Below are 64,921 nucleotides of genomic sequence, written 5' to 3' on the forward strand. Positions count from 1 at the left end.
TGTAGATCGATGGGAGATTTTTTTTTTTAGGTGTTTATTTTCATTCTTGGATATGAAAATTCAGATTTGGAGAATAGGCCAGTTGTGGCATTCCGGTAGCTTGTTTCCAACAGTTCTCAGGAACAATGTTTGGAATGACTGTCAAATAAATATCGATCGATTGAAATCTTCCTTCTTGTCTAAGGAGGCTTTGTTTGACTTTGGTGGCTCTTCCACCTGGCAAAGTTGGAGGATGGCTCCCAAGGCCAGAAGGTTTTAAATTTTGCTCAGCAAAGAGGTTGGTTGGATTCAGAGCACTGTTGACCCCATTGTTCTCCCGTCTTTTAAAGTCCTGGTTTGCATCTGTTTTTCTGCCTTTTTATACCATCAGTCTGGATTATCATTGTGCTTATGAAGCACCAGGGCTGAGACATGGTCTGATATCCTTCAGTATTCCCGTCGAACTATTCAGTTTTACACATCCCCTCTTGATACATATGAAAGAAGAAGGAGAAGGAGAAGGAGAAGGAGAAGGAGAAGGAGAAGGAGAAGGAAGAGGAGGAGAAGAGGAAGAGGAAGAGGAAGAGGAAGAGGAAGAGGAAGAGGAAGAAGAAGAAGAAGAAGAAGAAGAAGAAGAAGAAGAAGAAGAAGAAGAAGAAGAAGAACAAGAGGTCTTTATACCCTTCTTTTGTCTACCTAAGGAAGTCGCGGCTTATAATTGTCTTTCCTTTGTCTCCCCACAGCAGAAACCCTATGATATGGGTGAGGCTGAGAGCACACTGAGAGAATTGCACCCAGCCCAAGGAGGAGTGGAACATCAAACCTGGTTCTCCAGATTAGAGGCCACCTCTCTTAACCCCTACATTATGCTGGAACTACACTGTGCTGCAGAATATGGTTGTGAAGCATAGCTGTGTACACATCCACCTGGGACCCCTCCCCTTTCCGCACCCTCCAGGCCCATCATTGGCCTTTTTGGGAGAGGGGGGAAACAAATCAACATGACCGCATATGGTCATATAACCCAATAAACCTCCCAGTGCTGTATGGAAGGGCAGTAAAAAAAACTAAATAAAAAAATGTTTAATAAATTATAATAAATTAATTAATAGCTTGTCTGCTTGCTTTATTAAGCCCCACCCATTTGGGAAACCCTTCCAGGGCCGTCAAAAAACCCCAGGGTTTCATGAAAGCCTGATTTACCATCAGGTCTCAGAAGCTAAGTATCATCAGCTCTGATTTGTATTTGGATGGGAGACCTCCAATGAGAATATTCTGGACACATGTGCTTCTGTTATCTTTAACACCATCCCACATTTATTGCACAATTGGGGGTGGAGGGGGAAGCCTTCTTAATTTACTTTGTCCACCGCATGATCCTTTGCCGGAAACAACTATTGCATGTGTTGAATTCAAATATTTGTTTGTTCTGTTTAATCTGGCGGGCACTGGTGCCAGATATTCATATCAGTCAAGAAACAGGCCTTAATCTAATGACAATTGCGTTTGTGTGTTTTAAACGGCTGGGTCAGAGTATGATTTCATCCAAGCATACCGCAATTGTTGTGCATATTTCCATATTATAGCTGCTTGGGAGGAACAAGCCATGAGGAAGTTCATTGTAATAAATTCTAACTGGGAGTGAAAGATTTATTTCTGACACACTGGGAAATTTCATGTCCTAGTCACAGTAAGGAGGGCACAGTAGCACAAATAATTAATACTGGCACAGAAGATCTGGAAGCCAGGACATTATGATTCAGGGGTTTGGAACACCTTGCTTATGAGGACTGTACGAGCAACTGAGGCCTTTTTCAGTTTTGGAAGTAAGATAGCTAAGGGGAGAGACGCTAGTAGCGCACATTCCCCTCTCCTCCACATGCAGCCGGCTGGGTGAGCTTGAGCCGGTCACAGTTCTCTTAGAGCTGTTCTCACAGAGCAGTTCTCTCAGAGCTCTCTCAACCCCACCTTACCTCACAGGGTGACTGTTGGAATTAAAACTGAATGAATGAAACCGACACGGGTATATAGCTTCTATAAAAGTTTTCTAAAAGAATTAGAAAAGACATTCTCCCTGCAACAGAAACCCTGTGAGGCTCATGGGAATTGTAGTCCATGGACATCTGGAGGGACGCAGTTTGACTACCCCTGATGCAAGGGCTGTTTTTTCCCCTGTAATTTGCTAAAGTTCATGGTACCCTGACTGGCAAGATTGGCCAATCAGGGAATATGATATATTCATGTATATATCTGTATTGGTCAGTACTTGGATGGATCAAGGAAGTCGATGCTCTGGAACAGGGGTAGTCAAACTGCGGCCCTGCAGATGTCCATGGACTACAATTCCCAGGAGCCCCTGCCAGCAAATGCTGGCAGGGGCTCCTGGGAATTGTAGTCCATGGACATCTGCAGGGCCGCAGTTTGACTACCCCTGCTCTGGAAGGTGGACCCCATAGCATTATACTCCACTGCGGCCCCTCCCTGCCCCAAATCCCACCCACTCCCAGCTCCACCCACAAAGCCTCCAGGTATTTCCCAGCCCAGAGCCGGCAACCCGGGTTCCCTACCCAGTTCCCTACCCAGTGCTACCCATTTCCAGGGTGGGAAAATGTCCCGTGCCAAATACCGTCTTAGGAAACAGCGCAGGCCGACGATCTCCTTGGTTTCCGCTCAGGCAGGTTTTCTCTGCATCCCTCCCCCCACCCCCCCTTTGGAGCCCGAAATCAAAAGCTGCCAGTGATCAGAAGCTGGTGCTCACTGAGCGAAGCGCACTATGCGCTAGGCTGAAACGGCCCCATCACACGGTCTTATTAAAGCCATCTTTATAATGGAGATTTATTGTTTGGTTAATAATCCATAATGACTCTTTAGCAAGTAGTTCCTGGAGGTGATGTTCCCTTGAACTTAAGCACGAGTCCCTCCCAGGCTGGAGTTCTATTGGATTCATTCTCAGCACTGCATGATGTCTGGCCCTTCAAATGTAGGATGGAAAACCAGAGGCAGGAGCACTAGAAAAAAAGGAGGAAAAGGAGATTAATAGTTGGTTTCTATATCCTCCTTTTAATATCCCAAGGGAATCTTACAATCGCCTTCCCTTCTTCTCCCTGCAACAGACACCCTGTGAGGGAGATGGAGCTGAGAGAGCTCTGAGAGAACTGCCCTGCGAGAAGAGCTCTATCAGGGCTGTGACTAGCCCAAGGTCACCCATCTGCCTGCATGTGGAGGAGGGGGAAATCAGGCCTGGCTCACCAGTTTAGAAGCAGCTACTCTTAAGCTCTATATCAAGAAGAGGAGGGATAAGGAGGAGAAGAAAGAAAAGAAGGAGAAAACAAAGGAGGAGGTGAAGAAGAAGTGAAGAGAAACTGGGTATTTATACCCCACTTTTCACTAACTAAAGGAGTCCAAACGTGGCTTGCAAAAGCCTTTCCCTTCCTTTTCCCGCAACAGACTTCTTGTGAGGTGGGTGGGGCTGAGAGAGCTCCAAGGGAACTGCTCTGAAAGAACAGCTCTAAAAATTCTGTGGCTGACCCAGCATCAACCAGCTGGCTGCAAGTAGAAGAGCGGAGAATCAGAACCAGTTCTCCAGAGCAGAGTTTGTTGCTCTTTAACCACTACACCATACAGGCAATATCCTGACAGTTTTTCATTAATACTCAAAGGCTCACAGATCCAGCGGTGAGATTCAAGTGGGTCGCCATGTTGGTCTGAAGCAGCAGAATGAATATAGCATCCAGTGACCCCTTGAAGGCTAATCCAGTCTTATTCAAAGTATGAGCTTTCGTGTGCATGCACACTTCCTCAGATACATGTGTGCACATGAAGGCTCATATCCGTAACACTTAGCTGCTCTTATAATATTTGAGCAGCGGCCTTCTGGGTGGAGCCGGTCTGTCTTCTCTTTCCGGTCCATGGGCCAATCAGGATGCACACAGCTTGATTGGCCTGTGGACTGGAAACAGAGGCTGGCCCAGCCCCCAACGAACCTAGCAAGGGTCAGTTGGGCTCAATTGGCACCAGTCTCCCCCTCACTGCTGCCAGGAGAGGAGGTCAGTGGGCCTGAGGGGGGGGGAGAGAATTCCCTGGCCCCAAAACACCCACTGAGCCTTGCAGAGGCCACAGTAGGCCTTTTCAGGCCAGGGGGGAGGGCTGGCAGGAGGGCTGCTGGGTGGGTGGACAGGAGGGAACTCCATGGCCATGAGAATGCAAAGGCTTTGACAGGTGTTTTGGGGCCAGGGAGGAGTGGTGGCAGAAACTCCGTTCCCCAAGTGTCTACCAAGTGTTTTTTTAGAAAGTGGGCCCAGCCAGATAGCACTTTTGCCAAACAAGGCATCTGATTGGGCATTTCCCCCCCTCCCGGCCTCCCCCCCCCCCCAAGATATCACTTGCAATGCCCCATCTCCAGCCCCTACCCGGAAGGAGGCAAGACTTAAAATAAGCAAACTGCAGATGCCTAAACTCAGGCTGGGAAATTCTATCTTTCTGGACCTCTGTGAAACCTGGCAGGGCCGAGGTATGCATCTCCAGAGTTCAAAAACCTGGGGGAATGCTTTTGAACATGAAGTCAGGCCTTTCCACAGAGATCCTATCAGGCCATCAAAGTAATTCAAGGGACTTCTCTTGGACAGGGAAAGCGTAACTTGAGCTCCAGGCGTACGGTTCCCACATGCTTCAGACTGTGCCGAAGTTTATCCGAAGCCAAAGGAGGTCAAGAGGGTGAGGGGGGGTGAGTTTTACTTTCCCCTCCCTGCAAAAGCACCCCACTTTGATCCGCAGGAAGCCCTTTCATAAGCCCTCCCAGTGCAGTGACCTGACCTTATTTAAGCGAGATGATTCAAATGCAGAGGGAGAAAGAAATGTGTAGATTCTACCACCTCCCACCTCCCCCCCCCCCCCGATTGCAGTGCAGCATTTTGATGTGCTGGAATGAGCAACCTTCTTTTTCATATGCAATCATAATGCCCTTGCCAGATGGTTTGATGCCATGGGACCTCTAATAAGGGAGGGAGAAGTTCCACTTGTCAATCCAGAATTCCCTCTTGAAAAGCAGAAGCTGAAATTTGTCCTTGATTACCGAGATGGAGAGAATTCAGACCTTTCCCTCCTCGGACGGAAAAGTTCCCAGCCCTGGATAGGGTTGCCAGACTCCTCTTGTGGAGGTGGGGGTCCCCCGCTGCCCAGTCAGTTGCCAGTGTTGCTCAGGAAGTGACATCATCACACCGATGACTTCTGGGTGCCATTTTGGTATTTTGATTAAAATTCTATGGTAGAAGCCAGTCTGAGCATCGGGCTTTTGCCTCAAAGTGACTGGCACAGTGATGTCACTTCCTGTGTTATGCCAGCAACATGGCCCAGCCCTTCTTTCTAATAGTAAGTCCCCCTCCCCTGCCAGTTGCCAGGAAGGACCTGGTAACCCTCATCCTGGAAGAGACTAGTCCAGAGGTGGCCAAAGGTTGTCCATTGACTACCATAAGCATGAGCCACTTCCACCATTTGGCCACCCCTGGACTAGCCCATTAAGTGGCCGGAAAAATTCCCAGTAGATCGCAATCCTGCAGGCAGTCAAGGGTGGCCTTAGTGATTTGGGGGACCAGGGCCAAAGTGCATGGTGGGACACCAGGGGTACTGCTCACACCTCTACCCTTCTGGCTCCCTCTGCCAGGCCATCTCCTGCCAGAGCTAAGCAAAATGCAGCCCTCTTCTTCTACAAGGTAAGTTAGAGCTGCCACCACCACTGGAAGCTGGCTGGCCCAGCTCTGGATGGGGTGAGTAGGAGTGGTGGCAGCAGGAGCCTGCTCTTCTTCTCCCCCCCCCCCCCACCTCCATGCGTAACTGCAGCCCCATCACCCTTACACGGTACAGGCAGTTGCCCACTGGCTGAAGAAAAAAAGCTGTTTTTACTACCCAAAGGAGTCCCGAACCAGCTTACGAACACTGTTCTCTTCCTCACCCCACAACAGACACCCCGTGAGGTAGTTAGGGCTGAGAGAGCTCTGACAGTTCTGTGAGAAGAGCCCTAGGAGAACTGTGCCCTAGGAGAAGAGCCCTAGGAGAACTGTGACTTCTCCAAGGCCACCCAAATACCTTCACGTGTAGGAGTGAGGAATCAAACTCAGTTCTCCATATTCGAGTCCACCGATATTTAACAACACCACCATGCTGGCTCTCTGAGACCACGTTTTGCTGAAGCCACATGCTTACTTGGATGCAATTCCCTTAAAAACAGTGACACTGACTAGGACTGAGGATGGGCAAGAGGGTTGGGGGTCTCTGGTTTCCATTAAGCTCCCCTTGTCTGCCTCAAGCATGGACTCATCTTTACCGCATCTTCTTCTTTGAAAGGGGACGATTAGCTATGTAGAGTTACGCTGTCCCTGGACCAGAGAAACAGATACCCATCTACCTTTCCAAATCACGTTCCATTTGACTATTCATTATGATACATGACAATCTACCATTCAAACCGATTATCTCAAATCTCAAATAATAAGAAATAAAATAAAGAGGCAGGGAAAGCATTCCTAAAGGCAATTTCAGCTTCTGAACACGACCGTGCGTCGACAGATTCAGAGAACTTTCTGCATTTACCCGGTGGCCACGGGCTCTCTCACTTGGATTCCGGAACCCAATCGAGAAAACTACTTAAAGTCTAGTTATTCTCTGACAAATCCTGAATCATCACCCAGCAGTCTATTTAATGCTCGGGGATCAAGAGCTGCTGTGACGTTACATTTCATAAATGAACGGTTTACAAAGGAAGAGCCCTCCGTAGCCACGTGAGGTCCCTTTCCTCTGGATAATGTCATGCCAAATTGATGTTCTTGTTTGAACTTCCACATAATTCGGGATTTAGCAGAGAGTTCTTATCTGCAGCATTTATGGATTCCTCATGCAGTGGAGACAGAGACAATCAAGTGGCCCAAGTTGAGGAGAAGACGCACTGTCTGGCTACATTTCCTTCAGCCAGAAGGTTATGGGGATCATGTCCCAATTGTAGGTGCCCAGATGGCCAGGCTAGCCAGATTTTGGAAGCTATGGCCAGCCTTGCCTAGCGCTTGAATGGGAGACCACCAGGGGATATCAGAATACCAGAACTGCTATGCAGAGACCTGACTTAGGGCAACCCAAGCTAACCCAATTTTTCAGATCTTAGAAACTAAGTAAGGTCAGCCTTGGTTAGTATTTGGATGGGATCAAGAGTTTCTATATCTCCATCAGCAAGAAGGCTCTGAGAATAGTTGGACCTTCCCAACTATAGCTACCCAGACCTGGACAGCCCAAGCTAACCCTGCTCATCAGATCTTAGAGAACTTCTAGTAGAGAAAAACAGCATATAAGAATCAACTCCTTCTTCTTCTTCTTCTTCTTCTTCTTCTTCTTCTTCTTCTTCTTCATCTTCTTCTTCTTCTTCTTCTTCTTCTATTCTTCTTCTTCTTCTTCTTTCTTCTTCTTCTTCTTCTTCTTCATGCAATAGGACCAGACTTAATCATACAGCTATAGGGGGATGAGCAGACTGTTCCATTACATATTTACATATATACAATAAATATACCACAAATAGCACTGTTCCCAATCAGTATAACAACATTTACATCTGGCATCAAGTCTCCAACCCCAATCAGAACCAAGTCCAGAGTCACTACATCTTTACTCATCTCTATGACCAAGTGTTCCAATGTTCAGGCCATCTAGGAGCCTCATGTCTACAATGTGACCGAGGCACACATTTGCCCACTCAATGTAAGAGTAGTTAAAGCTACCCAGTAGTACATTTTCCCCTTTCTCCCTTATTTACATTCAGCCTCATGGCTGTAGAAGCTAGCGTGATGAAACTGAGGCTTTGGTCACATCATGAGAAGACAAGAAAAGTCAATCATCCTAAGAAAAGTTGAAGGCATACAAAAAAGAGAAATCCCCAACATGAGAGGGATTGACTCAAAGCCTTCAGTTTGCAAGACCAGAGCAAGTCTGTTTGTTAATGAGTTCATCTGGAGGTCCTCAAGTCAGAGGGTCACCATAAATCAGAAGGGATTAGATGGCACATCACACAGATGCACGCCCAGGGTTTTGATCATGGTTTGGTCAATGGTACACTCCCATTGTTAAGTAACTGTCAGGGCCTAGTGACTCCACCCATGGGGTAAGTTAATTCCCCTGATGCTTTCTGGTTTATGTGACTCTATGCCATCTTTGACCTAGATAACACAGACAGTTTGTACCCATGGCCTACACTGCTTCATTGCTATTCTTCGACCATCGAGTGTCCCAAGAGGGAAAGAACCTTAATTGGCATGAATTATGGGGAAACTCCCAATGACTTCCAAGAATATGAATCATAATATTTCTTACATGCCAGATGATGTTTCCACAACTTCTGCCTCAGGGCATTTCCTGTAATATTTGTTTTTGTCATGGCAGCCTCATCAGGAAACATTCAGACTGGGTGATTCTACAGACCGTCTAGGGCTGAATCTGCACGGAGCTTTTATTCCAATCCCAGGTCGATTCAGTCCCTGCCATCTACACTGAATGTGATTTCCATTTTGATTTTAGCCAATTTAAAATTTTGCTCTGCAATAAGAAGGATTGATCCGGAGTGACCCTATCTTTCCCCCGCAATATCCTAGAGTGGATATAACCCTCGATATTTGAATAATCGGCATGATTATTCAAGACATATGGTGATCCCATCAAGGGGCTTTCAAGGCAAGTGAAAAGCACAAGTGGTTGGCCATCACCTGCATCTGTGGAGTCTTTCTTGGTGGTCTCCCATCCAAAGCTTATGGTACCCACAACAAGTAACTTCCAAGGCCAGTGAGAAGTAGAGATGGTTTGCCACTGCCTTCCTCTGCAGAGTCTTCCTTGGTGGTCTCCCATCCAAGATGTATGGTGATCCCAGAAAGGGGCTTTCAAGGCAAGTGAAAAGCAGAAGTGGTTGGCCATGACCTTTGTCTGTGGAGTCTTTCTTGGTGATCTCCCATTCAAAACTTATGGTGCCCACAACAAGTGACTTCCAAGGCAAGTGAGAAGAAGAGGTGGTTTGTCGTTGTTTTCCAGCACAGAGTCTTCCTTGGTGGTCTCCCATTAAAGCACTGACCCTGCTTAGCTTGCTAAGACTTAACAAGATCAGAATATGCCACCTCCCCCTTCCATCTCGCCAAGGGCCAGAGGAAACACACACTTTCTACAATCCCTCAAATGCAATCCTAAACTGATTTACACCCCTCTATGTCCTTTGAAGTCAACAGGATTAGAAGGGCGCAACAGGTCTTGTTAGCCATATTACTGTGCATTCAAAATTCTGATCGGCTCAGCAAACGAATTCATCTTCTTCCACCATGGGACGCTCCATTTTCTTTGAAGGACTGGGAACTTTCGTCTTCTGGAAAGACGTGTCATGTGACACCCCCGCTGTGTGCTCATCTCCCAACTTTGGCCAACATTAGTCAATGTCTCTGTGGAACAGCTCCATCCCTTTCTGTCTCTATGTATGAAACATCTCTTTTTTATTTGCTGCATTCCCTCATTTGTTATTCTTGGCAAGCTATTGCTGCATATATTAATATCATCTGCTGGCTGAATCTCGTACGAGAAATCTTTGAAAGGTCTCTCCCACCCGCTCTACAGAACTGTGTTAATACCACAAGCCAATGATTTACATCACCATGAAGGGAAAAAAATACAACATTATTTCACTGGGGGGGGATATATCATTTTACATGCTCTCCCTAGAAATAAATCTTTTCACCAAGTGAGTGATGATCTTACTGACCGTTGGCAAACACTTAATGCTTTGAGTATCACCTTCCTCTGGTAATTTGAACCTAAGGACACAAGAAGTGTCCTAGTGGATCAGGCCAAATGTCCATCTCCTATTTCCAACTGGGGCCACCGAGCTATTTCTGGGAATCCCAAATCCGATTCAAGGTTTTGGTTTTAACCTTTAAGGCCCTATGTGGTCTGGGCCCTGCATATTTGTGGGACTGCCTCTCTGAATACATCCGCCAGAGAGCTCTTAGATAGAGCAGTGTGAATCAGCTAAGGGTCCCTGGCCTCAACCAGAGCCAGAGCCTTCTCTGCCTTGGCTCCTGTCTGGTGGAATGAGCTCACACATCCTGGCAGGGGCTCCTGGGAATTGTAGTCCACGGACATCTGGATAGCCATATGATAGAGAGGCTGATTCGGTGAAGGTTTAAGGGGGTGGCAGATAACAGTGGATGAGTGATAGGGTTGTGAGTGTCCTGCATAGTGCAGGGGGTTGGACTAGATGACCCAGGAGGTCCCTTCCAACTCTATGATACTATGGCCACCCTTGCTCTGTGTTCTCTCTGTTGGCCCTCCATGACAATTGGTTGGCCACTGTAACAAATGGATCAGACTGGTCATTGAGAGATCTCTCATCCCCGAATACACTTTTCAGTTTCTGTGTTTTGCTTCGTGCTGTTCAGCAAATTAGACGACGCGTCCTCTTATCCTGGGATCACACGGAGATTTCGTCGGTAGCTTTCGAGAAGCTCCAGTACGTATCAGATCATGTTTCCCGCTGTATGTTTGTTGACACTCTCAAAGAATAGAATTCTGAGAGGTTGATGAGCCACGCTAATGATTACGCAATCATTTCCCACTTACATATTTGAGAGTGTAGCATGCGCTGCTCCTGGGTCTTTAAGCGCTACGAGCTCACAACAGGTGCCGGGCACCATTCAGAATTAGGTTGAAGTTTGTATGGATTCTTATTCATGGAACAGATGCTACTGTGGGTGTATGTGAAGCAATGCACCCTGCTTTGGGCGATTAACAAAATCAGGATCTTTTCTCTTTCAGTAGTTTTAGGTTTCCAACTGTATATATTTACAGGGTCACCTGTGTGGTACGGTGGTTAAGAGCAGTGGCTTCTCATCCGGTGAGCCAGGTTTTATTTCCTGCTCCCCCACATGCAGCCCTGGTAGAGCTGTTCTGACTGAGAAGTCCTGTCAGAAGCTCTATCAGCCTCCCCTCCCTCACATTCTAGACTGCCAGCTCCATGAAGTTCCCTGTAAAGCAGCTGTCCCCAACCCCCGGCCCGAAGACTGGAACCGGTCCATGGATCAGTCAGTACCGGGCCACGGCTACTCCTTGCCCTCCTCCCCGGCTGCTGCCTTGGGGGCTGCCCTGCCACTCTGCCGCCGGCTCACCTTTGGTGCTCTCCGGCAGCCACCATGGCGTGGGCTCCCCCTCGGTGTGGCACTGCGCATCTGCTGCTGGCAACACCCCCCGGCGGGCAGCGGGAAGTCAGGGGTGCCAGTGGGAAAGCAAGTGGAGCAGGGGCTCAGGTGACGGCAATGTCCCTCAACAAAAGGCTACCCCCCCCCCGGGCCTCAGTAAAATTGTCAAGCGTTGACCGGTCCCTGGTGATAAAAAGGTTGGGGACCACTGCTGTAAAGAACTCCTTTGCCCTTTATTAAAATCCAAAGGTCTTGCAAATTAAGGAAAGTGCATTCCAATATCTATTCAATGACTCTTCCCCTGAGATTGCAGCCAGGGTCGTTAATTTTTTAGCTGAAGTAATTGTAGCCAGATGTAACCTCTTTTAGCGTATTGCCATTTTATCTGTTTTGCAGTTGTCTATTTATGTTTTCTCTTGCTCTGACCTTCTGCCACACACGCTTCATAATATTCCGGAATGCCAATAAAGGTGAATGAATGGATGAATGGGCAATACGGTTAGCAGCTCCAAAAGAAAAGAGAAAAAAGTTTGTGTCCTTTCTAAAAGCACTAAAAAAAAAAAAAAAGGAGTTTGGTAATAACATTGCAGAATGCCCAGTTCAATGAACAAAAGCAAGCAGGGACTGAAAGGTTAAATACCTGCGTTCCACATGGCAGCAGTCAGAATCACAACTGTGCACTCGATTTGCTTTAACAGAGTGGTGGAGAGAGCTGGAGGGACCCCGTGGCGCCTTGGCATAGCAGTTGCTTTGGAGATCTGAGACCTACCCAACAGAGTCTCAAAGTGGCTTACAAGAAGGAAGCAGCAGACAGTCAGTGTAGAGAAGGCCAGCCTTAATAAACGAATTGTCTGGTTCTGAATAAGGCAACTTTGAGTCATCATCATCATCATCATCATCATCATCATCATCATCATCATCATCATCATCATCATCATCATCATTATTATTATTATTATTAAATTTATTACCTGCCACTCCCAAGCAGTCTTGTGGTGGGTTACAGAATGTCCAGTTAACACCCCCCCATTAAACCCCCATTAAAATGGAAAGAAAAGTGCCAGTACAGTAAAACCAACAGTCCACAACATGGCGGAAAACCCCTGACCCCTAACCCTACCTCTAGAGGAAGGAGGGAGGAGAGACAAAATAATCAAAGTTGCAGCTTGACACCAGGGGGCCCCCACTGCCCCAGCCTCAACTGCAGATCTAGCGGAAGAGCTCCGTTTTACAGGCCCTGCGGAATGCTGGAAGGGTTAGAGGGTTAGAGAGAGCTGATGATTTGCCTAAAGTCTCCCGCCTAGGTGGAGGCTGATGTTTGAAGCCACTGCCTTGTAGTTCATTCTCATTGCCAACGTTCTCCTCTCTGACAAGCTAGCTCAGCCATCAGCAGTGATGTATTGACATGCTTGCCTTTGCCTCTGCATGCATAAGAGCATAGGAAGGGCCTTCTGGATCAGACCAGTAGTCTAAATAGTCAAGCAATTTGTTTTGCCCAACAACTAATCATTTGCCCTGGAGGGCCATAAATAGGAGGAAATACAAGCAACGTTTCCCATCCAGGGTTTACACATAGCCCCAGGGTTCCTTCAGAGCCTGTGAGGGGATACGACGGTTAAGAGTGATTTGACACCTTATTTGGGCAGGTTGACCTGCCCCATTCCATAATGGCCAATGATGGTCCGGGAGGAGATAAGAAGCAAAAGATTAGTTGGTTTTTATGCCCCCGCTTTTCACTACCCAAAGGAGTCTCAAAGTGGCTTACAAGAACCAGTGTGGTATGGAGAGGCATCATGGTGTAGTGGTATAAAAACTAATTCCAACTCCTCCTCCTCCTCCTTCCTCCCTTCCTTGGAGGAAGATAGAGGCCTACCCTGAACTCAAGCTAGGCCTGACAGAGCAGGCCGCTGGATTACTTCAGGAGCTGGGGGTGAGTGGGTGAGGACCAGGTTCTAGCTCCTGGCCTCTGCTGTAGCCTGGCATTTCAGTCCCAGCTGGGTAACAGTCTTTACAACTGACTCTCCTGCCCAATCTACAAGGTGGACAAACTGATTATAAGGGAAAGAAACCACTGTGTTTGGTAGGTACATTGGCAAACTGCTTTGGTTGGAAACGGTCCCTATCGCTCAAATGTCTGCTGAGTAACTCACCCCTTCACTGCCCATCCCAACATCCACTGTCTGGGAGACTGAAGCCAGTTCACAAGGCACCAGAATAACTGCCAGACAGCTGATCCCAAATGACAAAAAAGCCACAACCATTTAGATTTAGAGTATTTATAATATCGAAGATGGCACAATTTGGACTAGGCCTTGATGAGCAACCTTCTGACTGCACATCTCCCTTGATTCTACATCTGATGCTGGGTTTAATGTTCTTTAGCTGCCTTGGGTCAGACATACTGAAAGGGATCCAAAACCTGGAAGCAAATGATGAGTAAGGTTGCTAGCTTGCAAATTATGGAAAGTACAGACTCTCGCTGAATCCAGGATGCTGTACAAAAAAACGAATTGCGGGAGTGTAATTACAGATGTCTAGCCAGTACTTTAATTTAAGCATTCTATTATTAATTATGGTGCTGGAAAACTGGCTCCTAATGCATGGGGAACATTATATTTTGCGACATATCCATTTTTATTTTCAGAGTGGGTATGACATGTCCAGTAGAAGAAGCCAACTTAAAAAAAAAACAGCTTTCTTTCATTAGGATGGACATGTTTCGAAAACACAGAGTCTGCTTTGACTGCTGCCCTTAGGAGCCCTTCCTGCCGAAGCACTTTGATTTTGTAAATATGGGGAAACTCACAAAATGATACCACAAAGACACGTGGGCATATAATCTTTCATATGCAGAAGTATAGAATCATAGAGTCAGAAGGAACCTCCTCGATCATCTAGTCCAACCCCCTGCACTATCCAGGCCACTCACAACCCTATCACTCATCCACTTTGGTGACCTGCTACCCCCTTGAACCTTCACAGAATGAGCCTCTCTGTCAGATGGATATCCAGACTCTGTTTAAAAATCTCTAAAGACGGAGAACCCACTACCTCCCGAGGAAGCCTGTTCTATTGAGAAATCGCTTTGTCAGGAACTTCTTCCGGATATTTAAATGGAATTTATTTTGCATTAATTTCATCCCATTGGTTCTGGACCGTCCCTCTGGGACAAGAGAGTACAACTTTGCACCATCCTCTACATGGCAGCCTTTTAAATACTTGAAGATGGTTATCAGATCCCCTCTCAGTCGACTCCTCTCCAAGCTAAACACACCAAGCTCCCCCAACTTTTCCTCCTACGTCTTGGTCACCATCTTTGTTGCCCTCCTCTGGACATGCTCCAGTTTGTTTACATCCCTCTTCAACTATGGTGCCCAAAACTGAACACAGGACTCCAAGTGAGGCCGAACCAGAGCAGAGTAAAGTCAGCTGAATCCTGTCTCCCTGCACCATTTTCTTGAGCTGAAATAAATCAGTGAAAGAAGAAGAATTGCTTCTGTTGATTAAAGATCAAACTCACGAGTACAGTGAATTAAAGTTACGAACAGACATCGGGTCTCCGTGGTGGCAGTGTGGTATAAGGGTTACAGTCCCTGTGGCAGAACAGGCTTGAACAGACCTGCAAGCCCTGTTGCCCCCTGCCCTTCGAGGTTTTCTGAACACCCAGAGAAGCTTTCCATACTCTGATTGTGTTGTGCTACTCCAGACCAACCCATCTAAATTGATTCTCTTTTTGTAACCACTGCCATCACCGGAATTTTGTAAGTAATTGTCCGCTTGGAGGGCCAGGACTCTCGGCTTCTCTTCCAAGTTCTGAGGCCTTGCTTCTGTGTCTCCCACTGGGGAGAAGAAAGGAATCCGATTGTAAGCCGCTTTAGGATTCTTTTGGGTGGTGAAAAGCAGGGTATAAAAACCAATTCTTCTTCTTCTCTCACTGATTTATTTCATCTCAAGAAAACAGTGCGAGGAGACAGGATTCAGGTCACTTTCCCCACCCAAAGTGGCGGACATCTAGGAAGGAAAAAAAAATGCTTAGGGGTTTCGACCAGTTTCCGAATTATACCCGGTAATTCTGCCATTAGGGAAACCGAAGGAGCAGCATGTCAGAGCACAGCCATTGTGGCCCTGCCAGCGGGGTTCTGTAAGGATGACACAAGCTTTGCCTTCCTGGTGCCTCTTAAATAAAGGAGTCGTTTCAGCTGCCGCAGGACCATTTGGAAAGTCAAGATAAAGCCCTCGGGCAACTGTCCTCAATTAACAGATGTCTGGCCTTCGAGGCTCGCACATGTATTTGTGTTGTATGCTTATTGACAAATACAGATGCAGCCGGGTGTATTTATCACCGCACATAATGGAACTGCGAGGCGTGATCTATGGGGATGTGCTGTAATGGGAGCCCTGATAGTGTTTGCCAGAATCAATGTGGAGAAAAATAAATCCATTAAACATGACCTTTGCACGTTCTCTCTCCCTCCGTCCCGTATCTCCACAAGAAGACCTGGATGTTGAAGCATGCAGAACCCTTGATTGTCAAAGGGGAAAACACACAAAGGACTTGTGCATAGCAACATGGGCAAGAGGTACAAAACAATCATTCTAGGGTGGTCGGTATGGCCATTAGAATGCACACTGTCAACAGGAAGGGCTCTGTGTTGAGACAGTGCGTTAGATGGTTGATTTTGGGAGGCTGGTACCCACCATTGCCACCATCATGCCTTTCCCTAGAGTAGAAAAATCATAGCATAGAATCATAGAGTTGGAAGGGAGCCTCCTGAGTCATCTAGAAGAAGAAGAAGAGTTGGTTCTTCTATGCCACTTTTCTCTACCCAAAGGAGTCTCAAAGCGGCTTACATTTGGCTTCCCTTTCCTCTCCCCACAATAGACACCCTGTGAGGGAGGTGAGGCTGAGAGAGCCCTGAGATTACTGAAGAAGAAGAAGAGTTGGTTCTTATATGCCACTTTTCTCTACCCAAAGGAGTCTCAAAGCGGCTTACATTTGCCTTCCCTTTCCTCTCCCCACAACAGACACCCTGTGGGGTGGGTGAGGCTGAGAGAGCCCTGATATCACTGCCCGGTCAGAACAGCTTTATCAGTGCTGTGGCGAGCCCAAGGTCACCCAGCTGGCTGTATGTGGGGGAGTGCAGGATCGAACCTGGCATGCCAGATTAGAAGTCCACACTCCTAACCACTACACCAAATATATAGCCATTGTAGTTCAGTAGTGGAATCGGCTGCCTAAGCAGATAGTGAGCTCCCCCACTGGTGGTCTTCAAGCAGCGACAGATACTTATCCTGGATGCTTTTAGGCTGATCCTATATTAACTAGATGGCCTGTATGGCCCCTTCCTACTCTATGATTCTGTGAGTCTAAGTTTTTTCTTTAAAGAAGATCGGAAGGCAAAGCATGAAGGAATGCAAATATTCTGCAGGATGGAGAAATACAAACTAGGTGACCATTCGATCCCGGGGTCAACAAAAACAAAAAAGGGAGCACAAAAAATCAGACAGTGTTCTTCAGAAAAAGGAAGCCCAGAAGACGAAAGGGGAGAGTCCCGAGGTCAGCTCAGAAGTAAGACATGGCTCACGCACTGGAAAGAAAGGAATGAGGGCAGATATCATAGTACGCTGGATGAGGGGGAAATGTGTTTGAAGCCATGCTTTTCCTTGCCTCAGAAAAGAAGGTTGAAATAGAAGGTACGGTCATTTCAGAAATTCTTTCAGTAATAGCCAAAGAATATTACAGCTCTGATAGCTGCTGCCTAATGAAAATTTCAGGCATATGTGCTGCGCCAGGGATAAGCCACAGGGCGGCATATAAGAACCAACTCCTCCTTCTTCTTCTTCTTCTTCTTCTTCTTCTTCTTCTTCTTCTTCTTCTTCTCCTTCTCCTTCTCCTTCTCCTTCTCCTCCTCCTCCTCCTCCTCCTCCTCCTCCTCCTCCTCCTCCTCCTCCTTCTCCTCCTCCTCCTCCTCCTTCTCCTTCTCCTTCTCCTTCTCCTTCTTCTTCTTCTTCTTCTTCTTATTCAGATCAGGAGCTTCCTGGTATTTTTTTTTCAATGTATCTTCTCCAGTGTCCTGTTTGACTCAACAGGAGCCTTCCTGCTCCTTTGACAGCCAGCATGGTGTAGTGGTTAAACAGTGTCAGACTCTAATCCGGAGAACTGGGCTTGATTCCCCACCCCTCCCCATGCAGCCAGCCAGGTGACCCTGGGCTAGTCACAGTCCTCTTAGAGCTGTTCTCACAGAGCAGCTATCTCAGAGCATTTTCAGCCCCACCTTCCTCACAGGATGTCTGTTGTGGGGAGAGGAAAGGTGCTTTTAATCTGCTTTGGGACTGCTTCAGGTAATGAAAAGCAGGTGTAGAAAACAACATCTCCTCCTCTTCCTCCTTCCTTTTTTTGTCCTGTGCTTCTCCCGAAACCCAATCTGCGTGGGCAGAGCTGTTGTGCATTAACATCAACGGATTTTAAAGATTGTTTTTTTCAAAGATTGTTCCGCTCTTCTAGACCCACCTGCTCTGGAGGTGCACATCCGTGTCACAGGATCTTGCCAGTTCAGGTACAGCAATGACCTCTATGGCAGGGGTAGTCAACCTGTGGTCCTCCAGATGTCCATGGACTACAAATCCCATAAGCCCCTGCCAGCATGGCAGGGGCTCATGGGAATTGTAGTCCATGGACATCTGGAGGACCACAGGTTGACTACCCCTGCTCCAAAGCATCCATTGTCTCCAGGGGAACTGACCTCTGTTGCCTACAAACCCACAGGTGACTGGGTGGATTTTATACAACTACAACCAAAGTCCCTGTACGATTCTGTCTTCTCTTCCTAGTTTTTGCAGCAAAATGGCCAGGAATAATCTTTTACAGGGTTCTCTCCTTGCCCTCTCCCCACCATGAAACCCCAAATCTGGTCTTCTTCTGATGTTTCCCTGGATCCTGGGAAACCAGCATGCAGTTGTTGTTTTACTTAATAGCAGGATCCAAACTCATAAGGCCACAAGGGCTAATCAAAAGCATCTGTTTCCTTGCAGCTGCTAGCTCGCCACAGTGCAGATGCTGGCTAAGGTTGGACGGCCTTTTCCCCTGAATAAAACTGATTTATTTCCTCATTGTCGTGACTGAGGTGGTAACTGAAAGCTGTTTCCGTCCTCGGAGTGCTGTGTAAGTTGACAGCCTACAGGTTGTCAGGCATGTGTCTGAACCGACAAACCTGTCGTTTCTGAAGTTGGAGGGGTGCACCACGTTGTGCTTTATTTTCACCTCAGAAAAGAAAGAAGGACAAGACAGGGAAATGGGCATGGTTTCAATGGTGACACAAAACAAGGTCCTTCTGGAAATCAGCGGGGGATGGGGTGGAGCTTACCAAGACCAGGAGGAAGGCCCAGGTGACATCCCCACATCACGTCCCTCGTGCACCAGAAGTGATATCATCACTGTGCGAAGTTGGGGCGCCGCTCTAGTGTTTGAGCAAAAATTCTATGGTAAAAGTGGCTTCTTCCACAGAGTTTCTGCCCAAATACCAGATGTCGCCAACGGGATGATGTCACTTCCTGTGTTCACTGGAAGTGACATCGCCCCATTGCTGGGACTTCCTCTTTCTCCTGGCAAGTCCCTGGCTCACTGAACGGCAGTGGTGGTTGAGGTCTGGAAATGGGGCCACCCTGGTTCTACAGGGGATGCTGGGAACCCTTTGGGCAGTTGAAAGCAGGGTATGAAAACCAACTCTTCTTCTTCTTCTTCTTCTTCTTCTTCTTCTTCTTCTTCTTCTTCTTCTTCTTCTTCCAAAGGAATCATGAAGCCTCATTCGACCAAATTGCTATTGGATTTTTATTATTATTATTATTATTATTATTATTATTATTATTATTATTATTATTATTATTATTATTATTATTATTATTATTATTCAGTCCAATGAGTTGCCCAAAGTGACGTGTTGCATTCCCAAGGACAGAAGAAACGAACCAGTTAACGATGGAGAAAGGGATTAGGCCGGGGGGGGGAGGGGGGGGAGAGGGCAGCCAATGTAACTAGACATGATTGTCAAAACTGCAAACAGCTTCTCTTCCCTGCAGACGGGATGCAAGCTGACAGGTTAGAAAATAGCAGGCATTTTGTGCTGCGGATGACAAAGCTGCTGCATGCCTATTACTGGCAGTTCTCTCGGAGCGCCCCTCATTTCAGAAACTTTGGGAGTTTCTAAAGTCTTAATGAGGACGTGAGAAAAAGCCTCTGATGGACTGCCGGAGAGGGCAGCCGAGGTTGGGAGCAGTTTAATGGGTTTCTTCCCCCTGCAGCCTCCAAACCAGCCAGAAGCCGGGGGGGGGGGGGAATTGAAGGCACTTCTTCTGGCTGGCCTGAAAGATGTTCAGCCCCATGCAGCTGTGCTTCTGTGACCCAAAAGATGTTTCCTAGGATCCATTTCAGGGAAATCCCGGCACATCTCTAGGATGCAGCAGCCTCTGTGATTCAGCAGGTGCTCCTGGAGTTTAACCGGCATAAACATTCCGTAACGGGTCAGGGTCTCGACCTATAGGAGGGCTCCTTTCAATTCATTCTCACAGCCTGCTTTTAGGTGAGTGGGCTTTGCCTGGCTCTTTGGTCTAGCTCAGGGGTAGTCAAGCTGCGTCCCTCCAGATGTCCATGGACTACAATTCCCAGGAGCCCCTGCCAGCAAACGCTGGCAGGGGCTCCTGGGAATTGTAGTCCATGGACACCTGGAGGGCCGCAGTTTGACAACCCTTGTGTGTTGCCCCTCGGGGCCTGATCCTGAGCCAGCCCACAACATGACTGAGTGCAACCATCTGTGTCTTTTTGGGCGGCCATTCCTGCATTTGATAAGGGGCCGGGAACAAGAGTACTTTAGCCTCCTAAAGTAAAGGCCCAGCCAGGATCAAGCCCCCACAGAGTTGCTAACTTTGGATTGGGAAATACCTGGAGGCTTTGGGGAGGGGGGGTACCAGGAGTGGGCAGGATTTGAGGTGTGAAGGGACCCCAGTGAAAAATAATGGTATGGTGTTCAACCTCCAAAGCCTCCTGGGGAACTGATCTCTGTCATCAGGAGATGAGCTGTAGAACCAGAGATGAGCTAGCATGGTGCAATGGTTAAGAGTGACAGACTCTAGTCTGGAGAACCGGGTTGGATTCCCTGCTCCTCCCCGTGCAGCCAACTGGGTGACCTTGGGCCAGTCACAGTTCTCTTAGAGCTTTTCTCGCAGAGCGGTTCTCTAAGAGCTCTCTCAGCACAGTTCTCTTAGAGCTTTTCTCACAGAGCAGTTCTCTAAGAGCTCTCTCAGCACAGCTGCCTCACAGAGTAGGGTGAAGTCGGGTGTTGTAAGGCGATGAAGGGGAAAGTGTTTACAAGCCATTTTGGGGATTCCTTTGGGTAGGGAAAAGCAGGGTATTAAAAAAAACAGCTTCTTTTTCTTCTGATCCTCTGATGCCAGGTTATAACATTTGGGAGCATCCAGACTTTGGGTGGATGGGTCTACTCCCCCCCCCCCCTCTGCATGTGACTCACCCCGATCCTTATAATCCTACTGCTTGCACTTTACGGGATCCCATTTGTCTGTTGTCGCTCTCGCTGTTGTTGTGAACAAATGTTTGACTGAGCATTTGTCTTTATTGGCACAAGAGTTCCAATTAAGTTATTAGTGGCCTCAGAAGCTCCAGCTGCAAGACGGGAGAAACATTGTCTGAATAAATAACCATAGCTCACTATCATCTGTCCTGACTCCTCCAGTCCCTCTCTGAGATTCCTAGGCCCTTTCCATGCCCTGCTACTGGAGATATTTTAAGCAGCAACACAGTGAATCAGATCCAGGATCTCAAAGGAAGTATGCTCTGTTTAGATTTGCCCACCTCCTTGTGGTGGCTGGGCTTCTCCTGGGGTTACAATTGAGCTCCAGCTGTCAGAGATCAGTTCCCCTGGAGAAAATGGCTGCTTCAGAATAATAGAATCATGGAAGGGCCCTTCTGGGTCATCTAGTCCAACCCCCTGCACTGTGCAGGACATTCATAACCCTATCACTCATCCACTGTAACCTGCCACCCCCTTGAGCCTTCACAGAATCAGCCTCTCCGTCAGATGGCTCTCCAGCCTCTGTTTAAAAATCCCCAAAGCTGGAGAACCCACCACCTCCCGAGGAAGCCTGTTCCACTGAACTTCTTCCAGATGTTTAGATGGCATTTCCTTGGGATTCATTTCATCCCATTGGTTCTGGTCCGTACCTCCTGGGCAAAAGAGAACAATTCTGCTCCATCCTCCATATGGCAGCCTTTTAAATAGATCCCCTCTCAGTCGCTTCCTCTCCAGGCTAAACAGACCAAGCTCCCCCAACCTCTATGGACTCAATGGAATTATTCTGCCCAAACATGGTGATCCATCCCTAAAATCTCCAGTTATTTCTCAATCTGGAGCTATCAGCTCTAGCTCTATTCCTGTGCCCAAAGAACTTCAAGATGGGACTCTTCCTTATGTCAAATATTGGACAGTCGTTTTGGTTTGTTGGTTTTGACTGTGACTATCAGCAGCTCTTCATAGTCTCGAGCAGAGGGGAAAAATCCTGGTATCTGTTATCAGGGATCCTTTAACTGGAGGCTGTGGAAAATATTTCCATACCCTGTGGGTCTATTGATTATGGAGTTTTTCCCTAGGGAAATTTGCCTCATCTCTGCTCGGCTGCCTTGTTTAAATAGCTGGTTTCAGTGTATTTTTTCCAGAGACAAGAGCACTTTGGAAGCCTAAAAATGTGGAAAGCATAATTACTGCAAACCTACCTGCCTTCTTTCCTCCCTCCCTCCCTCCCTCCCTCCCTCCCTCCCTCCCTCCCTTCCTTCCTTCCTTCCTTCCTTCCTTCCTTCCTTCCTTTTATTCATCTCCTCCTTCCTCCCTCCCTCCCTTCCTTCTTTCCTTCCTTTTATTCATCTCTTCCATCCTTTCTTCCCAGACCCATTGTTTTAATCTTTTCTTAAAGAACCCTGAGATTCTACATATGCTTGATATTCAGTTTTTTAAAACTATCTCAATATTTGTTCTTAGAGGAAAGGGAGATACTGTATGGTAGGCAGGTGCACTAGACATATTAAAATGAGTAATGAATGGATCATCTATTTTATCGAGTACATTTTACATGCCACTCTTCTCCCAAGGACATCTAAGGGGCTTACATGTTTCTCCTTCCCTCAGTTTGTTTGCCCAGCCCTGTTGTGAGGTAGGTTAGGCTAAGAGAGTGACTTGTTGGCAGAATTTAAATATGCAAAGAGGAGACTAAGCACCAGAGTGCTTAAAAAGAATAAAATTGTTTTATTAAGAATAGTAACGACTTTGTATAGAAAGAAAGACCAAACTTTCCAGCATGGTGTAGTAGTTCAGAGCAGCAAGTTCTATTCTGGTGAGCTAGGTTTGATTCCCTGCTCCTCCTCCACATGCAGCCAGCTAAGTGACCTTGGGCCATTCACAGACTGAATAATAATAATTATGATGATGATGATGATGATGATTATTATTATTAACATGGTATTGAAGGACAGTTTTATGGATAACCTTAACTGCCAGAAGGCCAAAGCAGTGGGTTCAAAATCAAATCAAGCCAGAACTCTCCTGAGAAGCTAAAAAGACTGAACTGAGGCTATCATACTTCGATGACATCATGAGAAAATAGGGTCACCAAAAAAGACAATAACGCTAGGAAAAGTGCTAACCAGGACTGACCCTGCTAGCTTCCAAGCTCTGGCGAGATCAGGCGAGATCAAGTCATGGTAAGGGAACAATTCAGAATGCAAAAGTGGTTATGTAAGTTTGCCAGGAATTAGGGATGCCAGCCTCTAGGTTGGACCTGGGGATCCCGTGGAATTATATCTCATCTCTAGACTAAAGAGATCAGTTGCTCGGGAGGAAAGGGCTGCTTTTGTAGGAGGACTCCATAGCATGCTATTACACAGAGGTCCCGCCCCAAATCCCAACAACTCCCAGCTCCAACCCCAACGTCTCCAGACATTTCCTAACCCAAAGTTGGCAACCCTACCAGGTGGTCATTCTGCCCCTCCCACCCACCCACCCGGCTCCTGACATCCAAAAATAGTATCTTGGCAATATTGGTTAAAAGACTGATTTTTTTTGTTTTGTTTTGCAGAACAAGTTTCCAATAAAAAGTAAAGTAACTCCATCTTTCCAACTACAGCCAAATCCAGTGGGAGGGGAGCTTCATGCAATTAATGCAGAGCAAAAGAAATGGCAAAGAGGGGACTGAGGATTGTAATAGCTACGGATGAGAACAAAAGGACAAGGGTTTTTGAAGGGCAACAGAAAATTGCCGGGGGGAGGGGAGGAAGCCATCAAAATGCAGAGAAGCACAAAGCAATCAGCTAATATCCATCCAGTTAATCAAGGATAAGTTGGACACGCAGCCCTTGAACCTGTCACTTCTCCTAACAGTGGCCACTTATGAAATACCACATTTTGCTCGATTACAAATCATTATCCCATCTGAAGACGATGGAAAGAGCCTCTGGCAGCTGATTGCTGGACCCCAATCTACATTAATGTTAACTGAACTTACACACAGACCAATGAACATGAAATACATCCAGACCTTAAATATCTTGCAGAACTTTGCTATTGTCATGTCCCTGGGATACACGTCCATGAAGACTCCAAGCCAACTCAGTACTCTTCCCAGTGAGGAGTAAAAGTAGTTTTACTGCAGTCTTGTGGAGCAACCAGGAGGTTTCCATTACAGAGAAACATTGCTGAAGACCTCTCATAGAGAAATTCAGGAACACATATACCCTCGGCCCCAGTCCCCACTTCCAGGGATTTGTACGCCAAAAGGCATTCCCACGGAAAAGCAGAGGACCAGCCAGGGCAGGCCTGTGCATAAGGGACATAACACACCCTGTTCAGCTGCAATGGGACATGCTGCCCCACCGTTAGGAACTGGCAGTGGCCATCGCTTTAAAATTGAGGACTTAGCTGCCGGTTTGCTGCTGGGACCCTGGGTGCAGGTGACGTCGTGTAAAACGTAGAAAAACACCCGTCTGCATAAGGTTAGCATTTCACATTTTTACTCGGGTGCGGAATCACCCAAAGTTATGCCCATATTCCATCAGGGTGGACACAAATTGGAATGGTGGAAGGTGCCATCAAGTCACAACTGTCTTCTGGTAACCCAACATGGTTTTCAAAGAAAGAGACATTCAAAGGTGATTTACCATGGCTTGCATCTCAATATCGAACGTGGACTTTCTTGGCGGTCTCCTATCTAAGCCCTAACCAAGGGCCCTCCTGTTTAGCTTCTAAGAGATTAGGTTAGCCTGGGTTACCCAGGTCAGGGCAGTTGAAACCTTCTAATGCTTTCCAAACTTGGTCTCATCCCTAAAGTAAATACTGTTTGAAGGCCAGAGTTTATTTTTTCCGCCCCTTGTGCCAAGAGTTAAGCACTTGTTAACCCAATAGTGTGTGAAAGCCTGTTATTTGTCTAAGCCACTTCCTAAACTCTAAGAGAAGCCACTGCCCAAGGATATTCGTATTCTATTGAAGACTCCTCAGCCTTCTGATAGAGCACTCTTGAAATCAACATTTTTATTCTACTCTGAAGAATTGTCTCCCATTGTTGAACCAGGCTGAATCTGGACTGGAACAGTGTAGAAATATAGGACAAGTGTTACATTTTATTATAAGAGATGATTTGTGTGGTTTCATGATTCTATGGAATCTATAAGTATGTAAATAATGGTCGTATTTTTTGTTGTTGTTGTTTGCTCTGATCATAATTCTCCTTGACAGTCTTCTGATAAACAGAATGCTTTTACACGCACCATCTCAAACTTCTTTTTGTCAGCATATAACTTGGTTCCATAACAAGAGAACCATAAAGTATGAGAAGAACAGTTTAGGCCCCAGACCTTGGGAATGTACCATCTCCCAAACCCAGGCTTACCTAGGGAAATCAGGCTGTGACTGGCAACCAGCAGGAGGTTCAGGGGCAGGGACTTCTGGCCAGCATGTGGACTGCTGCATGCACTGCTATGTCACTTCCAGGAAAAACTCAGAAGTGACACAGGGTAGCTCTAAGAATCCATGGAAACTCTATGGTATACCATAGAGTTTCTAGTGAATCTTAGAGCTACCCTGTGTCACTTCTGGGTTTTTCCTGGAAATGACATAGCAGTGTATTATGGGTGAACTTAACTGTGGTTCTTTGTAAGAACAAGGAGTTTTATACCTCTTGTGGGTAAGTGGGGGAGATGATGATGATGATGTCATCCGTTCAGTCGTGTCCAACCCTCGGCGATTCTATGGGAAAGTCTTCGCCATGCGCCCCTGTCTCTGACTGCTTCTTTTAGTTGGTTCATAGTCATCCCTCTATCAGCTTTGATCGTGTCGAGCCAGTGGATATTTTGGGGGAGAGAGACAGAATATTCAAGGACATATCATCTGTGCACCTTCCAGGGGTAGTCAACTGATGGTCCTCCAGATGTTCATGGACTACAATTCCCATGAGCCCCTGTCAGCGAATGATGGCAGGGTCTCATGGGAATTGTAGTCCATGAACATCTGGAGGACCACCAGTTGACTACCCCTGCCTTAGACAATGACTTTATCATTTTATCCTTTGAGTCTGCTCTTTGACTTTGACTTGTCCCTGCCAGCTCTACCCCATGCTCCTACTGGTCCTGCCCCCAAGTGGGTGTGGTCTGGATCAGACTCTGTTGGCCATGGGCCTTGCAGACCATGCCTCCTGCTTAAGCCAGATCTTGACTGCAAGGACCCTGCTCCATGAAACATGCATCCCAGCAGGGCTGCTTCCTGGGCAATCCCAGCCTTGCAATGATCGTAAAATGATGTACGCTAAAATGCTTGAGGGCAAGGCCCAGAGGCCTGGAGTTCTCTTGGAAGGAGCACTGGTTGCCACAGTACGACGTTCAGTGTCCCCAGAAGAAATGGCAGCTCCGTAACATCTCTGCAGTGCTCCCTTTTCTCCCCTAGCTCTCCACTCACAAGACCCCAGTCCCAGATCTCCAGGAGTTTTCCAAGGCAGAACTGGTAACCATGCTTACGAGTGTTACGAGACTAGAAAGACAATGTTCCAAAGAGACTCCAACTCCTTGCTTGCCATGCCAGATCTTGAGCCTTAACAGCTAGCAATTCCCTCTCAAACTCTGAGGCTTTGAGTCCACATGTCAGACAATCAGTCCACATGTCAGACAATCACAGCGTTGTATCATGGATCTGAAACCTCCTGTTTCGTAATGGAAAACATGTAAGCATGACTAGCTTAGAGTGAAGGGGCGGGAAGGGAAGGAATGCAAGGGACTTCTTTCCTTAGGACTGGCCAAGTTGATATTTCTGGGGGGACAGGTTGCAGAACTCTTATCTCGTCGGCAGTTCTTCCATGCCAAACTTCTCTCCCCATCAGTTGTGTTTCCTCCTGTGGAGTTTCAAACACCGTCTTTGAACACCCCATGGCCCTCTGTCATCCCTATTTCTGTCTCTCTTCCAGAAGACTCCTCCTGAGCACACTTGCTTCTCAAAGAGCCCAGTATGTGCGCTGGCGTGTGACTTGCAGATTTGTCCTAAGCCAGCAAGCTCCACAAAACAAACAAAACAAAAAGAGCATGGTCTCGCCTAATGGAAAGGTTTTCAAGATGTTTGAGGCTGCATGTTGCAAAACTATGCCCTGGGAAGGCTGGTCAGGGACATGGGGAAGCACACGATATTGCCACTTCCTAGGAAACATGGAAGTGATGTAGGGTCACTCTAGGAGTCACCAAAAACTCTATGATTTTACAAAAGACTTTCCAGTGTTTCTTAGGGAAATGCTACCAGTGATGCAGCTGATATAACAGTTTTATCCCACCATTACTTGGAGAAGAGGAGGAGGAGGAAGAGGAGTTTACAATCACCTTCCCTTTCCTCTCCCCACAACAAACACCCTGTGAGGTAGGTGAGGCTGAGAGTGCCCTAATCGTCCTGCTCTGGAAGAATAGCACTATCAGGGCTGTGATGAGCCCAAGGTCACCCAGCTGGCTCCATGTGGAGGAGCGGGAAATCAAAGCCATCTTGCTGATGAGAAGCCACTTCTCTTAACCACTACACCAAGATGGCAGCTTGAGCAGTGTTATACATGTTCCTTGTGAAAGGCTTTTCTTTAGTGAATTTGGGGTGGGAAATCTATGTCACTTATGGGGAAGTCCATTTGTACTCCATAGTTAGGTTTTCCAGCTCTGGGTTGGGAAATTAGTGCTGATTTTGGGGTAAGAGAGAATAGAACCTGGGGTGGGTGGAGTTTTGGGAGGGGATGGACTTTGGCATGGTATAAAGCCATAGAATCCACCTTCCAAAACAGTCATTTTCTCCAGAGATAAAGATCTCTGTAGTCTGGAGACCAGTTGGAATTCTGGGGAAACTCTGGAGGCTCTCAGCCCTTTCCATGACACATATTTGTGCGCCTGGCTTGTTCGATTGTCCGTCAAAGTGAGTGAATAGGAGTTAGGCAATGGATTATAATTGAATTTTAGAATTTTGACTCAGATGTATTTTGCTTTCTTTGCACTGTTGTCCACTGCCCTGTGACCAAAATAAATTTAAAAATAAAGTAAATATTTCCGAATAGGCTCTTGCTGCATATCTGTCTTGCCATGAATGCAAAAGGATGGTCTCTTTCTCCTTGTTTGTTTCTTCCACCCGATGTGGCTTGATCTGTATGCAGCATTTGCCTCCTGCACCGTGGACCAGTTTGATCCCAGCGCCTGGATCTGTACGGCAACAAAATCCATGTTGATGAAGTCCTCTGATTATAGCCATTAGTATATCTTGATGGCTCTTCTTCATGTTCAGTGGTATCAAGAGACGGGGCTCCAGATGGGGTCGAGGCAGCCTGACGGGAATGGAACTGCTTTTCTTCTGATCCTGAAACCAATCCAGATTGGGTGCTTTGACCTCACTTTAGACAAACATTCATGTTGCATAACTAAACAATGGTGCTTACTGTTAAAGGCTCTCTTCTGGATTAATGAGACCAGGATACCAGCCAAAATCAAGGGGAATGTGTAATGTCATGATAAGGCCATGAATTCACAACAAAGGTTGCAACAGAGGGGCCATTGTGGAAGATTGGACGTGTATTGTGCAAATTCTCTTAGCCTAAGACCTCTGAAGTGGCTTTGCTCCCGTGCATACTTGGGAATTCTTTGTCTAAGAAGGGAGATTTCCCCACACCACAAAAAAATAAAACTTTGGTTTCTTTCGGGACTCAAAAACACATGAGGAGCCTTGCTAGATCATACCAGTGGTGCATCCAGTTCTTCATCTTGTCCCACCAAGTAACCAAGCAATAAGGCATAGAGGTCCTCCTTTTGAGTTTTGCCTCCTAGCACTGGTGTTCGGAGATCTACTGCCATTGGATGCATAGGATGTGTTTAGTCGTCTTCATTAGCAGATGCCCATAGATCCATCTCTGAAGCCATCTCTTCGACAGCCATCTACACTGACGGTCATTGTTCCTTCTATTGGCAGCAAATTCAACTCTAAATTCCATTTAGAGCTACTTGCAAAATTCTGCTTAACTGAATTTATCCCTAGATCCTGGTCTTCATTTCTCCCTTGAAATTATTTACTTGCTTTCCTGCTGCTGGGCCTCCAGATGAACTGGACTAGGTGGACCACTGGCATGATCCAGAATGGCTCTTCTGATATTCTTATGAAGGCCTCAGCCTCTCTGCCCTGTGGTTCGCCCTCCAGGGGAACTTGTTGGCCACTGTGTGAGGCAGGATGCTGGACCAGGTGGACCACTGGCATGGTCTAGAATGGCTCTTCTGATATTCTTATGAAGGCCTCAGCCTCTCTGCCCTGTGGTTCGCCCTCCAGCGGAACTGGTTGGCCACTGTGTGAGGCAGGATGCTGGACCAGGTGGACCACTGGCATGGTCTAGAATGGCTCTTCTGATATTCTTATGAAGGCCTCAGCCTCTCTGCCCTGTGGTTCGCCCTCCAGGGGAACTGGTTGGCCACTGTGTGAGGCAGGATGCTGGACCAGGTGGACCACTGGCATGGTCTAGAATGGCTCTTCTGATATTCTTATGAAGGCCTCAGCCTCTCTGCCCTGTGGTTCGCCCTCCAGGGGAACTGGTTGGCCACTGTGTGAGGCAGGATGCTGGACCAGGTGGACCACTGGCATGGTCTAGAATGGCTCTTCTGATATTCTTATGAAGGCCTCAGCCTCTCTGCCCTGTGGTTCGCCCTCCAGCGGAACTGGTTGGCCACTGTGTGAGGCAGGATGCTGGACCAGGTGGGCCATTGGCTTGATCCAGCAGGGCTCTTCATAAGGCTCTTCATGTCACTGGCTGTCCAGAGGTACTGATTAGCAACTGTATGCTGGACTAGATGAATCATTGGTCTGATGCAGCAGGCTCTTCTTATGTCCTTACGAAGACCTTGGCCTCTATGCCCTGTCATTGGCCATCCAGAGGAATTGGTTGGCTACCGTGTGTGGCAGGATGCTGGACTAGATGGACTACTGCCCTGATCCACTAGGGCTCCTCTTATAGTCCTGAAAAAAATCCCAAATCCTAAAAAGGAAGAGGAGGGAAATCATAGTTAGACCATGTCACATGCTTCCATTCCTTAACAATTTGGAGATAGGTTCAGTAGTCCTTTTAGTAGCAGTGAGTTTTCTCCCCACCTGTCCTGTTCTACTGTACCTCTAAGTGTTCTGGTTGAGTAGCAAAATGTTAAAAATGACTGATTCCTCAAGTTTCTAGTGGAAATGGGCTTCCATTTGTCAGAAGTGGAAGGTCACATGAATTGTCCCTTCTGTTTCTTAAAAAAATAATAACCCTGTTATTGATGCTTTCAGATTCAAACAACAGTCTGTAAGGCAGAACCTACGGTCTGTCCTTGAGAACAAAACCAATAGGACAAATTGCTTCCCCAGTTTTTCTCGAGTAATCATTCTCCTGTAAACGGGCAGAAGAAACCCAGCATGATCCATTTGTGTCCTTACTTTCAGTAAGAACCTCTTCCTTTGGGCAAAATTCATCTCTCTGTCTGAAAACAATCCCTGTAGAGTTTGTTTATGTCTGAAAAGGTTAGAACAATGCACCAGATTTTGTCCTCCTCTTTTACATTTCCCCCCCCCAAAGCAGTTGTGCAGCTCTTCAAGAGGGACTCAACCTGTCAAAGAATGGATTAGCCATTTAGGGAAGTGTTCATTACAAGCAATCATCATTAAAGTTCACCTGGCAGTGCACTCTTCCCTCCCAAAACAGAGTGAGCTGCAATGATTTATGAAAAGTGTTGCCTTTCCCTTTTGCTTCTGTAACTGGATTTTATGAGGATTAAGAACATAAGAACATCAGAAGAGACCTGCTGGATGAGTCCAGTGGCCCATCCAGTCCAGCTTAACATCTCACACAGTGGCCAACTAGTTCCTCTGAAGGGCCAGCAACAGGGCAAAGAGGCCAAGGCCTTCCTAAGAACATAAGAAGAGCCCTACTGAATCAGACCAGTGGCCCATCTAGTCCAGCTTAACATCTCACACAGTGGCCATCTAGTTCCTCTGAAGGGCCAACAACAGAGCAGAGAGGCCGAGACCTTCATATGATCATAAGAGTCTGTTAGATCAGACTCTGGATCCATTGAGTCCAGTATCCTGTTTCACACAATCAGTTCAATCCCCCCCCCATATCTGTGTCTCCCCCCCACACTTTAAATTACAACTCAAATGCATACATTTGGGGGGGGTGACATTTCATTTCCTTCAGATGTGTCATGTTCCTGGGCTGTCCTGTCTATCCAATGACCACAATGTTGCCTTGCAATAATGTTGGAAATCAAGTTCTGTATCCCGAAAGATTAGAGTGTGATGAATCTGTAAGAAGCCGGAATGCCATAATGGCTTCTCTTTGATGTTTTGGGGGAGGAGGAAGCAAGATATAAGGCCCAGAGCATGGACAGCTGTCCCTTGGTGTGCAGATATGCATATACTGCACCATATATCCATGTACAGCATGCACATCAGCACTAGTAACTGAGGAGCAGGAGGGGGGCGGAGGAAGGGCCAGAAAATGGCCTCCACAGCAAACCTCTAGGAATCTCTCCAAATCCCATTCCATTGGATAATGAGCTCTCAATGCGCTTAGAAGTAGAGTTTCCTGTTTTGCACAGGAAAGTCCAGCTGCAGCGGCACACTGAAAGTGCATGATCCAACATGTGTGGCATTTACCACAGAGATTTCTGATTCAAGTGGGCAGCCATGTTGGTCTGAAGTAGCACAACAAAATGTGAGGCCAAGGGCTCCTTTAAGACCAACAAAGATTTATTTATTCATGGCGTGAGCTTTTGTGTGCATGCACACATCCTCAGACAATTAATAAACGCATACACATTTTGTTAGATTGTCCCTTATATGGGCGATGTCGGGATGACAGTTTTGTTGCTTTGCTGGAAATCAAGCCTTCTGTACGTTAAGTCTATGACCTTGCAAATTCTGCTCTCTGACAGAGATCCAGAGGTAACCGTTATAGTCGCCAAAGTCTTAACTAAGATGCTTTTATAATATGCTGCTGATTTTGTATTTCGTCTTTTATAGTTTATCTTATCATTTTAAGATCTGTTCGGTTATGTAACCCCATGCCCTATTTTATTATTTCATTGCAATTTTAAGCCCTGTTTCTATATGTTTTATACATATTTTCATAGAATCCTAGAGTTGGAAGGGGCCACACAGGCCATCTAGTCCAACCCCCTGCTCAACGCAGGATCAGCCCTAAGCATCCTAAAGCATCCAAGAAAAGTGTGCATCCAACCTTTGCTTGAAGACTGCCAGTGAGGGGGAGCTCACCACCTCCTTAGGCAGCCTATTCCACTGCTGAACTACTCTGACTGTGAACATTTTTTCCTGATATCTAGCCTATATCGTTGTAGTTTAAACCCATTACTGCGCGTCCTTTCCTTTGCAGCCAACGGAAACAGCATCCTGCCCTCCTCCAAGTGACAATAGTTACTGACTGACTGAATTAATAAACACAAGAATTCTCAATTTAATTGGACTTTATTGTTCAACCTGGAGACTGGCAACCTTGTGAAGCCCTCTTACCCTCCTGCTCAGAAGCCTTCCGGGATGCTCTTGCGGACCTCCTGGGCAGCCAACATTTGGCCGAAGAGGCACTCTGCTCTGGCACCCAGAGGCCGCCAGGAAATCGGCCACTCCAGGGGCCTTCCCGCCTGACTTAGACAGATGACTGGTCCTCTCAGCTGAGCTGCGTTTCCTAATAACGCTTAGTGGTGCTTATCTAGCACTTTGTAGTTTCCGAGAGCTTTACAAGGCAATGAGTGGTTAATCATTGTGGAAGCCACTGCAAAGTTCTGCTCTTTCCGCCTGGGCCATTTGTCACAAACGGAGGAGGCCTCTTGCAGGGAGGAATCCCAGGGAGAGGTTGAGAGCATCGGGCAAAGGGCTGCATTTGCATGCAGAACATCTTCCCACCCTGGCGATTAATGTGGAGAAGGAACTGGAATTCACACTTGGCTGAGAATCACATCTGTTGCCTAAAACCTTCATCCTAGGGGTTGAGTGGCTAGTCGGGACAACGGGTGGCAAAGGGAAACTCTTCTGCACAGGCTTAATATTATGGATTTGTGGATTCGATGATTCAGCAATATCTTTTTCTAGGTAGGGATGCCAGCCTCCAGGCAGGACCTGGGGATCCCCAGAATTGCAGCTCTTCTCCAGACTACGGAGATCAATTTCCCTGGAGAAAATTGGATGGATGGATGGATGGATGGATGGATGGATGGATGGATGGATGGATGGATGGATGGATGACAGACAGACAGACAGACAGAGACAGACAGACAGACAGACAGACAGACAGACAGACGGATTCCATGGAGGGAGAGATCCATCCACAGGCTGAAAGTGTGTGCCTGGCTCTCCCAGCAGAGTGAGAATTCAAAGCCAGGTCTCCCTGCACTCTAACCATTGCAGGATATCAGCTGGATCTTTGGATGAGATAGAAAGAACCAAGACATATATGGTCATATCACATGACAACTGTTTGACATCTATAGAATTAATTCACCCCCACCCATTCAGGAAACCCATCCAGGGCTGCCATGAAGCCCTGGTTGAGAAAGCCTGGCCTCACCTATTTCAGGATGAAATGGAGGACAGGAGGAGGATGCAAGCCACGTAGGGTCCCCGTCAGAGAAGAGAAGGAGGTAGAAATGAAGTAAGCACAATAACAGCTGAACAGTCATGACAGAAGAGTTGTCTGCAAGTAGGAGACAAGTAGCAGGTGGGATTGTGAATTTGGAGGCTTGTTGATGCTGTAAAATCAATGATGTTACTAACTGATGCTGACAACATTTAAGGTTTTGCATTCTGATTTTTAAAATGGGGCAACATCCAGCAACAGGAGCCCCTCCAAGCGATGATCAGTCCTTACAGGTAGACAAATAAGAGAAGGTGGTTTTAATGAGAGATTTGCTGTGTTATTGCTTCCGGTGTATTGTTTTAAAATGTTAAGTGCTCTGAGCTAATGGGGACGGGACAGTCTATAAATAAAACTTTCATTCATTTCTTTATTTGTTTAAAAGGTTCAAAGTCGAGCTATCTTCCTGTTAGTGTTATGGTTGCTAATTTCCAGATGATAAACATCAATTCCCCTGGAGAAAAGGGCTGCTTTGGGAGGGTAGAGTCTACAGCTTTCCATCCCATTAAAATCCCTGCACTATGCAGGCTCTACCTGCAAATCTGCAGGAACTCCCCAATATGAAACTAGCAACCCTACGCCCTCCAATCAGCGACCAGGGGGGCTCTAGCAACTCCAGTGGGGACATTAGTCGGGTGCAATGCCATAGCGTCCACCCTCAAAAGCATCCATTCCCTTCAGGGAAACTGATTTATGCCCCCTTCCAATCAGTGGTGATTCAAGACCTCCAGGCCCCATCTAGGAGCCAGCAAGATTTGCTGCCCCAAATGTAGATCAGTCTTGGAGATGCAAAAGGGGACAGAAAGGAAGCTGGATGTGGTGGTTCCACATCCAAAAGCCTGTGTACTCAAGTGCTTCTTCTAAGCCTCACAGAATCCTAGAGTTGGAAGGGGCCATACAGGCCATCTAGTCCACCCCCCTGCTCAACGCAGGATCAGCCCAAAGCATCCTAAAGCAGCCAAGAAAACTGTGTATCCAACCTTTGCTTGAAGACTGCCAGTGAAGGGGAGCTCACCACCTCCTTAGGCAGCCTATTCCACTGCTGAACTACTCTGACTGTGAATTCCCCCCCCCCCTGATATCTAGCCTATATCGTTGTACTTGTAGTTTAAACCCATTACTGCGTGTCCTCTCCTCTGCAGCCAACAGAAACAGCATCCTGCCCTCCTCCAAGTGACAACCTTTCAAATACTTAAAGAGGGCTATCATGTCCCCTCTCAACCTCCTTTTCTCCAGGCTGAACATTCCCAAGTCCCTCAACCTATCTCCATAGGGCTTGGTCCCTCCTAACTGCCTGGTAGGACACTCCTAACATGCCTACGCCTAGCTGCAGGAGGAATGTGCCAGCCACAGAGCAAACAGTGTCAACCCAAATAGCTGAAGTTGTTTGCTTTTGGAGCCATCCTGGGCAGAGCAGTTTCCCAGGGACGGGACATTCTCCTGACCCCCAAGGACCGATTCTTCTGTGCTTCACAAGGCAGCCAAGTAACAAGCAGGTGAGCGACAGGATGTGGCTTTGGTCTGAAAAAGGTCAGGGGAGGGGCTCTCGGAGCCCAATCAGTCGTGTGTTCAGGCCTATCCTGGTTTGGAACACCCCAAACAGAAGTTTATTTAGACACTTAGACTATATTTAAACAGATGTGGTTTCCGGGGAGAGTTTGTGTCGCGACCGGACCGAATGCAACTGGGGAGGAAAATGTATTTTCACTCTTGCAAACAGATGGGCATCCTTAAAGGGAGATGCAAACAGATGGGCGTCCTTAAACCAGTGGAGTCCTTAAAGGAGAGCAGGGTGGAAATATTACCAGGGTAAACGAGGGGCAATACATGACGCCAGATTATAATAGGGTTGTCAGGTTCCACCAGGCCTCTGGCAGGGGCAGGAGAGGGGGTAGAATTGCCAGTGAGGGATGGCAGCCCCTAGGGAATCCCTGAAATTACAGATCATCTCCAAACCACAGAGATCAGTCCCCCCTGAAGAACAGGGCTGCTTTGGAGGGTGGATTCTATAGCATCTCGCAATACTGAGGTCCCTCCCCACCGCAAGTCCTGCCCACTACCAGCTCCGCCCCCAAAGTCTCCAGGTAATTCCCAACCCAGAGTTGGGAATTCTATTGTATTTCCCCAGAGATTTTGGGGTGGAGCCTGGGGAGGACATGGACCTCCGAGGGGTACAATGCTGCACAGATTTGGTGGTAGTGTCCAGGGAGGCTGGGGGTAGGGGGGGGAGGGACCTCAGTGCTGTATGTTGCCGTACAGCCCTCCTCCTAGACCATCCATTTACTTCAGGGAATCATAGAATCCTAGAATCATAGAGTTGGAAGGGACCTCATGGGTCATCTAGTCCAATCCCCTGCACTGTGCAGGACACTCACAACCCTATCGCTCATCCACTAACTTGCTACCCCCTTAAGCCTACACAGAATCAGGGAAACTGATCTTTGTACTCTGGAGATGAGCTGAAATTCCAGGAGATCCCCAGGCCTCACCTGGGGCGATGGCACCCCTAGTCTAAAGGCAACCAAGGTGGCTTCCAGGAGATTTCTAGGCCCTTGTTTTTTTGTTATGTTTTGTTTTTAATTGATTTGAATTTTAAACACTGAAATGGTTGGGGAATAAGATACCTTCTGAGAAGACCAGACTCGTTGCAAAAGACAAGAGAGCTAGGAAAAGTTGAAGGAATGGAGCAAAAGAGGGAAACCCACCAGGAGGTGGCCCTCCGTTCCGAAGACCTGAGCAAGGCTGTTAATAATAATACTTTGCAGGAGGTCATTCATTCATACGGTTGCTGTAAGTCAGAAGGTACTTGATGGCATGTAACACACCCACAAGATACCTTAAGGGCAGGGGTACCTACTGTTGTTCTGCTTAGGGGCATATGGAAACTGCCACAGAATGGTCACCCTGGGGTACTAACTATTTATGGATGTGTTCCTTCTGTTGAAGCACAGATGATGCTTTCTGGGCTCTTGAATTCCTCATCTCTGTTGGGACAGGCAATGTCTGGTGCACAAAGAACAGAAGAAGACCCTGCAGAGGGCAGTAAGAATATGGATAGGACAGTGAGGTCAGGTCTCCTCTTAAATGTCAATCCTTGTTTGTCCTTCGAACTACCACTCTTAGGGGCCATTTCCTGCTTCTTCTCAGAAGCCACACTTCAGTCTCTTTCTCTCAGCTAGACATGTAGCTAGCAACTATCTCTGTCTCTCGTCTGCGCTACCATGTATGGTAATTCCTGAATAAACTTTTATTTACTCTTTAATCATGTTGTACATTCTCACTATGTTATTTACCCTGCTTACAGTCTCCAGGTTACAGGGTTCAGTTCCTCTGGAGAAAATGGCTGCTCCAGGATGTAGGCTGTATGGCATTATACCCCGCTGAGGCCCCTCCCCTCCACAGTAGGGTTATGAGTGTCCTGCATAGTGCAGGGGGTTGGACCAGATGACCCAGGAGATCCCTTCCAACTCTATGATTCTAGGAAGAAGAGTTGGTTCTTATATGCCCTTTTCTATACCCGAAAGAGTCTCAAAATGGCTTATATTTGCCTTCCCTTTCCTCTCCCCACAACAGACACCCTGTGAGGTGGGTGGGGCTGAGAGAGCCCTGAGATTACTGAAGAAGAAGAAGAGTTGGTTCTTATATGCTGCTTTTCTCTACCCGATGGAGTCTCAAAGCAGCTTACATTCACCTTCCCTTTCCTCTCCCCACAACAGACATCCTGTGAGGTGGGTGGGGCTGAGAGAGCCCTGATATTCCTCCGTCAGAATGGCTTTATCAGTGCTGTGGTGAGCCCAAGGTCACCCAGCTGACTACATTGGAGATCACTAGCATAAGGATAGCATTCAGAAGTCCTCCTAAGTTGACCATCACCACCACCCTCAACATGGCTCCCCAGAAGATAATTTTTCAGCTCTGCTCTTGATGCGTGTATCTCTCCAATTCCAATAGTTGGTTTGTGATAGTTTTTCAGGTAAGGCCAACTCTGGGTTGGAAAATTCCTGGAGAAATTTCCTGGAGATTTGGGGGCAGAGCCTGAGGAATATGTGGTTTGAGGAGAAGAGGGGAGGGGAGGTGCACCCTCCAAAGAAGCCACTTTCTCCAGGAAAATGAAACCCTGTCAATGAGGGATCAGCTGTAATTCAGGGAGCTCTCTGGGACCTGTCTGGAGGCCAGCAACCCTATTTATTTATTTTATTTATTAATTGAATTTATATGCCGCCGTTCTCAGTTGGGCTCACAGCAGTTTATAGTAAAAGAATAAAAACACAATAAAACCCCCATGATAGTTACATTATTCAACAAGAAGACGGCAGGTGAAAGACAACCCACTCACCCCCTTGACATTCTTGCTGTCCTATTGATGAGAATGGGGAACAGATCAATAGATGGACACTATGGACATGGGAGGGGGATCCCAGATTGACTAACGGGTCCGTGTCCTGGCCTCAACCTTATGCCTGGCGGAACAGCTCCGTCTTGCAGGCCCTGCGGAAAGTTGACAACTATGATAGGCACAGGATTTCAGTTTGACTACAGTTGAGTTGAAAATTACTGGAGGAGTTTGCTCACAAATCCAGCTGGGCACGGAGAATTCTTTGTGCCTCTGAACACATTCTCGGTTTCACCTAGTTCTTATAGACGGTTCCTTCTCTTATTAGTCAAGCAAAGAAAAGGTTATTGTTATGCTATTCTCATCACAGCAGCAAAGTTTTTGGGGATTCTGTGCTGAAGCGAGCACATGGTCTGACTCATCTCGGGCAGCTTTCTGGCACACAGCACAAAGTAGATCTTTGTCAAAGGGTCCTCGGGGTCCTTTCCATTCCTCTTAATTGTGTGCAGGTGTTTGAGTGATTCTGCTGACTCTCGGCTGCTTCATTAGTTCTTTTTGCCAGGGTTGCTCTTCTTTGCTATGATTTCATTTTCTTTTTCCTCTCGGTTGTTTTAATTCCGGGTATAGATTTGTCATCGTTTTTGTTCGAAGACATATTTGCGAATAAATAAATAGATAAATAGATGTGAGTATTGTTCCAGTATTGCCCTAACCTGGATAGCTCAGGACTAGGGATGGGCACAAACCAGCTAATGAACAAAAATTGGTCACAAACTTTGGCCAGTTTGTGATTCATGAATTGAAGAATCATCACAAACTTTCATGAATTTTGATGCAATTCATGTTGGTTCGGGGGGGGGGTGGTGGTGTATTTTTCACCAAAAAAAACCCAGCTGTTTAACTCTTTAGTTTAAATGGTCGGGGGCCATTTAAACCCTGCTTTTTGCATTCCATGGCTTTTCTTTTTCACTTAAATGGCTCAGAGCCATTTAAGCCCCTGCTTTCTGCTCCCTGCAAAAAGCTGCAGTGTGCAGAAAGCAGGGGTTTAAACTTGGCACACAAACTGACACAAATGGCACACAAACTGACACAAACTGCCTCCGTTACTGAACCAGGATATGGTTTGTGGTTCTGTTCATGGATCAGCCATGAACTACAAACCAAACTTAAAAATACAGTTTGTGTCCATTCCAATCAAGGATAGCCTGATCTCAGCAGATCTCAGAAGCAAAGCAGGGGCAGTCCTGGCTTGTTTTTGGATTGGAGACCTCTAAGGAAGTTTGGAATCTTTAAACAGAGGCACACAATAGCAAAGCATTTCTGGACATCTATTATGTTGAAGTTCAGTCAGCTGTGACTTGACAGCACCTTCTACCACTGCTGTTCAAGAGCCATAATCAGGACAGTCTCAATGAGAGGGGGACAAGATCAGTGGGAAAGGCCAGGTTGACAAGGATGAAGGAAAAATGTATTCATTCTTAAACTGAACACCTAGATTTGTGGCCAGTAGAACCTTAGTGACCAATGAGATTTTGGGGGTATGGACTTTCTCACAAACTCTTATGAGAAACAGAGAAGGTGCTACGAAACTTGAACCTAAAACTTCTACTGGACCAACATAAGGGCTTGAGAGCCGTTTAATCATGGCTATCTGGCAGTCCAAAAAAATCCCAAATATTTTCAGGTTTTTTGGGACTTGCCCCTTTTGGATAGAAGCCTGAATTAATACCTGTAAAACACAAATCAGGTATTTTTTGAATATTTTTCCCCCGCTTGGATTAGCCAAATGCAGGAAACAAGAGAGGGAATATGTAAGTTCCGGGAAGGAATTCTAGGAATAAGGAAGAGCAAATGAAACTGGTTCAGTTATTTATGATGTGTGTAGACAGGAACTCAAGGCGAAAGAAGAGCTTCATGGGAAAGAAGGGTATAAACAGAGGTGGCCTCATACTTGGCTTCGGGGATGGAATTTCAGGCACTGAGGTCAGCAAGTGTAATGGTTGGGGACCATGCATATTCATGTGGTTGAGAGAAGTTGAGGGAGTGGTCAAGAGAGTGGCTGAGTGGTCGAGGGAGATGGAAATCTTAGGAAGGGATAGGTCAAGAGACTTGGACTTGGGATGCCCCGACGGAGAACTCAAACTCAAACCCTTCTTTTTGAGATGCTCAAGAAGCATCCTGGATCAGCTGGGAGAGAGACCCAATCTGTGGGGGGCACCGACTCTTGTTCTCTCAGACATAGGTTACAAAGAGGCATCATTATCCTCTGCAGCATATGCTTGGGCCTGTGGTGAAATCATGGCCTTATTATCGCTCAGCCATTGATTCTGGTGCTCTTCAAGTGCTCTTTCAGGCTCAGAGAGGGAGGGAGATGTACAGGAGCACTGGGGCTTTGATACGGTACAAATTATCAGCCCTTTATGTGGCACTGTATAACCCTGAGCTAGGATACAATAAGGAAAGTTTCTTGAAAGGGTCTCATTAGATGGGCACACAATATAACTAGGCTGAGGCAGGTTACGGGGCTTTGCTCTAAATAGCTTCCCGAGGTGCTGTTGAAGCTCCTTTGTCAACTTACCCGGCCTATACATCTCATGCTCCCCTCCTTTTTGTAGTCACAGTAGAATGCAGCTCACAGACATTAAGAACTGGCATCCTGGGACAGTGTAATGGGCAGGTAGTCTGATTACGAGTAGTCAACCTGTGGTCCTCTAGATGTTCATGGACTAAAATTCCCATGAGCCCCTGCCAGCATTTGCTGGCAGGGGCTCATGGGAATTGTAGTCCATGAACATCTGGAGGACCACAGGTTGACTACCCCTGCTCTAGACGCTTAATTTCTTTCTGTGTCACACTGTCAACACTCCCCTGCCAGATGTCTTGGTTGGTACCTTCTGCCGTCACACTTCTCTCTTCGAGGGCTCCTTGCCATGACTCAGATAAAACTGGGGAGGGCCTCCACCCTGTTTTCATTAGAGATACAGGCTTTCTCCTCCCAAGTCCGGCTCTTTTATAGCCAGCCTCCCCGGCAGTCCCACCTTCATAGCCCCAGTTCTCCAAATGCAGCCAACTGGGTGACCTTGGGCCAATCAGTTTTCTCCAGTGTTCTCTCAGGCCCACCTCTGTCACAGGGTGTCTGTTGTGGGGAGATGGAGGATAAGAGATTGTAAGCCACTTTGAGACTTTTTTGGGTAGTGAAAAGTGGGGTACAGAAAAACAGCTCTTCTTCTAAGTAGTTCCATTATGGGACCACTCTTACCAGTAGGAAATTTCTGCTAATGTTCAAAAATAACCTTCCTTCCTGGACCTTAAGACCAATAGATCTTTCTTTCCTCAACTTTGTTGAAGTAAAGAATAAATGTTTGCCCTTTCCCATGTGACAGCCTGTCAATAAGTGTGATCATTTCATCCTCTTAGACTTCTGTTCTTCAGTCTAAATACGGTCAGATCCTTTAACTTTTTCCTCCTTGGCCTAGTTTCCAAACACCCCGCCCTCTTCCTTTCCCTCCTTTGGACTCATTTCAATTGGTCTGCATCTATCTTAAGGTGTAACTCTCAGAACTGGACCCAAGTATTTCAGATGGGGTGTTACTAGAGCAAAATAGAACTGACCTATTCTCATTGCTTCTTTTGGCAGCCTTGGAGGGCACACATCCAGCCTGTGCTGAGGAAGCTGAAATGGTTGCTGGTTGCAGCCCTGGAACAGGTTCAAGGCTCTGGTTCTGACCTTTCTTTGCAGTCTGAGACCCACCTATCTGAGGGATCGCTTGACTCTACGCTTTGTGGGTACTAACTTGCTGGTGATACCCCGCCTCCAGGAGGTTCACCTGGCCTTGACCAGGGCGAAGGCTTTTTCGGTCCTGGCCCTGACCTGGTAGAATGAGCTCCTGGAAGAGCTGAGGTCCCTGCAAGAGGTGAGGTCCCTGTGTTCCTCAGGGCCTCTAAGACGGAGCTTTTCTGCCAGATCTTTGGTTGCGGTCAGGACTCGGGACACCTGATGGGCCCGTCCAGTTCAGATCATCATTGGTAGTGGACCCTTGACACCCACAGATGGTCCCTTGAGCCACAGAGAGGGAGCTGATCTGGGGGTGGGGGAAGAATAATTTCTTGCCATTGGGAGATAAATATGCTTTTAATAGGGGGGATTGATTATTTCTTAATGTATTTCTGGTGGGTATTATATTATGTAACCTACCGTGAGACGGCTTGGCTGATAGCGGGGGGCTATAAATATAAATATAAATATAAATATAAATATAAATATAAATATAAATATAAATATAAATATAAATATAAATATAAATATAAATATAAATATAAATATAAATATAAATATAAATATAAATATAAAGACATTGTAACCCGCCGCGAGCCATTTGGGAGTGGCGGGAAATAAATCAAAATAATAATAATATAAATATAAATATAAATATAAATATAAATATAAATATAAATATAAATATAAATATAAATATAAATATAAATATAAATATAAATATAAATATAAATATAAATATAAATATAAATATAAATATAAATATAAATATAAATATAAATATAAATATAAATATAAATATAATCAGGTTGATGGCACTTTCCACCACCTTTTTGCCCTGACCTGCATGGCCTGGACTAACTCAGTCTTGTCAGATCTCATAAGTTAAGTGGGGTCAGGCCTGGTCACTAATTAGCTGGAAAACCACCTGAGGTCACTGCTCATAGTCTGGTAATAGTAAACCACTTCCGTTTGTCTCTTGCCTTGAATACCCCAGGGATTTCCAGCCAGCAGACTGTGGACCTCTAAGGGTCCGCAGGAACTGCAGAGGGGGTCCATGGTATTTCTCCTCCTGCCTTAATGGATGCAGCCACAAGACACTGAGCCATCTGTTCCCATTGCTCCCCTTCCCCTCCTCCTGAGCATGAGGTCTCTCATGGTTTCTGCACCTGGGGGAGCAGAGCCTGCATTCCTCCTCCCCCCCCTTAACTGTTTCCTGTCTCCCCCCCCCCAGTCCTCATTGAGCTTGCTGGTTAAAGCAGACGATGATGTCACTTCCAGTGACATGTCAATTCCGGGGCATGGGGCAGGGAGGCGTGGTCAGCTGACATCACTTCCTGACACCTCAAAGCCTGAAAAATTATTTCAGGGGCCCCTCCATGGTCAAAAGGTTGAAAAGTGTTGCCTTGGAGTCACTATAAATTTGCCGTGACTTGACGGCACTGTCCGCTTCCATAAGGTGAGAGAGGACCTTTCAAATGCATGATACAGTTGTGGGACAATCAGCAGGCATCCGTAAATCACAGACTTCGCTTCTGTACTCCCAAACTTCATTTCCACAGCTTTCACGTCCATGAATCACTCTGCCTTGATCTCTTTCTATTTAAAGTTCCAAATACATTTCTTAACACACCCAGAAAGGTAACAAAAAAAAAAAAAATCCACTGTTTTAAGCAGACAGCTAATTGATAATTTAATGTGACATCTTTTTGGGGGAGCAACATAATTGTACAAGTGCCTGGTGTGTTTTTCTTTGGCCTTTTAAGTTGTCTGGTGAACGCTATATATATTTATCGTTATATATACGGTGTATTTTTAATGACAGCCTCCCTCTGAAATACTTTGCATTTCACAGATTTATACCTCTCCAATAATTCAAAGTGACATTTCCAGAAGCAGCAATGATGTAGTTCCACAAATTGATAATTATGCGGAATGGCATAAATATGCCTTTTTGACAGGCGGTAAATACATTCTCCCCCCCCCCTCCACCCCGTATTCTATTTCACAAAGCAGTATTGGTAATTAGGACGAATGAAGGAAAATATGTCAGATGACGCAAATCAAATATGACACCTCATGAATAATGCAGCACTCCCTCGATTAATCTCGATATATTTTTCGGGGGGGGGGGAAAACCTGCCCCCCCCTTTCCTGTTCGGCAGCTGTTCGCCAAACTCCCAGAGAGGCCTTAAATATCAGAGAGATCATTAATACAGCATACAGGGTGGCTTTAATAGCAGGGGGGGGTGGAGAAATAGTCCAAGTGGGATGCAAGGTTTTCAGGAGGACGAATAAGAATTCATGGTCCCTCCATTGCTATGTCCCCTTGCAACTGACCAGGCCATTGTGCAGCGGCAGGAGGCAGGACGCTGACCTGGACGAGTCAGTCTAGCCTGATTGGGTCAGAACTTGGAAGTTTTGCAGGTTCTGCCCTAGTTATGACTAGATGGGAGATGACCAAGGGAATCCAGGGCTCCTACACAAAGCCAGGCAATGGCAAACCGCCCATGCTCGTCTCTTGCCTTCAAAGCCCTATGGATTCATAGAATCATAGAGACGTAGAGTTGGAAAGGACCTCCTGGGTCATCTAGCTGAACCCCGTGGGTAGACTCCATAGGGTTATGCTCTACTGAGTTCCGTCCCTACCCCAAATCCTGCCCAATCCCAGCTCTACTTCCCCCCATAAAGTCTCTAGGTATTTCCCAACCCAGAGCTGGCTACTCCAACCATGATGGACCAGGGGTCTATCTAGTAGAAGACAGTTTCATGAGTACTCCTTAGGCAGTCTTCCTGGTGTAATGGAGTAATAGTGCTAGCCTATTTGAACTGAAACAAAAGGAAGGGGATTGACCAGTTGCAAAGAGGCTGTGTGTACCATAGCCAGTGCCTGTGAAGGAACAAAGACTGCACGCTGAAGAGTTACCCATGATTCATCTGCCACTGCTGAGAGCAAGCAGGAGGCCATTCCCCCGAGAACTGAGGAAAGGGTGCAATAAGAGGAAGAGCAGTAGGGAACAAGGAAAGGGTCGGAAATCAACAGCATGGAGACTGTCAAAACTGAAGCTTAAGCAAAACGACCCGGAGGGGTCGAGTCTTCCTCTGAACATGCGGTTGCTATTGTCAGCTACCAAAAACATTGAAGGAACTCTTTTGGCACGACCCCGCAATCTTTGGTTCCTGTGCGAAAAAGGGTCAGCGTTGTTTGACAGGATGAAAGAATAAACATTTCTGCTGGGGAGGAGGGAGGACAGGCCTGGCATGGAAAGAGTGACAGTGCAGATGGAGAGACTAAGCAATAAAGGAAGAGGAAGGGTAAAGGTATTGTGTTTGCATGCCAGAAATCAAAGGCCCCTATCACAGCCAAAGTTGCCAACAAGATAGTTTTAGAGAGGAGCAAACCAACTATGTCATTAGAAGGGAAGATATCACGGCTAAAGCTCACTTACTTTGGACACATCCTGCGATCAAACTCGCTAGAGAAATCATTAATGATCGGAATGGTCAGCGGCAAAAGGAAACGTCGCCGCCAAAGGATCCGCTGGCTCGACACGATCAAAGCCGACACAGGGATGACCATGAACCAACTGAAAGAAGCGGTCATTGACAGAGACGTATGGAGACAACTTTCCTATAGAATCACCAAGGGTCGGACATGACTGAACGGATAACGTCATCATCACCACCACAAGTGGCCCTGACAATTAAAATGGGTTCCTCTTAATGACAAACTTTCATTGACTGATTGGGTGAAAAAGTCGTTAGGACAAAGATGGCCAAACTGTCGCTCTCCAGATGTCTATGAACGACAATAACCATGACTCCCTTGCTGTAAAATGGCACTATTCCACCAGGTTTATGGTTGAGGCCCAAGCAAATCAATGAAATCACACAGGGCTCCTTCCTTCCTGTTGTTTATGCAGTTCCTTGGAGGACCAGAGCTTGAGATCCGAGCTGGGATTGTAAAGCGCCCAATCAGAGGGCATTTACTACCTCCGTATGAGGGGCAACCATATTGCGGAACCACTCAGATGGCAAATATTTTCCTTATCATTCAATAATGCATTGTAAAAAAACAGCCAATGGGAAACAAGGTTGACAGCTGGTCTGTAACCAATGAAACGCCAGAGTTAACACCCTATGAGAGGTCTGAGAATCAAGATGTTTTGGCCTGGTGCTTAAAAGATGGTAAAGTTGGTGCCGGGTAAGTCTCAAGTGGGAGGGATTTCCAAAGATGAAATGCCCTCCACAAAAAATGTTGTTATTCACCACTGACTTAGACCTGAACATGGAGGCACCAAGGTTGCCAGCTCCAGCTTGGGAAATCCCTGGAGATTTGGGGAGCTCTATAGCTCCTCGCAATTCCTAGAGCTACCCAGAAGTGACCAAGGGTAGCTATAGGGATAACTGGAAACTCTATGGTGAGAGCTTCCTGTACGTAGTTGTGGCCTTATTTTTTTTTTTTATCCACCCCTCCCCCCACCCGGAAGCTTAACCCCTTTAACACTCCTGCTGATTACCAGGTACTGCCTAGCAATCCTAAGTGATCTGTTGGGAAGGATCAAAACTATGCAAAGTACACTTAACCTGTTGCCCATCTCAACCACAGAGCATCGTGGCTGAACAGGAATCAGAATAAAGACCTCCTCGGGAATCAGAATAAAGACCTCCTCAGAAATTAGGATAAAGACTTCCTCAGGAATCAGAATAAAGACCTCCTCGGAAATCAGAATAAAGACCAAAGACCTCCTCAGAAATTAGGATAAAGACCTCCTCAGGAATTAGAATGAAGACCTCCTCAGAAATTAGGATAAAGACTTCCTCAGGAATCAGAATAAAGACCTCCTCAGAAATTAGGATAAAGACCTCCTCAGTAATCAGAATAAAAATCTCCTCAGGAATCAAAATAAAGACTTCAGGAATCAGAATAAAGACCTCCTTAGGAAACAGAATAAAGACCTCCTCAGGAATTAGAATAAAGACCTCCTCAGGAAACAGAATAAAGACCTCCTCGGGAATTAGAATAAAAATCTCCTCGGGAATTAGAATAAAGACCTCCTCAGGAATCAGAATAAAGACTTCGGAAATCAGAATAAAGACCTCCTCGGGAATCAGAATAAAGACCTCCTCAGGAAACAGAATATAGACCTCTTTTTGGAATTAGAATAAAAATCTCCTCAGGAATTAGAATAAAGACCTCCTCAAGAATTAGGATAAAGACCTCCTCGGGAATCAGAATAAAGACCTCCTCAAGAATTAGGATAAAGACCTCCTTGGAAATTAGAATAAAGACCTCCTCAGGAATCAGAATAAAGACTTCGGAAATCAGAATAAAGACCTCCTTGGGAATCAGAATAAAGACCTCCTCAGGAATCAGAATAAAGACCGCCTCGGGAATTAGAATAAAGATCTCTTCACCATATTGTACTAAGTTCATATGCCTGTACCATATCTAGAGTCTTTTTCTTTGCACTCATTTAAAAAAAATGCATAGATTGTGTTGACACAAGTCCTTCTTGACTTCCTGCCCCAGTGACCTATATTGAAATGAACCGCAAGTCTGGACTAGTTTTCCCTGTCTCAGCCACCTTCCCCTTTTGAAGGTCTGCTGTACAGGTAGGGTTGTTAAATCCCCCCTGACCACCAGTAGGGCATGGAGGTAAGATTCAGACCGGGGAAACCCCTGGAGATTTGGGGGTGGAGCTTGGGAGGACAAAGAGCTTAAAGAGGTACAATACCATAGACTCCACCCTCCAAAGCAGGGGTAGTCAAACTGCGGCCCTCGAGATGTCCATGGACTACAATTCCCAGGAGCCCCTGCCAGCGAATGCTGGCAGGGGCTCCTGGGAATTGTAGTCCATGGACATCTCGAGGGCCGCAGTTTGACTACCCCTGCTCCAAAGCATCCATTTTCTCCAGAGGAACTGATATTTGTAGCCTGGAGATGAGCTGAAATTCCAGGGGATCCCCAGGTCCCACCTGGAGGCTGGCATACCCATGACAGGACGCCTAAATCACATCCCTCCAAGCAGTGTGATTGTGAACAGCAAAAGAGCTCCCCCCCCCACATTCACACACACCCCTTTCAAAATAATATTTTTGTTAGTCACATCTGCTCTGTGGGGATTCTGGATGGTCTCCAGACTTTATGGTAGCGGCAGAGTCAGGAGCCAAGCTCTAATTTCTCTGACATTTTCCCAGGCCTGCCACTCCTGCTGCTAGAAGTACCACAACATTTCTCCGGATTCCTGAGTCCAGCTGGTATCGATATAAAAAGTTCAGCGGCACTGCGACCGCCACGAACGGCGGCAAACGTGAAAATGTCGTTCAGTCGGGAAATCTCCTTCTGAACGACCATAAGCTCAGCAGGCTCTTCTGTCGAAGAAAGCTGTTTGCCATCAAAGGTGGTTTGCTTTTTTGGTTTTTTTTTTTTACTTGACACATCGCTTTCTGCCGTGTTCCCATTAAAAGGCAATAAGACACGGTTTGCTGAAGATTGAGTGCAGGATTAGGCAAACTTGCCTCTCGGCGACGAGTTAATTTGGGACCGGCGCCAAGCAGGTTTTGGGCCGTGCTTCCCAACCTGGCCGCCGTCCAGCATCCCTTGGATGCATTATCGAGTGAAAAGGAAAATATTCGCCATCTGAGTGGCTTGGCGAAATGGTTGCCACTCGTACCGAGGGGGTCAATGCCCTCCGTTGGATCCAGCAGAGCACTTCCTCAGGCTGACGGGTTTCTATCCATGGAGCATAAATGTTCATTCCATTCCCTGCTACTGGAGCCACAAAATGTTCCTCCACATCCTAGTCATAGGGGTCACCTAGAAGTTGAAGAACTAGGCCTGCTAACTCCCTGGAGAAGAGCCTAATGCTGGGAGCGATCGAGGGCAAAAGAAGAAGGGGACGACAGAGAATGAGGTGGCTGGACGGAGTCACTGAAGCAGTCGGTGCAAACTTAAACGGACTCCGGGGAATGGTGGAGGACAGGAGGGCCTGGAGGACACAACCTAACAACAACAAATTCCATATAGGTAAAATTCTTGGAGATTTTGTGGGGGATCCTTGGGGAGAGTTGGGTTCAAGGGAGCTCAGCAAGGTATAAGACAATAGATTCCACCCTCCAGAGACGCCATTTTCTTGGATGATGTCAGAGGAGACATGTTCTTCAGTTCCCACTTCTGTTCCCCTCCAATGGTTGCCAGGGGATACCTGGTAACTCTAAAAGGCAATATTAGCTTGAGGATGACAGGATTCGCTTGGTGTCACGGCTAAGAGAGGTGGCTTCTAATCTGGAGTACCAAGTCTGATTCGCCGCTCTTCCACATGCAGCCAGATGTTTCACCTTGGGCTCGGCATGAAGCAGTTCTATCAGAGCTCTCTCAGCCCCTCCTACCTCACAGGGTGTCTGTTCTGGGGAGAGGAAGTGATTACAAGCCACTTTGAGATTCCTTTGGGTAATGGAAAGCAGGGTATAAAAACCAACTCTTCTTCATTCTTTGAACCGGAGATGCCGGGACCTTCCGCCTGCAAAGAAGATACTCCACTACTGAGCCACGGCCCTTCCACGATATTGGCTAAACCAAGAGTCGCCAATCTTTTTGAGCTTGAAGGAGCCTTTGGAATTCTGACACAAGCCCCAAGATGGCTGCCACAGGAAGTGCAGCCAGCCACAAAATGGCTGCCAGAGCTTACCATCAGTCACATATTGAAGATCTGTGGGACTTGCTACTGTCAAAAGTGAAATCTCCAGAGCCTTTCTGTCGGATGAAGAATCACACCAAAGTGGAAGTAGCAAGGCTTTATTAACCAAAGAAAGGCACGGTTTACAAAGCGTGGAGAATAGACCAGGGCAGTCCCGGAACTATTCTGAGGTCAGCCTCACAGGGCAGCTCATCTTAAGCAGTGGTCCCCAACCTTTTTATCACCGGGGACCACTCAACGCTGGGGACCACTCACCGGGGACCACTCAACGCCTTTTACTGAGGCCCGGTGGGGGGGGGGTAGTTTACTCCTCTACTCTCAACCACTGCCCTAGCGCTCTCTGATCACTATGGGGATGTTTAAATATCCCTTCAAAATAAGATACAGACACTCCACAACAATGAAGTGTGTTGTAAAGGTCTGGGGGGGATGAAGTAAAGGGCCGGGGGGGGGGGAGAAGGCGTCCTTCGGGGCCCACTTCCAATTAGTCGAAGGACCACACATGTGGTCCGCGGCCCACAGGTTGGGGATCGCTAATCTTAAGCACACACCTGACTCTGTCCAATTGGCCAGTAAGTCAATGGGCTCACATTCTCATCCTATGACGCTACACTTCTAACTTTCAATGACTCCCTTCCTCCCCACGTTAGTGCTCTAACTTTTGTTTCTCCCTTCCTCCTCAAATGATGCTAAGCTTTCTGGTACAATGGCTGTGTCCTTGTATCTTGTAACATACCAGCTTACTGTCTCTCTCTCTCTCCCACGTGCTGGCCTTCTAGCATGTAATGCTCATCTTCACACTGAGACAGAAGACTCCGTTATTTCTTTAACACTACCAAAAATTCTGCATGGCCAATCAAATTTCCAGTGGCCAGTCAGAACCTTTGCTGGACAATATCCCTGCTGGCCCCCAGCCACTTTCTAAAATCGGTCCATGACCACCAGGAAAAGTGTCAAACACAATGGCATCAGACATACCATGCTGGAGAACTTTGGGCTAAACAGTATGTAAGCTAACAGTGCTTCAGTTTCCATTTTATGATCCATTGTTAGACGAAGGTGTGTCTAGGAAGCGTCATTAGTCAGAAACACTAACCATTTTACAATTTACAAAGCGGAGCCGGAAATGTTCACCTGGAGAAACCTTTGGAATTTAATTACGCCCATCTAAAATGTCACAGGAACTCTCTCGGGATTAGCCGATCTCTCCAAAGACAGCACGACACTTTCAAAGGGCCCAAACATGCATGGGATGATTCACCGCTTCCTGAATCCGGAGCTGTGAGAGTTTAAAATAGCACTTCAGAAGGGTGCTATCGGGCGCTAGCAATTAAGAGGCAGAGTTAACGATAGGAAAGAGACTCCCAGTGTTGGAGGGGGGGGGGGGAGAGGAGGAAGAAGACGTTGGAAATGAAACCCAAAATCAAGAAAGACGCTCTTCCTCTGGCAAAGCTATTTCAGTCATTTGATGCAGACAAGTTGTTTTACTCTGAGGAAACTGGCAGCAGCTGCATGTGTACGGGGAACGGGGGGGAACCATCCAAAAGCCACCAATGGTGCTGGAAACTCCTGTCCAGTCGCAGCTGACTTTTGTTGATTAAGGTTTTCAAGGGAAGAAGAGTTTGCCATAACCTGCCTCTGTATAGCAGTCGTGGTATTCCTTGGTGGTCTCCTCAGCCACGGATGACCCTGCTCCGCTTCTGAGATCCAGGTCAGGGCTGTTGGCTAAGCTTGAATATGCCAGCTGCTTAAAGTATAAAATAGTTTTTATTCGGAAGAGAAACAAACTTTGTATAGAAAGAGAGAGAGGAGAGAGAGTCCTAACCGTCCAACTGTTCAGTTTTGTAGTCATTCTTCTTCCAAAACTGAAAAAAAGACCTTGGTTGCTTATCCTCTCCTCCTAAGCAAGGTATTCCAAACCCCTAAACCAGGGGTAGTCAAACTGCGGCCCTCCAGATGTCCATGGACTACAATCCCCAGGAGCCCCTGCCAGCATTCGCTGGCAGGGGCTCCTGGGAATTGTAGTCCATGAACATCTGGAGGGCCGCAGTTTGACTACCCCTGCCCTAAAACATAATGGCCTTGGCATTTAGATATTTTGTGACAGTATTAATTGTTTGTGCTACTGTGCCCTCATTGCTGTGACAGGGACATGAAATTTCCCAGCAATAAATCTTTTGCTCCCAGTTAGAATTTATCACCATGAACTTCCTTGTGCTTTAGGTAGTTGTTTCACTCCTGGATCACATCATATTATGACTCAGCCATTTTAAAACACGTAATCATGCATATGGTTGGCATTAGGTTACGATCTGGTTCTTGACGGATATGAATATTTGGCACCATCGCCAACCGGATTAAAGAGAGCAAACAAATATCTTAATTTGAGGCATGAGGAAATAATCATTTCCGGAAAAGACCTCTTGAATGACCGAGGTAAATTAAGAAGGGGTTTTCCCCCTGATAATGTAATAACATATGGGAAAGTGCTCAAGAAAGACAACTTTGTAAGTTGTATATAGTATTTTTTTTTCCTTTCCACTTATTTGGGAGCAGAAATTTGCTAATGAAAGGGTGGGAGAGACATGTCAGAGTATTTATTCCTTACATCAGGTTCTTTTATTAATTAAACTATTGATACCTGGCCATTCCCTGTGACATATTGAGGTTTATAAATACAAACAAAAGACATTATAATAAGAGCTCAATTAGTCTACACCAGGGGTAATCAAACTGCGGCCCTCCAGATGTCCATGGACTACAATTCCCAGAAGCCCCTGCCAGCATTCGCTGGCAGGGGCTTCTGGGAATTGTAGTCCATGGACATCTGGAGGGCCGCAGTTTGACTACCCCTGGTCTACACCATAAATACATCTATAGCCTTGTCTTAGCAAACAATATGCCATTTCAGTGCCTAGAAACACACCTCTAGAAACAGTTCCCATTAAAGCTGCCAGGTCCCCCTGGCCATTGGCAGGAGCCAGGGAGGGGGTAGGGTTACCATCCCCAGGTTAGGAAATTGCTGGGAATTTGTGGATCGAGCCTAGGGAGGACAGGGTATAAGGCCACCCTCCAAAGCAGCTATTTCTTCAGGGGAATTGATCTCTGTCATAGAATCCTAGAGTGGGAAGGGGCAATCCAGGCCTAGTCCCACCCCCTGCTCAATGCAGGATCAGCCTCAAGCATCCAGGAAAAGTATCTGTCCAGCTGCTGCTTGAAGACCGCCAGTGAGGGGGAGCTCCCCACCTTCCTAGGCAGTCGGACTCAATTCCACTGCTTAACTACTCTTACTGGGATAGCAGGTATTGTTCTCCACGTAGTTTAAACCCATTACTGTGGGTCATGTCCCCTGCTGCCAACAGGAACTTTTCCCTGCCCTTCTCTAAGTGACAACCTTTCAAATACTTAAAGAGAGCCATCATGTCCTTTCTCTTCTCCAGACTGAACGTTCCTAGAGCATCACGGACACAGTGACAAAATTATGTTGCTCCATCTGCAATGTCATCCCACCCACCCCCCATTTTCTCTTGCTGTGAGACTGAGAAAGACCAAGGAAGAGTCCATGTGCGTAGGATGATGCCCACCAGTGGGAGCAACCAGGTAAAATGCTGGGATTGCTTAAGAGATCTGATTCCTCTAGAGCAGGGGTAGTCAACCTGTGGTCCTCCACATGTTTGCTGGCAGAGGCTCATGGGAATTGTAGTCCATGAACATCTGGAGGCCCACAGGTTGACTACCCCTGACTTTTCCAAACTCCGAATTCTGAAGGAAAACCCTAAATACTGAAATCATATATTTGTTTGAATGCAAGTAGCTATTTTGCTGGTGACCCAAGGAAGGTGGGGAGTCCTGTTTGACCACCAAAAAAGCCAAGTAAGGATCATGGAATGTATAAAAACGTCTTAGTGTATTGGTTAAGAGCGGCAGCATCTAATCTGGAGAACTGGGTTTGGTTCCTCATCCTTTCTCAGTCAGCTGGGAGACCATGAGCTAGACACAGTTCTCTCAGAGCTCTCTCGGCCTCAACTACCTCACAGGGTGTCTGTTGCGGGAGAAGAGAGGTACGAGATTGTAAGCCGCTATGAGACTCCTTTGGATAGTACCAAGTGGGGCACAAAAAAAACAGCTCTTCTTCCTCTTGTACTGAATTAGACCAGGGGTAGTCAATCTGAGGTCCTCTAGATGTCCATGGACTACAATTCATGGGAATTGTAGTCCATGGATATTTGGAGGACCACAGGTTGACTACCCCTGAATTAGACCATTGGTCCCTTGGGGGTGAGGGCTGTCTTCTCAGACTGGCAGTAGCTCTCCAGGGTCTAGGACAGAGAAACCTTTCACAGCACCTGTTCCTTAACCCCTTTATTGGAAGGTTCCAGGGATTGGAACAGGGATCTTCTGCTAGCCAAGAAGATGAACCATAGCCCCAACACAACCCACCTTTCTTTGTCCTGATAATGCAGCTCTTAGACCGTTTATGCACTGGAGGTTTCATGCCGGGCTGCAAGCTGGAGTTTTAGTCGTGGCAGGTTGCCCCACCTCTTCCTGCGCCCACACGGGGGAGCATTTGGCCCGGTGCACCTCATCCACCCCCCATTTGTGCTCCTGCATGGAAGCTGGGTCACTGAAGTTCCCAGTGCATAAACGGTTTCTCCGATGCACCCTCAAGCTCTCCTTTCTCACTGCACATCATGCACATGAGGCACCCAGAACAATGCAACTAGTGGGATCGACTTTCTCGACTGGGTACATGATGTGCTCTGGAGCTTTAGCAAGATCAAGATCAGGTAACGATTCGCCGCAGGGCGGTATATGGTATTCTTTAGCATAAACCCCGACATTGCTGCTAAATAGAAAAAAAGGAATATGAAATCAATACTTTTGGGAGATATGTGATACCCAAAGCTGGGGAGGGGGGACGCAATGCTTCTGAAAGCTCCCTTACGCTATCATTCCAATGGATGCTGTTGGTCTATATCAGTGGTTCTCAACCTGGGGGTCGGGACCCCTTTGGGGGTTGAATGACCCTTTCACAGGGGTCACGGCAGGGCAAGCAGCTTGGCGGGGGGGCGCCATCCACACAACAGCCTTGCGGGGTAGATCAAGATAGAGTGTTCGTCTGTCTGGAGCAGCGGAAAAGAGCAAAATCAACACGGTGGGACAAGAGGCAGAACTGAACTGAAAAATCCCGGGGGGGAACCAATATATAGACAATCATGAACAATGGATCTTCATACCATTGGTCAGTTTTGGTTTAATTTCTGTGAAAGAACCCTTGCATCGTTTTATGGTTGGGGGTCACCACAGCATGAGGAACTGTATTAAAGGGGTCGCGGCATTAAGAAGTTTGAGAACCCCTGGTCTATATGGTTCCTGCTTTTGAATCTCCTCCTTCATTTGTGCATTAGAATTCCCAATAAACTTGGGTTTCTGCTTACCCATCCCCCCACCACGACACGCCTTGGCCATACAAGCAGAGATCTCAGTTGTATGGAGCCTTGTATTTCATGGCTCAGCCTAATCAGGTGTAATTGGAGGGGGTGCCCCCATTTCTTCTCACCATCAGTAATCCAGTTTCCTTACTGGAGGTATAATCCCTTTTGCACAGTCCATAATCCACTCAGAAACTGGATTATCTTCTCAAAGAATGACGTTGTTCCTCTAATAGCCTCTCCCATAAAATCACAGTTATTGTCGGGAGAGGAGCAGCAGAATAAAGCTGGTGTCGAGTGGCACCTTTAAGAACAAGAGTCTTGTGCAAGGTGTGAAGAAATGGATGGAGCAAAGCCTTCACTCTGTGTTTTTAAAGTCTCTCTCTCTCTCTCTCTCTCTCTCTCTCTCTCTCTCTGCCAGGCTATCTCAACCTGGGTGTAAACTGCACGGAGCTTTTATTCCAATCCCAGATCGATTCAGTCCCTGCCCTCTACACAGAATGCGATTTCCGCTGGATTTTGGGCGATTTAAATTTTCCTTCTGCAGCAAGAAGGATTGATCTGGAGTGACCCTACCTTTATTGTGCGACATCTTAGAGTGCTTTTGATGCTCAATATCCGGATTGGGAAACCAAGCTCTGTGGTAGAGAACCTCTGATAGGCTACACCTGGTCATGTGACACGCTTGCCTTAAAGGAGAAGCCCCTAATTTCTCTCAATTTCTGTCGGTCCTGGATTTTTCCTCCCTCCTCTGTCTTTTTCGATTTTCTCCCCCCCTCCCCCCGCACTTCAAGAAAAGAAAGAGGCTCCCTGCCTGGCTCCTCTCCCCCCCCCCCTTCAAGAACAGAAAGAGGCTTGCCTCCCCCCCCTTTCTGAACTACCCTAACCACGTGCAGAAGACTTTCCTGTTTCAATGGGGAGGTGAGGGGGAGAGGAAGACCCGAGTTCAAGGCGATCTGAATTCAACAGGATTGACAATGGAATAAAGAAATTAAGTGCAGTCTCTGCCCAGGTTTTCCTGAAACCCTGGGGTTTCTTAGTGGCCCTGGAAGGGTTTCCCAAAAAATGGGATTTCATTCATTTTTAATAATTGTTAAATGTGTTAAACATTTATCAGGAGATATGACCACATATGGTCATGTCAACCTGCTCCCCCATCCCTAAATGGTCAGTGATAGGCCTGGAGGGGGTGGGGATCGGAGGGGCTCCAAGTGAGCATGTACCCAGCTATGCTTCGAATCATAGGAACATAGAGTTGGAAGGGGTCCTCCTGGGTCATCTAGCCCAACCCCCTGCTCTACGCAGGACACTCACATCCCTCTCGCTCATCCACTGTCACCTGCCACCCCCTTGAGCCTTCACAGAATCAGCCTCTCCGTCAGATGGCCATCCAGCCTCTGTTTAAAAATTCCCAAAGATGGAGAACCCACCACCTCCCAAGGAAGCCTGTTCCACTGAGAAACCGCTCTGCCTGTCAGGAACGTCATCCGGATGTTGAGACGGAATTTCGCTTGCATTAATTTCATCCCATTGGTTCTGATCCGTCCCTCCAGGCCAAGAGAGAACAACTCTTGGGTGCTCACTGGGGAGGAAGTCAAGAAAAAAATTATATAAATAAATTCATTGATCAGTTGTTTAAAAGGCACACCGTCCCTCCACCAACTCCTTGCCTTGTCAATTGGTCAGTGCCTTGAAGAAAATGTACTTAAAGCATTTGTTCAGACACCTGCATTTCCGAAAAGAAAATGCTCAGAGCTTTTTGGAAATCATACATCCCTTTTCTTAAAAAAATGCCTGAAGCAGATGTCTACCAGTTTAAGCTCCCAAACATCATATCTCAGTTTGGTTGGGGGGGGGGGGTTCCCCCCCCCAAAAAAAAGAGGGGCAGATACTTTACCCATATTTGCATATTCAGATGCTTATCTGATTTTCTGGCCAATCAGGGAATTGTCTGCATAGGGAAATGCAGGCTTTGGTCTTGGTCGTCTCCCTGGATTTCGGAGCTGCAGAGGTAGAATTGGGCCACGTAGAAAATAAGCGAACCGTTTTCCCTCCATCCGCGCTCGGCAGATTAAAATGTGCTCGACAAGAAAAGCAAAAGGACACCTCCGGCAGAGATATAAGCCTCTTTCATCGCCGTGCTGCTTATTACCGCTGTCTGTCTGGCGGAGGGGAACGACTCCTTTGCTTGCTGTTCCCAGGACCACACAGCTGGTCGTGAACAATTAAGTCCCAAATAGGCTTCCGACCAAGCAGTGAGGCCTGATAATCACGTCGGGTCGACACGACCATGGAATCTATGCCATGTCACAGCTCTTCCCCTGCCCTCTTCTCCCTACAGCGGCTAACTTCCAGGGGATAGCTGGAGAGCTCCTGAAATGATGCACCTTGGAGGAGATAACCTCCTGAGATAACTGCACCCTGGAGGAACATGGCCACCTCGAAAGGTAGACTCTGTGGCAATGAAGTCACCCATGAAAGTGGCTTATACAGAATCAGACCATTGGCCCATTTCGGTCAGTATGGTCTACTCAGAATGGCTGTGGCTCTCCAAGGCCTTAAGAGGAGGTCTTTCACACCACCTACTGACTGGTCCTTTTTACTGGTGGTCTTTAAGCAGTGGCAGGACCTATCATGGATGTTCTGGGCTGATCCTGCCTTGAGCAGGGGTTGGACTAGATGGCCTGTATGGTCCCTTCCGACTCTAGGATTCAGTGATTCTACTGGAGATGCCAGGGATTGAACCTGTGACCTTCTGCATGTTGAGCACATGCTCTACCAGTGAATCCATCCCCTCCCCAAATCTTACCATCCTCAGGTATTTTCCAAGCCAGGACTGGCAAACCCACCCCCCACCTCTTCTTCCTTTAACCGACAGAAGTACAAAAACATCACTTTGGAACTTCGCTTCGTACAACTTTTCGGCTCGGTGCCACATCCTAGCCTAACTGAAGGAAACGGTTGCGTTGGACGGTGATTTCTATGGCATTATACCCCACTGAAGTTTAGATTACCATAGCATTCCAGGCAATTCCTAGAGCTAAGGCTGTCATTTCTGGGTAGTTCTAGGAATTGCTAGGGACTCTGTGGTCAGAACTTCCTATAAGTAGATAAGGCCTTCTTTTTCTTTATTTTTCTCCCAAGTAGGATGTCCCATGAATGGTGCTGGAGAAGACTCTTGCGAGTCCCTTGGACTGCAAGGCAAACAAACCGGTCAGTCCTAGAGGAGATCAACCCTGGCTGCTCTTTAGAAGGCCAGATCCTGAAGATGAAACTCAAATACTTTGGCCACCTCATGAGAAGGAAGGACTCCCTGGAGAAGAGCCTAATGCTGGGAGCGATCGAGGGCAAAAGAAGAAGGGGACGACAGAGAATGAGGTGGCTGGATGGAGCAGTAGGTGAAGCAGTAGGTGCAAACTTAAATGGACTCCGGGGAATGGTAGAGGACAGGAAGGCCTGGAGGATCATTGTCCATGGGGTCGCGATGGGTCGGACACGACTTCGCACATAACAGCAACAAGGATGTCCCCTCGCCTTGGCCCTAGTTTCTGCCCAACAGTCTGCTAAGCATACTCAGCTAAAAACCCCAATTGCCCGGAGGTCTTCTGCAGGCAAGCAGAAACCCTAATTATAGCGTTGCAGGCTACCCTACCTTCAAAGTGCCCTGCAGAAGGAAAACCAGGAGGCCAATGCCTTTCTCCCACATTGGCACATTTCCCATGGGCAGGAATCAACAGACAGCGAGGTGCAGGCAGACAAAAGCCAATGCCCAAACCCGCTGGGATGCCCAAGAGCGGACAGAACATTTATCAAAGCATTGGCAAATTCTGAACAGTCGATCGATCCCCCAGCACCAGGCTCGCTTCCCTCAGCATCTGACGGGACGCGATCTTTTTTTTTGCAATCAGCCACTAAATGCCAACGTCTTTTGCCATTTTCTATCGAACAAGCATGCGCAGGCATGAGGACGACCGCGTCGCTTGAGCTCTCCGTCGGCTGGGCTTTCCGCTCCGTTCTTTTTCATGCAAACGATCGGTTCCGTGCGTTTCCATCGGTGGCACTCCCGCAAAACAAGACAGGGAATAAATGCGCTAGCCCAGGCGTTCACGTACCAAATTACAAACCGCTGGCTTGGAAAACGCAGCAAGGGCTTGGCTAACATCCCATGCGCGTTTGCATGTGGCTGCCTCGCTTATTTATACCATGAGAACGATGCTCCATGCCAAAATAAGATTTGTCGTTGGCATGGAAGTATCCAGCATAGGCTTGTGTGCTTTGAAACACTTTGGCCACATTGGCGGCCATACAAGGCCAAAGTGCCTCTCAGTAGAAATACTCAGCACCTCACAGAAGTGAAAGAAGGAGTCTCAAAGCGGCTTGCAGTCACCTTCCCTTTCCTCTCCCCACAAGAGACACCCTGTGGGGTGGGTGAGGCTGAGAGAGTCCTGATATCACTGCCTGGTCAGAACAGCTTTATCAGTGCTGTGGTGAGCCCAAGGTCACCCAGCTGGCTGCATGTGGGGGAGCGGGGAGCCTACGGTTGCTCTTCATAGCTTGGCTTCAAGGAAGTGGTGCTGATACTTTAACCCAGGGGTATTCAACCTGTGGTCCTCCAGATGTCCATGGATTACAATTCCCATGAGCCCCTGCCAGCATGCTGGCAGGGGCTCATGGGAATTGTAGTCCATGGACATCTGGAGGACCACAGGTTGACTATCCCTGCTCTAAGCCACGATGGGGTAATGTGAAAGCTCTCCAGAGGTCATGCAGCCTCCCCCAGTTTTGCAGCTGCAGACCTCACTAGACGTCACTGGCGCCCTCTTTTCCTGTTACTATAGAGGTCTAGTCTCCTTCTCCACACTGGAAACTGTAAATCAGCGAATGCTGGCAGGGGCTCCTGGGAATTGTAGTCCACGGACATCTGGAGGGCCGCAGTTTGAATACCCCTGCTGTAAATGATCAATTGCTTGATTGGCTGATGCTTACATCTGACTTCTGCATTCTCTGAAGGGGCATGGCGCCACTTCCGGGGTTCCTCAAAATCCCATTTTTGTACCTCGATTGTCATGCTTTCCGTGCAGTTTGGGCTCTGAATTAGTTCGTTTTTAATATTTGTGGGTTGTCGATTCCCAGGCTGTCTTCATTGTGCGTTGTGCGAATCATCATATCATTGTCATTGGAGAGCCAGTCTGGTGTAGTGGTTAGGAGTGCGGGCTTCTAATCTGGCATGCCAGGTTCGATTCTGCGCTCCCCCACATGCAACCAGCTGGGTGACCTTGGGCTAGTCACAGCACTGATAAAACTGTTCTGACAGAGCAGTGATATCAGGGCTCTCTCAGCCTCACCCACCTCACAGGGTGTCTCTTGTGGGGAGAGGAATGGGAAGGCAACTGTAAGCCACTTTGAGACTCTTTCGGGTAGGGGAAAGCGGCATATAAGAACCAACTCTTCTTCTTCTTCAGTAATATCAGGGCTCTCTCAGCCCCACCTCCCTCACAGGGTGTCTGTTGTGGGGAGAGGAAAGGGAAGGTGAGTGGAAGCCACTTTGAGACTCCTTCTTTCACTTCTGTGAGGTGCTGAGTATTTCTACTGAGAGGGTCTCCGTGGTTTAAATGAATACGCAAAGCGTCTAGAAAAACATATTTCTCACTGCAGAGAGAAAATTGGCGATAAACAAAAAACGCAGGTGCGCATTTGCATGAGACGCACAGAGGCACGGTGTGAACATTTCATGTCATGTCAAATGTCTCTCAGAGGGGAGACGGCCCTCCTGTCTCTACGTTGGGGCTGCTGGATGAGACCAATAGTCCATCTAGGGATACCGGTCCCCAAATGTGACCTGGGGATTCCCTGGTAATATCATTCCCCTGGAGAAAAGGGCTGCTTTAGAGGGTGGCCTCCCATAGCATCACGTTCCACTGAGGTCCCTCCCTGCTCCAAATTCTGCCCACTCCCAGCTCCATCCTCTAAGCCTGCAGGTATTTCCCAACCCAAAGCTGGCAACTCTAAGCCCCTCTAGTCCAGTACTCTGTCTCATACAGTGGCCAAGCAGTTCCCCTGGAAGGCCAACAAGAGGGCACAGAGACCGAGGACTTCAGAAGAACATCAGACAAGCCCTGCTGGGGTCCATCTAGTCCAGCACTCTGCCTCACACAGTGGCCAACCAGTTCCTCTGAAGGGTCAACAATGGGGTAAAGAGACTGAGGCCTTCATATGGACATCAGACAAGCCCTGCTGGATCAGGCCAGGGGTCCATCTAGTCCAGCACTCTGTCTCACACAGTGGCCAACCAGTTCCTCTGAAGGGTCAACAATTGGGTACAGAGACTGAGGCCTTCAAAAGGACATCAGACAAGCCCTGCTGGATCAGGCCAGTGGTCCATCTAGTCCAGCATCCTGTCTCACACAGTGGCCAACCAGTTCCACTGAAGGGCCAAGATCCATGTTCCCTCCCGGCACTGAAGCCTGACTGCCTCTGATCATGGACGGTTCATTGAGTCACCCAGGCCATTAGCCACTGATAGACCTGTCCTCCATGACATATATAGACTTGCAACATTATCTGGCCCCGAAGATTCCCCTTTCCTTTTATCCAGTCAATACCACATTTGACAGGATCTGATGTATAAAGTTTCCGCGGTCCTGATTTGTTCAAAGGGGGTCTCCTCACAGCGGAGGTTCTGTAGAAGCAATTTCTGCCCATTTTGCTTTCCGCTCATTTGGGAAGAAGGACCTTCAAGCTCTAAAAGGCAGACTTCCTGCATTTCCAGTTCCTTTGGCCCCCAATCGCGAAACAGTAGCTTAACAAGTTAACCAGTGAGTCAGCTGATGAGTCAGCTGGATGGAAGCTACCAAATGTCGGTGACTTTAATACCAGGTGTAATTAGGGTGCAAAACCACGGTGGATGGCTTTTGATTCATGCTTGTTAAAAAGTCACATAGGCCTGCTCAGGTCTGAGAACCAGTAAGCTCAAGCAAATAAAGTGTCCAGAACCCAAATGATGAAAAAGAGCTTGTGACAAAATGCATTTTTTTTTCCTTTGGAGATTTGAAATTAGCAAAACCTTTAAAATGTTTTTTCCCCTCTGGGCAGAGAACACTAGAAAGTTAGTCAATGGTTTTTCAACAGGCTGAGCTCAATTGGGTCTTCGGCAATGCTAGAGATAACAGGAGGGTCCAGTCCCTCTGCTCCAAGCGGGAAACAGAGACATGGAGGTTTTAAATACTAGAGAGGCTTCAGGAAGAAATTCCTGAAGAATCTCCAAGAAATGCTGCTCTGTCCTGGCGTGATATCATCGCTGGGTGGGGGAGAAAGAGAGACGATAAAACTCAGGAAAGCAAAGGCTCTCGGAGAACTGTGACTAGCCCAAGGTCATCCAGTGGACTGCGTATGGAGGAGTGGGGAATCTGGAGAACCGGGTTTGATTTCCCCACTCCTCCTCCACGTGAAGCCTGCTGGGTGATCTTGGGCCAGTTACAGTTCTTTCAGAGCTCTCTCATCTCCACCAGCCTAAAAAGGTCCCTGTTGCAGGGAGATGAAGGAATTGCAAGCTGATTTGAGGCTCCTTAAGGTAGAGAAAAGAGGAGCTATGAACTCAGCACTACTTCTTTATCCTCTTCTTCCTCCCCCTGAGGTCTGCCGGGTAACCTTGGGCCAGTGCCAGTTCTCTCAGGACTCTCTCAGCCCCACTTACCTCACCAGGTGCCTGTTGTGGGGAGAGGAAGGGAAGGTGATTGTAAACCGCTTTGAGACGCATGAGGTCTGATGCGTGACCTTTGGCCAGTCCCCATGCTCTCTGCACTCTCTCAGCCCCACCGGTTGTGGGGAGGAGAAGGGAATGCTACCATAAGCCGCTTTGAGACTTCGGGTAGAGAAAAGCGGGGTATAAAACACAACTCATCTTCTTTAAAGATTTCTGGTCCCCCCCCCCCATAACAGCTGCTGGCATTCACACACCAGGGGCATTCACACACCTACCAGGAGCAATGTTACCCCCCCCCCAAAAAAAAAACCTGTCTCCCCACACACACTTGGGAATGTTTCCATTATGTGCTTCAGCCGCTGTGCTACAACGTACCACCTGCCGAGAAGTCTGACAGCAAACCCCGACGGTATTACAAAGGGGCTCCTGAAGACGACATGCAAAGCTGACTTCTGCTGCACGGGACTCCTGAGCTAACAAGGTCAATATTTATTGTCTATCCATCCCACCGTCAGCTCTCAGTTTCAGGCAGAGGTCTTTCACATCACACATGCGTAATCCTTCTAATTTGCAAGGCTGGGGATTAAACGTGGGACCCACTGCCTGCAAATCAATTGCGTTTTGCCCCTTTTAAAGAGGGATGCGAAAGGTTTTGCCACAAACGTGATCACCAGTTGAACTGGGCAGTTGTCGAAGGTGTCCTATCAGATTTCAAGCGATCACCCTGCGGGCTTGGTTGATTCACAGAAGAGTTGGAAGGGTCTATGTAGGTCATCTAGTCCAGCCCCCTGCTGAATACAGGATCAGCCTCAAGCAGGGTTTCTCATCCAGGGTTTTGTGAAAGCCTTCTCAAGTTTGAAAGAACATCAGTAGACTATTATCCTGAAACCTCCTCTGAATGCACCTGGGCCAGACTGTGCTCTGGTAGGCTTTCATAAAATGCTTGGTGAATGGATAAATAGGTGGGGCCCAGTAGATATTTCCATGTCATTGGCCCCAACCAAATCCCTGGAGGAAGAGGGAAAAACCAAAACATTATATACATTTTAGTTGGCCTGCCAAGAGCCCTGATTGGCTCCCAGCAAAGCCCTTTGATTGGTCCATAAGTCCCAGAAGTTCTAGTCTATGACTGGTTTACTTCTCAAGCCCTGATTTGCATAGTGGTTTGCATTAGAACTATCATGTCCACATTTATAACAACTTCTTAGACAAAAACAGAAGGGAGATGATGCTGTGGCTCAGGGGCAGGGTGACTGTTATGCCTGGTGAAGGTCCCAGGTTCAACAGCTGACGTCTCCACTTGAGAAGCTTGCCAGGTCCTCCCTAGGAAACCGGTCTTGGGCCAGGAGGGTTACCAGATCCGGGTTGCAGAACTCCTGGAGATTTGGAATGTAGTATGGAGATCTTAAAGGAGAACATTGCCATAAAGTCCACCCTCCAAAGTGTCCACTTTTTCCAAGGACACTGAATTCTGTAGTTTGGTGATGAGCTGTGATCTGGGGCAATGCCCAGATCCCATGAGGAAAATGGCAGTCCTATAATATATATATATATTTCTCCTTTGGAGGTTTTGAAGCAGAGGTTGGATGGCCATCTAACAGACATGCTGATTCTCTGAATTTAGGCAGATGGGTGGATGGGCAGGTGATTGTGTCCATGCTTGGCTCTTGTGGCCCTTTCTGGCATGTCCAGGGAAATGCCAATGGCCATTTTGGGATTGGGAAATGAATTTCTTCCTGGCTAGACTGGCCAGGGATTCTGGGGGATTTTTTTTGGGGGGGGGAGGCATCATCTGGGCATGGAGTTGGGGTCACTGTGGATGGAATAGGCAGCCTATTCAGCAGTGGAATAGGCTGCCTAAGGAGGTGGTGAGCTCCCCCTCACTGGCAGTCTTCAAGCAAAGGTTGGATACACACTTTTCTTGGATGCTTTAGGATGCTTAGGGCTGATCCTGCTTTGAGCAGGGGGTTGGACTAGATGGCCTGTGTGGCCCCTTCCAACTCTATGATTCTATGATTCTATGGGCAAGTAGTTGTGAATTTCCTGCATTCTGAAGGGGGTTGGACTAGATGACCCTGAAGGTCCCTTCCAACTCTGTGATTCTATGATCTGGCACTAGGTGGCATGAAAGAGCTCTTCCTGAGGGCCTGGAGAGATGCTGCCAGTCTGGGCAGGCAATATTGATCTTGCTAGACCTGATTCAGAGAGAGAGAGCCTCCTGGGAGTTTCTTCAAAGGCGGCATTTTCATCTTGCTCCTCGTTCTTCTCTGATAAACTCATAAAACAAATCCAAGCGCACAGGCATCAACAAAATGAAGATTAAAGATTTAAAGCGCTTGAAGAGCGTGCTCTGTTGTTCCCACGTGGGGAAAAAAATAATCATCAACCTCTCTTTTTCTGTAAAAAGCCACTAATCTTTGGCACACGTTCTTCACAAGTCCAACCCCCCCCCCTTGCAAATTGTCATGGAGATTGATACATAATATTGTCAAGAGATAATGAAGAGAATCTAAATAAAAATACAACGGAAGCAAGAGATGGATTGGAAGGGGAAACTCAAGCCACGGATGTTATAAATATGTAC

At 47.1% G+C, this 64,921-nt stretch overlaps 1 long non-coding RNA gene across 1 annotated transcript; it reads left to right on the forward strand.

Annotated features, from left to right (window-relative positions):
• Positions 1-34,746: 34,746 nt before the first annotated feature.
• Positions 34,747-56,340, forward strand: LOC143844181 (uncharacterized). The gene is made up of 3 exons (XR_013233834.1): positions 34,747-34,891; positions 52,644-52,803; positions 55,057-56,340. It is a non-coding gene; the product is annotated as an uncharacterized LOC143844181 (long non-coding RNA).
• Positions 56,341-64,921: the final 8,581 nt, after the last annotated feature.

Source organism: Paroedura picta, chromosome 9 (assembly GCF_049243985.1).
Source record: "Paroedura picta isolate Pp20150507F chromosome 9, Ppicta_v3.0, whole genome shotgun sequence".
NCBI classification, from domain to species: domain Eukaryota; kingdom Metazoa; phylum Chordata; class Lepidosauria; order Squamata; family Gekkonidae; genus Paroedura; species Paroedura picta.